The sequence below is a fragment of the Schistocerca serialis genome, chromosome 3 (assembly GCF_023864345.2).
Source record: "Schistocerca serialis cubense isolate TAMUIC-IGC-003099 chromosome 3, iqSchSeri2.2, whole genome shotgun sequence".
Lineage (NCBI taxonomy): Eukaryota > Metazoa > Arthropoda > Insecta > Orthoptera > Acrididae > Schistocerca > Schistocerca serialis.
Window position 1 is genome coordinate 608,735,785 of NC_064640.1, and position 72,089 is coordinate 608,807,873.

The following is a 72,089-nucleotide window of genomic DNA, read 5'->3' on the forward strand; positions in this document are numbered from 1 at the left end:
TTTAATAATGTACGAGGTGAACGAATCTGATATCCAGCTGGAAATACTAGCGATACACTGAAATCATGTTAATATGCAAGAATAAATGGCGACATGGACGTTGTTGTAAAAACAGTTAATAAACTGAGATCTCACGCTGTGGGACATCGGTAGTTTAAATCCGTAGCTGGAGTGTGATTATGGCGACGCGCCGTGTTTTTGTGAAGGAAGTTGGTTTAGACAAGGTGCTGACTTATAACGTTCTTTCAACTTGCATAAATACATGGCTTTGTGTAATGGACAAAGGAGGAATACCAGTAAATGAGTTTGATGACTACCGGTGGATATTAGATTTTGCACTTCTAACTGACCTTACAAGCATCAGAATGTCTTGAGTACAGCTTTGCAGGTCAGACATAAACTAATTATCTATGTTTGTGATACTCGCTTTGGATTTTAAAAGAAAATTGCTGTTGTCAATAAAGAAACTTACAGAACGATCATTTGCGCACTTTTGGAATGTTGCACTAGTTATAAATGAAATAAATCTTGAAAAGAAGACACTGACAGAACATCTTGATGGATTTGTTATGGTGCTATCCCGTTAGACTCTCAGTGAGAGAGGACCTCGATTCGTTCGTTTGTTATATATTTTTAGGAGCTTCAAACAGGAGCGACCTCAGTAATGAATAGGAATAGTGGCTGCTGTATACAGATGCAAGCTGAGTTGATCACCCACAGCTCCAGGTGGTGTTGGCTTCTGTCACACAGCTTGACGCTACTGCCAAGGGGCATCACTGTGGAGGGTCGGGCGCAGGGATACAAGGGACGTCGAGCACGTCCCACGTGTCCCCTGATCGGTCCACTGCTGTGACCGCCCTGGGTACTGCCTACACTGAGATTGAATCATCACCCGTGGTCATGTGGGAAATCATTCCAGAGTCTGGCAGGCAGCCAAAGACTTTCCGAGGGGCCGATTGTAGGGCCTCTCCAGTTAGTTTGGCGAACAGGTTTCGTTCGTTATCTGTGGCTGACGATGCAGCAGTCCACCCCATTCCAGAGGAAGCTTCTCGGCCCACAAGGTCTGGGCATTCACAGAGGTTTGTTGGGTTTGCTGGTAGTTGGGAGCTCCAGCGTTAGGCACATAATGGGGCCGCTTAGGAACATGGCTGCCAAGCAGGGGAAGGAAGCCAGTGTGCGTTCCGTGTGCATTCCGGGAGAAGTCATTCCGGATGTGGAAAGGGTGCTCCCGGATGCCATAAAGAGTACAGGGTGCAGCCAACTGCAGGTGGTTGCTCATGTCGGTGCCAATGACGTGTGTCGCTTTGGATCGGAGGAGAGTCTCTCTGGTTTCGGGCGGCTAGCGGAAACGGAAAAGACTGCCAGTCTTGCTTGCGAGAGTAAGGCGGAGTTCACCATCTGCAGCATCGTCGATAGAACCGACTGAAGGGTCTGAATCAGAGGCTCGAGCAGTTCTCTGACCGTGTAGGCTACAGAATCCTTGACTTGCGCCGTCGGGTGGTTTCTGGGTTCCGCTTAATAGGTCTGGCGTTCACTACACACAGGAGCAGCGCGGGCTGTGTGGAAGGGACTGGGCGGTTTCTTAGGTCAGACGGTCTCAGGAAACCACAGAAAGGGAACCCGTGTAAAAGGGGCAGGCAAAACATACTAAGGTAGTTGTAGCAACAGTCGGTATTAGTTGTAAATTGTCGTAGCTGCAGGAGAGCTTCTGTAAATTTTGGAAGGTAGGAGTCGAGATACTGGCAGAAGTAAAGCTGTGAGTACCGGGCGTGAGTCGTGTTTCGGTAGCTCAGATGGTAGAGCACTTGCCCGCGAAAGGCAAAGATCCCGACTTCGAGTCCCGGTCGGGCACACAGTTTTAATCTGCCCGGAAGTTTCAGAAAGAGCACTGTTGCCGCAAGAAACGTCACACCAGGACTTCTCCGTTTTCTGATTGGATTGTCGTTCGTTCACAGTGACAGCCATAATGTCGCTGAATTTTACTTGATGCACGTTTGCTGGCAAACTGGTGCATGCAGTGTTTACAGGTGTTACGTAATCTGTCAGAATTGACATAATAACTGGAAATACCACATGAAATTTCGAACATAACATGGTAATCTTCACCCATGAGATACTGTTTGATTACTGCTAGATGTCTTCTACTGTTTTTCGGAGCCCTCTGGCACTTTTGCAGTGGTGCTTTACCATCGTAAAATAGAGCTCTAGTTGCTGTCAGTTCCCACAAATGACCTTTTACTGATATTAATGTGACATACAATTACAATGGACATTACTGAAACGTCTCTGAGGACATACACTCCTGGAAATTGAAATAAGAACACCGTGAATTCATTGTCCCAGGAAGGGGAAACTTTATTGACACATTCCTGGGGTCAGATACATCACATGATCACACTGAAAAATCACAGGCACATAGACACAGGCAACAGAGCGTGCACAATGTCGGCACTAGTACAGTGTATATCCACCTTTCGCAGCAATGCAGGCTGCTATTCTCCCATGGAGACGATCGTAGAGATGCTGGATGTAGTCCTGTGGAACGGCTTGCCATGCCATTTCCACCTGGCCCCTCAGTTGGACCAGCGTTCGTGCTGGACGAGCAGACCGCGTGAGACGACGCTTCATCCAGTCCCAAACATACTCAATGGGGGACAGATCCGGAGATCTTGATGGCCAGGGTAGTTGACTTACACCTTCTAGAGCACGTTGGGTGGCACGGGATACATGCGGACGTGCATTGTCCTGTTGGAACAGCAAGTTCCCTTGCCGGTCTAGGAATGGTAGAACGATGGGTTCGATGACGGTTTGGATGTACCGTGCACTATTCAGTGTCCCCTCGACGATCATCAGTGGTGTACGGCCAGTGTAGGAGATCGCTCCCCACACCATGATGCCGGGTGTTGGCCCTGTGTGCCCCGGTCGTATGCAGTCCTGATTGTGGCGCTCACCTGCACGGCGCCAAACACGCATACGACCATCATTGGCACCAAGGCAGAAGCGACTCTCATCGCTGAAGACATCACGTCTCCATTCGTCCCTCCATTCACGCCTGTCGCGACACCACTGGAGGCGGGCTGCACGATGTTGGGGCGTGAGCGGAAGACGGCCTAACGGTGTGCGGGGCCGTAGCCCAGCTTCATGGAGACGGTTGCGAATGGTCCTCGCCGATACCCCAGGAGCAACAGTGTCCCTAATTTGCTGGAAAGTGGCGGTGCGGTCCCCTACGGCACTGCGTAGGATCCTACGGTCTTGGCGTGCATCCGTGCGTCGCTGCGGTCCGGTCCCAGGTCGACGGGCACGTGCAGCTTCCGCCGACCACTGGCGACAACATCGATGTACTGTGGAGACCTCACGCCCCACGTGTTGAGCAATTCGGCGGTACGTCCACCCGGCCTCCCGCATGCCCACTATACGCCCTCGCTCAAAGTCCGTCAACTGCACATACGGTTCACGTCCACGCTGTCGCGGCATGCTACCAGTGTTAAAGACTGCGATGGAGCTCCGTATGCCACGGCAAACTGGCTGACACTGACGGCGGCGGTGCACAAATGCTGCGCAGCTAGCGCCATTCGACGGCCAACACCGCGGTTCCTGGTGTGTCCGCTGTGCCGTGCGTGTGATCATTGCTTGTACAGCCCTCTCGCAGTGTCCGGAGCAAGTATGGTGGGTCTGACACACCGGTGTCAATGTGTTCTTTTTTCCATTTCCAGGAGTGTACATTGCTTTCCTGTTATGAAACATTTAATACCCCGCGATAATTATCCCGTGCTCTATTTTGTGGACAGACTCTTTTAGTTTCCATCGTTTAACGAGGATCATAGGGGACCTACATAGCTGTATTGTTACCGTACATCATGTATTAGAACGGAGCTGTACTGAAACATCTAAATTTTGTGAAATATGTTACTTTCCCCTATTTAGTCCATAAATTAGAGATATATTTGTCAGTCTGCTTACGTGTGCACTTACTATTCATCAGCACACTGTCTGTTAGCCCTAGCTGAATGATTCTCGACAAATGACCACGTGTACTATGTGATTCCGAACTCACAAAACTTCAGTTGGTGTTAGGGGGTATTTTCACTGTATTTTATAAAGATCGATCAAAAAGTGTCCGTTCTAAGGCCGTACAGTCCAAAATCGGTATACCAATCAGATAAAAGCTCCGTGAACATTGAAGCAATCGTCCCAGAGACCCACCACGATGAAGTTACCAGTTTGGTAAAATAAGGTGATGTGCTGCGTGAAGAAGCTAGAATCGGTCTGCTGCGCTTTCTCATACGACAGGAATCGTGGAGCCTTCAGGTTTTATTTCAAGAGACCGAAGGCGTGATAATGGGATGGGGAACGATCAAGACTATAGAACAGGTGCTCGAGTGTCTCCCACTTGATGTGGCTAGCCTCCGAAATCGTCCGGCGTCCTGTGTCAAATCGTGACCACCACGAAACCTGGCCCACCATTTCACAATGGTGGTTTTCGACAGACATGTTTTTCCATACACTTTGCTCATTCTCCGATGGATGGCTAATGTTGTTTGGCCTTCGGCAGCCAAGAAAAGAATAACAGGACGCTGGTCCTGTTAGGACGCATTTGCCGGCCGCGGTGGTCCAGCGGTTCTAGGCGCTCAGTCCGGAACCGCGCAACTGCTACGGTCGCAGGTTCGAATCCTGCCTCGGGCATGGATGTGTGTGATGTCCTTAGGTTACTTAGGTTTAAGTAGTTCTAAGTTCTAGGGGACTGATGACCACAGATGTTAAGTCCCATAGTGCTCAGAGCCATTTGAACCATTTTAGGACGCATTTGGTAATAATGTCGTCATAGTTCACGAGTCCGCATTTACCGCACGCACGTCGGAAAGACACTGACGCCCCCTAATCCCTTTCCTACATGACGGTGCTTATGCACCACCATCGGAGTCGTGCAACGTTGCTTATATACGCTGCAGCAACGCCCTCAAACGGAAACCCTTCGATCGCCCATTATAGTATAAGGCACCTGCGGTCACTGGTAGCCTGTTACAGAGTAATACGTAATTATGTTTTATTCGATTCTCGAGTTTCTCCCGGAGTATTTGTTTATCGTACAGTCCACGGGTGTAATGCCGATTTATAGTGTCCAACGGGCATAATATATCGGAGAACTGACATGTCGCCATCGTCAGGTGAACGTTTGATTTCTGAAATACTGCGCCCTTTGGGCACGGTGAACCAGCAGTACTGATGTGGTCTGTGCGATGATTTATTCGGTTTGTTACCCAAATTACCTTTGTTTTTGCGAAAACTCCTTTCCAACAGCGATAAACCCGGCAATATGCAATCATTCAGACACGGAACGATCCGGTTTATCGTAGGCGCCAGTTTAAAGATGCAAAAAGAACTCTGATGTCATCGCTGCGGGAAGAGCTCAGCATAGCCTCACTGTGCCGCTCTTCCATTACATTCAGTGAACGCATGAACGAGACGAGTATCTGCCTACACTGATCAGTTAACTTATCCGTACTGCTGTGTACTACTGTTAAATTATAACTAACATTTCCAAAACGAGGGAACCGAGCAGTACTGAACGTAAGCGAATAGTTAAGTGAGAAATACTGTTGTCAATATGATGTTCCGCGAGTGTTTAGAACAATTTTCTTGCTAAACCAGACACGTAGTGGACACCGTCTATATTTGCACTTCTGTGAAGAAATTTTGAGTACAGTATACATAAAAAAAGAAATACAGTAAGAAACTAAATGAAAATTAGTTACTCTGTAATGAGTCACCTGACACCACAGGTCTCTTGTACGGCAATACACATAAAAAGTCCTTGAACAACTTCCGAAATTTTGTCGGATGATTACTATATTGAAACTTCCTGGCAGATTAAAACTGTGTGCCGGACCGAGACTCGAACTAGGGATCTTCGCCTTTCGCGGGCAAGTGCTCTACCTTGGTAAGGCAAAGATCCCGAGTTCGAGTCTCGGTCCGGCACACAGTTTTAATCTGCCAGGAAGTTTCATATCAGCGCACACTCCGCTGCAGAGTGAAAATCTCACTCTGGATTACTATATTGCCGTGAACCGTGTTTCATACAATATGGAGTAAAAACAGAGCGGTTATAATGTTCATCCCACAAAAATAATGTTCACTCACCTTGTGATTTTCTCGTCTTCCGCAGCTCCAACACACACCTTCCCTGTCAGAAAAATGTGTAGTATTCTTCGGCTACAAGAACCTGTACTGGAAACTATCACTACTATACATTTCTACAGGTTGCATCAAATGTTTTCTGGTATCGGGTTAAGTGAGCTGTTAACACGAATAGAGATCTTAAAAGAAAAATGAAAAGAAAAAACTGTAGTGGTCAGCGGCACAGGCTGGCAACGTGCTACGGGTCGCCACTTCCAATCTGATCAGAAACAAATATTTGTTATCTGCTATTCATCATTTCTAAGAGGTTCTCGAAATTCCTTGTGTTTGTAATGTCTGAATCTTTTGCAATATTCGATGTTTGCGTAAATAGCAGCACTTGCCCTCCTGGGGATAGTTATGTTCGTTTTGTACGCTAGTTAGTATCGATAATAAACAACTTTCATTGCTAAGTTTTGTACTTCGACGACTCTGGTTTCGGATTTGGACTTGATTGTGGTTACAACTTGACAATACGTCTGATTACTGTGTTTCAGACTTGTTCCGTGTTATTCTCTGCATTTGACATAAAAAGCCAACTTTGGTGAAGAACAACGCCACCTATCCGGAGACTAATAGACACACAAGTTGAGTCTCAGAAAGGGTGGGAGATGCGAGGGCGCAAATGAAAACATGGAAGCGATGAGATGGGTCGGGGATGCTGGCCGGATATCGAGCAGTGCACCTTCCGGCCCGCGCTCTCCCCTCACGCAGCTGTTCTTCCTCGTCCCGTTTAGCTTCCAATATTCTCTTCAGTGGAGGATAAAAAGTCGCACAAGAGCTTCGAGTGTCTTTGGACGCACGACGTCAGCATCTGGTTGAGCAGCATATCTTTCGCTGGACCGTCTCTCTTTCATTCTTGAATTTCGTTGGGTTTATAAAACTGTTTGGCTCGTACGGCAGGCTGTGGCAGTACAGTGTCGTCGGAAGTGTCATCGAAATTCAGCCTATTTAGAAAAGATATTTAAAAATAGTAAGCTCATTACCCAGACAATTGACCCACCAATCGCCTGATTTCTCCTAAGGCTACATTAAACCTATGAATACAGAATAAGTACCCATCCGAGAACTTTCACATGATAATTAGAGACATTTTTCTCGAAATTTAATACGACAGAATGTGAGTTACGGTGTTTTCAGATATTATACCAAATTATATTTATAGCCTATATGTAAACCTGTAGATCTTCTTTAAGATTGCGTTTGAACAGCTCAGCCATTCAATACAATTTTCAACTTGAAAAACGTGAAGAATCGATTTAATGCTCTGTCTAGGTAGGGACTGCTCACAGCTTCCTGTCTTCATCAGGGTGAAATTCAAATAGAGGGTATTTGATTTTGTATTATTCCTACTTGTTAAAATTTCGAGTAATGGAATTCGATTTTCGAGAAAGGCTCTCTGCTGGGAATGTTTAATGAATTCCAAGGTTTACATGTGGAATAATCGGATCTACTGCCGGATGTTTGTGTCGCTCTGGCACCCAGAGCCCTCTGGGCATAAATACTGGACAAGATCCTCCAATACGGCAGTCTCAGGTAGCACCTGAAGAAGGCAACGAGTTACGTGGCCGAAATATTGTGCCAGAGCGACACAAACATCCGGCAGTAGACCCGATTGTTCCACATGTCAAGATCTCGCCGGGAAAGCCTGAAGAGTTACAATGTCAAGGTTTTTTCGACTAAACTGCAGAAGCTTCCCTGGGAAGCCCTTACACATCTTCCACATTGCGCCCATCTCTCCCCACGTGGTTTCCATGTTGTTACAACCCTGAAGAAAGAGATTTTTGGCCGTAGATTTGTTTCGGAAGAAGTAGAGCATGCCTGGCAACAATCGTTTCCTTACACACATGAATGTCTTTACAGATAGTGTTAATCATGAGGAAAAATTCTCTTTGCTCACGACACAAGTCACTGAGAAAACAAGAGAGTTACTTGCAACGGAATCAAATTAAACCCTCCAGGAGATTTATAATTTGTCAATATGCAGGAAAGTGACACTGCACATAAAGAAACCAAATGCTATAATTTTCAGTTTGAAGAGTAAATATAACTCTGTCATATTAAATGTGGATAGCACCTCTGCAGACCGCGTAACAAATACCAATTTTGTGAGAATGAATATCGATTCTCAGTTGAAGTGGTATGAACACACGAAGATACTTGTAAACAGAATGTCATCTGCATGTTATTCTGTTAGAGACCTTTCATCTACGTGTAAAAGTCAGTGTCTTTTACTTACATACTATTCATACATACACTCAATTATTAGATCTGGAATTCTTTTCTGGGGAAAAAGTGCACAAAATATGAACAGTTTTCAAACTACAAAAAATAGCCATAAGAGTAATAACAAAAATAACAGTCGAACTCAGATAAAGATTTGTTCAAAACATAAACACTGCGGATTTTAACTAAGCCATTTAAGGGTACCATACGTCAGAAATAACATTGATAACTACTGTACAGATATCTCTGTCCATCACCGTGGAACAAGAGCTAGACTGAACTTACATTTACCAAGAAAGAATAAACACAAAACGAAAAAAAAATATTTTCTGCAAAGGAAGGTTCTCCACAAAATCAGGGAAGAAAGGAACGCTTGGAAAAGACTGACAAGAAGAACGAACAGGAAGGTGGTACATGTGTTAAAACACCAGGAAATTATTTCCATGCTACTATAGGCAGCTGTACAGGGTAATAACTGAAGAAGCAGATAGAGATTGGAATTAATTCAACAAGCAACAGAGAACGTACTGTTCAAGTGCTACTCTGAGATGAAAAACTTTTCACAGGGGACAGAATTTGTGGTGGGCTGCATCAAACAAATCACAAGGAAATATCAACAACTTGACTTCATAGTTTAAGGTGAGATAAGTACAATTGCAGGATATCAGCCACGGAAATAGAACCCGCGCGAAAATTTGGGCGCCGCGCTGGGTAGCCGAGCGGTCTAAGACGCCTTGCACGGTCCGCGCGGCTCCTCCCGTCGGAGGTTCGAATCCTCCCTAGGGCTTGGGCGTGTGTGTTGTCCTTAGCGTAAGTTAGATTAAGTAGTGTGTAAGCTTAGGGACTGATGACCTTAACAGTTTAGTCCCATAAGACCTTAACACAAATCCCCCCCCCCCCCCCAGAGAAAGAATTGGGCGATAATTTTGACAGTATTCAATTAAGAAGTTCTGTAAGATACGCTCGTGCTTGTTTGTTACTCACTCCGCCTCACTGAAGCCGCCTGTAGTCTGAAAGCGAAGTCTGTGCAGCGGAGTGACAACCAGTGGCCTCCTGATCTTGGGATTTTGAAGGCGAAGGAAGAGCAGGAGGAGATCGCCACATCTGCCCGACGTTTTGAAATCTTTTTGGAGAATTCATGTTCTACGCGGAAAACAAGTAATATGTATAAGAAACATCTCAAACTCATGTACATACTCGTATAACTAGGGTCAAGACTATTTTAAAAATATTCTTGAACTGATGCTCTGCAGCTGTATATAGGCCTCAAAATCAAAATTAATAAACCTAAGCAAATGAAGAATCATTGTCAGATTGAGGTAAAGCTTTTAGATTTACAATTCAATTACGCCAATAAGTCTGAAGAATAGAGCACCTCCTGCAAATGTACTTCATTTTAAAAGTGTCATTAAAATGGATTAAAAAGAGTCTAATCCACAATAAAATATTTATTTGTAAGGGCAACCAGTTTCGGACAGAATGTGGCCAACGTCAGACTATTTACATGACTACCTTGATGTGTCCATGATGTTTTGTGTCGTAGTATCCTATATTTTCGTACATGTGGTATTACGTACTCCTATTTTACTTGTTATCTGGTTGATCACTTGGCCACATTCATCTAGGGGATCTGACATGCTTCGCCTCAGTTGTCTTACTTGCAAACGAGTATTTGGTAACAGCTAGTCGCTGTCGTAGCTTTGAATCGTCTTCCGTTGAAACATGGATAGCAGTTCCACGACGTCTCCATGGTAAACAACGGCATCTTTCAAGCAATATTTTGACTGGCTCTACGGACTAGGAGCAGTCTACAATAACTGGTATGCGTTTTTGCATGCTTGTCTGCGTGCAAGTACGTTTTTAACATTCATTCGCTGTGGCAGCTCTGAAATTGACTTCCGCTTAATGGCGCATATTGACACGTCCACGCCGTGTCCATGGGAACCATTGGCGTCACTTAAGCTCTCTCTTTGCTGGCATACGATCTACGAGTTTTCAGCAAATCCCCACAGATGGTTACCGATGTTCGCACAGCCCTTTATTATTTGTTATCACTTCTGTATGTGTTTTTATCACATATTGACGTTAGCAGTTGTTTTATAAACTGTAATGTACCTATTTCTTCATTTGTTATTAACTTTTGGGAAATTATTCGGTATATAACTCATGTAATACCAGTTTTAATTCCTGACTGGTTACTACTGACATAATGTGGTATGCACTGGGTGGAGCACAGTGTATTTAAGCAACAACTCCAGTACTCTCCTAAGCCGTTGACGTTAGTTGAGCCACGACACCTGCTCCGTTCACCACCACAGCCTAACATCATGAGCGTAATTATTCTTTTAATTTTGGTTATGTATCATGTATTTTATATGTTACTACTATAATCAGACTTCCCTCTAAATGTATTTTGTATTTATGCAGGGTATATGGCACAAACTGCAGGACACATTCCTCTCATGTAGAGGAGGAAATTGGGTTATATGAACATGTGTTTGGAAGCTCTTTGATTTCATGTTACAACTCATTTCTCTTCCTGATTAATCATCGAAAACACACAAGAACAAAACATTAGAATCTTGGGAACATGCACTCTAGTAAGACCGTTGTTAACACACTGGTTATATAATGTACGAAAAATACCATGGCCGCTAGATGCGCAGTTGGCTAGGGAAGCGTAGGGAGTGTGGCAGTGGTGGGGATGTCGCTCAGAGCGCAGTAGGGGCAAATCCAAGCTCTGGAGGGGAAATACCGCTCTAAACTGAAGCCTACACTCACATTTTTTAAAATATTAAGTGGGACCCCTCCACACCCACGCTTGCATGGTGACAATTCTAAAAGATCTACTGTCAGCTCTGCTTTAGTTAGTATCTAAAAGAAATTCTTCCGAAAATGAACGATTTATTTTCGTCTGGCTTGTAAACCATTTTCAACTTTCAGAGAAGCGTTATGAGTAGCAAATTTTGAGTAAAACCTAAAAGTTTCTCTGGTTGCCATGTCAAAATTTGCTGCTTCTGCCAAAACACAGTGGAATTTACACTGTCTCACCTCACTAATATGTTGTGCAGACACCATTGCTAGACAATTCTGAAACGGTGGCCGGCCAGTGTGGCCGCGTGGTTCTAGGCGCTTCAATCTGGAACCGCACGACCGCTGCGGTCGCAGATTCGAATCGTGCCTCGGGCATGGGTGTGTGTTATGTCCTTAGGTTAGTTAGGTTTAAGTAGTTCTAAGTTGTAGGGGACTGGTGGCCACAGCTCCTAAGGCCCACAGTGCTCAGAGCCATTTGAACCATTTTCTGTAACGGTGGTATATTAAGTGAGAATCTGAGGAAAAATATAGTCAGTAGCTTATCAAAAAGCACATCCTCGGTACGAAAAACGTATAATGTCTTCACATATGTTGCTCCAAAACCCAAAGCATTTCTCGTTTCACCAGCTATCGATGGACCTTAAAATTACATTCTTTCACCGAAAAAGTCTTTAGTTATTGGAATAACGAAGTTTTACTTAATAACGACATGGTAAAATACTCTCCTCTTTGCGTGCTACCATTTGCCAAAATCGAACTTCGATATTTGAAACTGTTTACGAAATATGAGGAATGTTGTGTATATTTCACTCTGGCTTTATCGCTGGCGCGACACGCTCAATTTTCTTGATATTGGTGACAGATAGATACATCTACCCACCTCTAAAGGAAAAATTCAATATGTTAGCTAAATCTTATATGCAACAACATATTATGTAATAAACACCAATTGCAAAATCCTAGCGACCTCTATTTTTCATTGCACACTTTTCCGAATTTCACGAAGCGTCTTACACGTAAATATCGCAATAACTGTGACCATTAACGAAATGATGGGCACATCATAATGAACCTGATACATAAAGCTATAAGAAAAGCAAAAATTAAGTTCCTTTACCCAATAGTTTATGTAAAATCGTTTGAGAAAGACTGCAGGGTGCGCGCCTCGATTCTGTCATCACTGACCGGCCGACAGGTGGAAACAATTGTCGGCCTCCCCTTCTGAACAGACGAATGAACTCACCCAGCGCTTTGGACGAAAACTGGTCACTGTGCATCGGCCACTTCATCCTGCGTAGAGTTAATTAGACTTGGCTCGTCCAATGGCAGTGTACACAAATGCAGAGATGACAGCTGCTCATTTGATGTATAGATTAGCGGACGACAGTGGTGCTCGCACTCAGCGTTTGTACTGGGAGAGATTTCCAGGACGCAAGTGCCCTGACAGGATAACGTTTGAAGCCACTGATATTCATCTTAGGCAACATGGGGTATTTACGCCTAATACTCGCGACCGGGGAAGGTCTAGAACGACGGCGCGCCGCAACAGGAGACGGCAATTCTTCTTACCGTTGACGACAACCCTCGTGTCAGTACATGTAGTTGTAACATTGAATGCTGACCCCGTAACTGTCTGGCAAGTGTTACAGCAGTATCCGAATCACTTACAGCGTGTGCACGCACTATCAACAGCTGATTTTCCTGCATTGGTATTCTTCTGCGAATGGTTTACTCAACAAAGTGTCAATCCTAATTTTAGTGCAAGGGTGCTGTTCACAGATGAGGCGTCGTTTCAACGAGATCAGATTGCAAATTTTCACAGTTGGCATATATGCCAAGACGTAAATCCTCATGCAACTCTTAAAGGAAGTCATCAACAAAGATTTTCTGTAAATGTTTGGGCCATCATTGTTGATGACTGATATGGCCTCACTTTCTTACACCCTGGCGCAGCGGACAAAGTTATCATAATTTCGTAGAGAGTATTCTGCCTGGCCTGTTAATTTCAGATTTGCCCTTATCTGTGCGACAGAACATGTACTCCATGCTCAATGGAGAAAATCTTCATTTTAGTTTAACGTCCGTCCACGCATAAATAACACATTCGGTGATAGATGGATAGATATATATGGACCAATTGCCTGGCCTCCACGCTCTCCGGACCTAAATACACCGGACTTTTATTTATGGGAGCATTTGGGAGCTCTTGTGTATGGAACCCACTGTAAGAGGTTCAGGTTTTCCGTGCCTGTATTATGGAAGGCTGAGAAACCATCTGCAATAGACCAGGGATACATCAGAGCATCCGAGACTCCCAACGATGGTAGGGTATCTCACACGTTTCAGTTTCCACGGGGGGCATATTGAACATCTCCTGTGAGGAGGAGTTTCATGTGGTAAGCTGGTGCATTCTGTTTGTGTGTGTTTCCCATGATTAATGAATTGGAGAAAATGAGTTGTAACATGGGTCCATGTTCATATAATATGATTTCCTCGTCTACGTGTGAGAAATGGATCCTGCAATTTGTGCCATACCTTTCTGGTACACCCCGTATTTCAGTATAAATTTTCCGAACATGTTCACGATTTGACTAAAACAGTTTACCATAGCAAATAAATATTTTATTGCGGCCAAGACAAGTTTTAATCCATTTTTTATTTTAGCTAGAACGCTGATTTTCTCCGGGAGAAATATTCTCCGAAATTATTAACTGTGTCAGCTTTAAAATCCAAAGCAAATAAAGCACAAAAGCGATGTTTATAATTAAACAACGCTACGATATTTCTTCAATGGCACACTCATTTGTTTGCTTCATTTTCACTGCATCTGTGAAACGCAACATAAAAATGTTCGATACAAAGACATATCAGGCACCAGCTACTGGTTAGAAACGGCGCAGTTTCACACAGCGAAAAAAGCATGTTTCCAGTGTCAGAACAGTATCTCACAAATTTGTTCTAGGCGCTTCAGACCGGAACCGCATGACTGCTACTGTCGCAGGTTCGAATCCTGCCTCGGGCATGGATGTGTGTGATGTCCTTAGGTTAGTTAGGTTTAAGTAGTTCTAAGTTCTATGGGACTGATGACCTCAGATGTTAAGTCCCATGGTGCTCAGAGCCATTTGAACCAACAAATTTGTTATTCGCTCCACTGTACATTAGTTCGCGCTCCAGTTTTAAGTGGCTACAGTTGGATGGAGAGAGTGACAAACAACCGGTGCGAGCGCATGTTTAAAATCTATACATTCAGGAGGTCATAACTGCAAAGTGTCATAATTATGAGCTAAATTTTCACGCTTTATCGATTGCTAGAGCTGATAACTTACGGGTGTGCTTTCTTCTCCTTAAAATATGAGGTCAATTTGGTGTTTCTTTGTCAGACGACTGATGACTAACCAAATTATGAGTTCGATAATTCATACAGACCTATAACTATGCACTTGCATCCGATGACCTTTCATGAAAAACGGAATGACTTCCACCCTTTTCTCCAATCGTTCGAACCCCTTCGTTGCTCCAGTGATTAACGGTAAACTGTTACCAGAAGGGGAGCAAATTCTTTAGCAAAACTGTTTAAGCTGATGGAGGCTCTGCAATGGTCTGGGCCGTGTGCAGTTGGAGTGATATGGACCCCTGATACGTCTAGATACGACTCTGACAGGTGACAAGTACGTAAGAATCCTATCTGATCTGCTGCATCCATTTATGTTCAATGTCCATTCCGACGGACTTGGGCAATTGAAGCGGGACAATGCGACAACCCACACGTCGAGAATTGCTAAAGAGTGGCTCCAGGAACACCATTCTGAGTTTAAACACTTCCGCTGGCCACCAAGCTGCCCATACATAGCATCGTTGAGCATATTTGGGATGCCTTACAACGTGCTGTTCAGAAGAGATCTCCACCGCCTTGTACTTTTACGGATTTATGGACAGCGTTGCAGGATACATGGTGTCAGTTCCCTCCAGCACTACTTCAGACATTAGTCGAGTCCACGCCACGTCGTGTAGCGGCACTTCTGCGTACTCGCGGGGCTCTAGACGATATTAGGCAGGTGTACCAGTTTCTCTGGCTGTTCAGTGTACTATGGTAAGACTGAGATTTTGGAACCAAATTTTTAATTGTAAGACACCTTCAGGGACAGATGTGGACTCTAACCATAATTTATTGGTTATGAACAGTGGATTAAAACTAAAGAAATTACAAAAAGGTGGGAAATTAAGGAGATGGGCTCTGGATAAGTGGAACACAGCAGAGGTTGTCGAGTGTTTCAGAGGAAGTATTGGGCAAGGATTGACCAGAAAAGACAAAGGTTTACAGTAGAATGTGAATGAGTAGCTTTGAGAGATAAAATGGTGAAGGCAGCTGAGAATCAAATAGCTAAAAAGACAAGATGTATGGAAATCCTTGGAAAACACAGGAGATATTGAATTTAGTAGATGAATGAAGAAAATTAAAAAACGCAGCAAGTGAAGCACGTGAAAAGGAAGAACAAACTTCTAAAGAATGAGACTGACAGGAAGTACAAAATGGCTAAACAGGAATTACTAGACGACAAATTTGAGGATTTACAAGCATGTATCACTAGGTAGAAAATATACTGCCAACAGGAAAATTAAAGAGGCCTTTGGAGAAAAGAGAAGCAGTGTATGGATATAAAGAGCTCAGATGGAAAATCAGTTCTAAGCAAAGAAGGGAAAGCTGAAAGGTGGAAGGCGTGTATGGAGGGTATACAGGGTTTGTGCAAAGGAGGTAAACTTGCAGGCAATATTATAGAAATAGAAGAGGACGTAGATGAAGATGACATGGCAGACATGATACTTCGAGAAGAATTTGATGGGGCGCTGAAAGACCTGATTCAGAACGAGGCCCCGGGAGAAGGTGATATTCCGTCAGACTTACTGATAGCCTTGGGAGAGCCAGCCACGACAAAACTCTTCCATCTGGTATGAAAGATATATTAGACAGGCGAAATACCCTCAGACTTCAAGAAGATTTTTTACAGAAGAATGGAAAAACTGGTAGGAGCCTATCTCGGGGAAGATCGGTTTAGATTTTGGAGAAATTTGCGCACACTTTAGGCAATACTGGTCTACGACTTATCTTAGGAGGCAAGTTAAGGAAAGGCAAACCTATTTTTATAGCATTTGTAGACTTTCAGAAAGCTTTCGTCAATGTTGTCTGGAATACTCATTCTGAATACGAAAGATGGCAATCTTAAAATACAGGAAGCGAAAGGTTGTTTACAACTTATAAAGAAACCAGACGGAGGTTACGAGAGAGTCGAGGGGCATGAAAGGGAAGCAGTGGTTGGGAAGAGTAGGACAGGGTTGTAAATTATCCTCGATGTTATCCAGTCTGTAGGCTGAGCAAACAGTAAAGCAAACAAAGAAAAGTTTGGAAAATAATTACAGCCCAGGGAGAAGAAATGAAAGCTTTGAGGTTCGCCGATGATACCGTAATTCTGTCAGAGAAGGGAAAGGACTTGTTCGAAGAGTAGACGAACGGAATGGACAGAGCCTTGAAATACGATATTGCAGTGCCTGCGTTATTCTGAAATTGATGCACAGCTCCTGTGGATGTGCGTGTATGTCCAAGGGTACAGGCACCGCGGGCCATTCCATTCTACAGTTAATGGTTGTTCATATTCGCAGTTGCGAATACATTTAATGTATTATATAACGACTGTAGCCGTCGCAGTGCCGCAGTGCATGCATGTCCAAAGGAGCTTTGCATCGTAGTTCAGAATAACATAGTACAATACCGTATTTACCCGCCGACACTTGGCAAGCGACTTTCAAGTGAAAAGTCTCGCCTGTACGGGAATATACGTAATGGATGCGTGAGCACAGGTCGCAGACGCATGGTTGACGACATATGCAAGTTTGGGTCTGACCATGAGTCGTGCATTGGTAGCCTAATGCTAAGCCAACGGATCGCAATAAGCGGGAATCCGGGCTCGAATCCCAGTCCGGCATAAATTTTCATTCTCTTCGTTCCATTCTACAGTTAATGATTTTCCATATTCGCAATTGCGAATGTATTTAATGTATGTGTGTCTTCAAAAGTGGATATAAGATAAACATCAACAAAAGCAAAACAAGGATATGGAATGTCGTCGAATTAAATCAGGTGATGCTGAGAGAATTAGATTTGGAAACGAGACACTGAAAACAGTAGATGAGTTTTGTTACTTGGGCAGTAAAATAATTGACAGTGGCCGAAATGGAGAGGATATAAAATGTAGACTCGCAATGGAAAATAAAAGGTTTATGAAGAAGATAAATTTGTTGACATCAAATACAGATTTAAGTGTTAGGTATTATTTCCTTAAATTATTTGTTTGGTGTGTGGCCATGTGTGGAAGTGAAACGTGGACGACAAACAGTTGAGAAAAGAAGCTTTTGTAATGTGGTGCTACAGAAGAATGCTGAAAATTTTTTGGGTAGATCATGTAAGAAATGAGGAGGTCCTGAATAGAATCAGGGAGAGAAGACATTTTTGGAATAGCCTGACTAGAAGAGGGGACCGGTAGATAGGACACATTCTGAGACATCAAAGGATACCCAATTTAGTACTGAAGCTAAATGTGGGGGGTTAAAATCGCTGAGGGAGACCAAGAGATGAATACAGTAAGCAGATTCAGAAGTTGCAGTAGCTAATCGAAGATGAAGAGGTTTGCACAGGATAGAATACCACGAAGAGCTGCATCAGACCAGTCTTCGGACTGAAGACCACAAAAACAACAATCCTTACTCACCAACTTTTGTCACGTGACGTAGGCATTCGAGTAGAATTTACTCTTACGTTCCCTGCAAGGGTTCAACAGGATGGTATGTGGCCTTGAAACATTTTGTCAAGTGAGACCACTTTACGCTCCCTGAGGCAGTGAACAATCATAGTTATCGCATTTGAGGATCGTCCCCGCCAACGAACGTTCATGAAATGAAGTTCCCCTTCACAGTGAACGCCTCCCTGTGTTGTGTCGCTTCACGGCACAGTTCATGAATGGTCCATTTTTCTTTGAGGAACTCACACCCCAAAGACCAAGGACGTGCAACATGAGCGGCACTCGTTACTGTGATCTGCTTCTCTAACATATGATTCCTGAGCTGCAGGATTCAACTATTTTGATGCACGACCTATTTCTATCTCACATTGCCCGTGAGGTCACTTGGTTACTCCATAACGTATTTGGGGATCACCGCATCGTTGGCTGATCATTCGAAACTGCATGGCCACAAAGATCACCAAATTTAAACCCGTGTGATTTCTGGCGGCGGGGTTTATCTACGAGACACTAACACCTTGGAGTTTGGGGGTGAACACAGCGAGGAAAGTACCAAACATCCTACATGAGATCTTTTGGGCAGCAGTAGAGTAATTTTTATTGCGGTTCCCGGTTGTCATGGATGACGATGGTCGTCACATTGAGCAACTTTTGTAACCTCGACGTACTATCTATCCGTGCGACCTGCACGGTTATTTAAATGTCTCAAATGGTTCAAATGGCACTGAGCACTATGCGACTTAACTTCTGAGGTCATCAGTCGCCTAGAACTTAGAACTAATTAAACCTAACTAACCTAAGGACATCACACACATCCATGCCCGAGGAAGGATTCGAACCTGCGACCGTAGCAGTCACGCATTTCCAGACTGAAGCGCCTAGTACCGCAAGGCCACACCAGCCGGCTGAAATGTCTTAGGTAGGCTTCGCGGGGAGTTTTAGTGGATACCGTTTACCTGTTCTCTTGAAGGACGTCGAACTGTACCGTAACTTTTAGTGTGTTCCCATTGCGATAAACGCGGTGAATCACTCACACTGCTGCATACCTCAACAGTACTAGAGCTTTTTCCTTTATTAATTTAAACGTACATTTTTACTTAACTCAGTACTCTTGAAGCAAACATAGTGGTAAACCAACTTCAAATACTTGTCAGCCCTGTGTGTGAATTAGAAGTCCGTATCCTTAACAGTTTTGCATCTATAACACAATAATATTACGACATTACGAGATGCCCACTGAATAATGTATTAGCAGCGCATGTTCCGTAGGAATCTATTTCAGACTGCGACCACTCATTAATACTGCTGTCTTTGTTAGTTCTGGGAGCATTTAAAAAGGCATTCTCCCTGTTTCTGACCCTTTTTGTATGCGTGTGTGTGTGTGTGTGTGTGTGTGTGTGTGTGTGTGTGCGCGTGTGCGCGTGTGCAAGTGCCAGCGTTCCCCGTATTCTACAAGACTCCGCTGTATTATTTCGAGCAGGTATATAACAGCTCGGAGCGCAGCTATTTTGCGGTACAGGGCACGCACATGAATGGGTAGCAGCCGAGGAGCTGCCAGCAAGAGGCGTGTAGCACAAAGCGGCCATCAGAGGGGACTTGTTGCGCACGCTGACGAGAAGCTCTAATTACATACACAACTGTTTCCCAGACTGCCGCCAAAACAATACGTGTCGAATGATTTTAGTAAAACCGCACATACCGGGTGGGTATAATAAACACACTGCGGACTGGTTCCCAGAAGAGGGCCGCTGAAAACGTGGCCGAAACGTTGGATTTTCTCCAGCTCTAGTTTTATACAGTTTGACGCGGTACCACACCCAGAAAACTTTTATGTTAACTATTTAAAATGTTTGATCTTCTTCTGGTGCAACAAATATATATTTACGATCTCTTTCGTCTGTATTATCCTCCCAGTATCTTTGAGCTGAAGGTATAAAAGCCGAATCTCTGAGGAAACTCTTGCTACGTTCCAGTCGCTCATTATTTGCAATGTGGACAACAAGGAATGGTGTTGATATTTCTGGTTTAAATTCAACTGCAGCTGGCTGGCATTCCACAGTTAATTTCATGACACGCTATCAGGTACCACGGTAAATTGTTACTTTAGGTTATTTGTCTTAGACAAATTGTCTACAAGTGTCACATGTGTATTCTGAGCATGGGAAGAAAGACGACTCACTGTAATGCATATTCTCCAATGAAACAGCACACTACGGGAGAATATGGAAGCAGGATGTTTCTGTGTTACAACACTCGGCTCACCGCATTAACAAAAATGGTTCAAATGGCTCTGAGCACTATGGGACTTAACACCTGAGGCCATCAGTCCCCTAGAACTTAGAACTACTTAAATCTAACTAACCTAAGGACAGCACACACATCCATGCCCGAGGCATCATTCGAACCTGCGGCCGTAGCGGTCGCGCGGTTCCAGACTGAAGCGCCTAGAACCGCGCGGCTACAACGGCCGGTTCCGCATTAACACACTCACATTCACATGTTAGCATATCTTCGACATGTGCAAAACAACATCGACACCGCTATAATGTGTGCCATACCAGGTGTTCTGGCAGTATTATGAAACGTGACACAGTGCGGCGGACGCAAGGTACACAGGAAATCAACCATGGGCCTTGCTACTAGTTTAGTACTCGCTTTGAAGTGTCCAACACCACCGGTGACATACAAAATGGTAATACGAGCTGTGATGCATATTCAGCCAGAATGAAGTCCAGGGACCGATTTGGTCACAAATAGATGCAAACCAAATCCACATTAGCTAGGAAAAAAAGCTCATACCATTTCAGGATAAACCTTCAGGACGTGTAACAAACCAGGGTGACCTCACAATGATAAGCTTATATTTTCATGTAATTGGCTAGGTCACATCATTTTGTTATGAATCCTACTTACGTCACTGGTTCTGTTACATTGCTACTCCGCTGATATGTGGGTACGCTGATGAAATACATTTACACCTGTAAGACAACAGCCAAGTCAATTTTTGTTAATAATACCAAACAACTTCAATGACTTAAGTATAGTAACATGTTTTTTTTCTCTCTTCAATGACAAAAGACGTGCCTGCACGTCGAGAAAAGAGCTATCTGCTATCACGAAATGGAAGTGCGATACAACTGGCAGCCGCTGGGTTACATAGTCAGCAATACAGAAGGTGCCTCTAGATGAGTTTGCCATTGCCATGAAGAGAATAAATCAAGGCACAGAATGAACAGAATATCAGTTTTGTATGAACTGAAATGAACACACGTCGCAGCCTGCGACTTTGTCTTTGTCATTGTAATTGTAAAGCCCCATGTTACTTCATAAGAATGGACTACCGATATGGTCTTCGTAGATATATTTTGTATTCAGACTGATTAACATTGCTACCTGCCAGAGTTTGTTGTAAAAAAGTAATATTTACTTGACTTTTGTCCAGATCTGATGATTAGTTACTTAAAGTGTACTGCTTTTGGAGTTTTCTGCCGTATTGATTTCCACTACCCAGATGAAAATGCTGTATTTGCTACCAAGTGTTGCATTAATAATGCACGGACGCAAAAATTTAAAGCTTTCTTTTTCTTGTTTGAGAAGAACATACAGATATTAACGGTATTAAAATTCTTCTCACTGAAAATAATTGGGGGATTAGTTGTAATCATTACCTTACTGTCGTAGTGCGTAAACAGTAATCAGAACCTATGTACCACGAGAACATTGTTTACTAGTGGAATATTTCATTAAAAGTTCTGTGGGCATCCTGAGTGTTCAGACACACTAATAAAACTGAATTAGGATATACGGTAAGATCCTACCTCAGAGATAGGATCGAATAAAGAATTTTGCCAATAAGTGTCTTTAGGTCAAGACATTTCTAAGAATGCTACTTACAACATCTAGATTTGCCAACCAAAATACATTGGTTAGGAATAACTATTCGCAAAATGCCTTAGAACATATTATTACAAAATTTACATTATTCGTACTTCAACTTCATTGTAAGATCAAAGTTGATGAGCTGAATTTCCAATAATAAGGTTACTACTTTAATGCTAACCTGAAACAGCATATTAGGATTAATATCATCAATGCTATGTCCAGCATGGGTTATGGAATACTCATTGCACACGAGTTTCCTCGTTATCATTTACTTTCAGTATTGATGCAACAGTGTAGTACTGGCGCAGTACTTCGAGTCGGGGTACATTTCTGTAAGACGAACTGTAATCTTGACAATAAGCCGGTGAGTTACGCTGTTTCGTACTTAGCAGAACCACCACATCTTTGTCAAAAGAGTAGCCAATTTACATTTCACATATCATACACCGTTTGATTAGAAGACGGTACTGGTAGCGAGTCGTGTTTAGCAGCTTTGAAAGTATTAGGCACATTGCATCCTAGGGGAACTTTATAGTACTGATCGACTTTAGTGTCGTTAACAGGAAAACTAACATTCTTTAAATTTCTTTAATGTGATGCTAAAGTCGACACTGGAACAAAGCAACCTGCATACGTTTCTTTTCTGTTTCCCATTAATGCAGAATTCACATAATCAGAGCGGGAGAGGTCGTGTGCGTATGAGGCTCATTCCTACATACGAGGACTGTTCGGAAAGTAAGGTCCGATCGCACACGAAATAGAAATAGAACTGAAAATCCAATGAAGCTTTCCATAGGTGTGTTGTACAGAGTCTCTAGTATGCCCGTAGATCACAACACGTCGGTCTTTTCAATTCTGAACGCAAAGAGAGCACGTAATATTGCCTAGAAAATAGCGTCTCTCGCCAAGTATGAGTGGCTGCTGAAAGAATTCGCCACATTTTATGCAACCCACATAACGTAACTGTCATGCATTTCCTTCTTCGTGACGATTCTGGACTGCAGACTGCACTAGCAATGAAACCCCCCCCCCACCCCCCCGCTGCTATTGCCATGGGAAGTGTTTGATCATCCACCATATAGCCCTGACTTGGCTCCCTCTGAGTATCATCTCTCCTCACTTGAATCGCTGGCTATGAAGACAAAACTTTGCCACAGACAACAAGCTGCAGGTAAGCATAGAGATTTTGCAGAAAACGCAGGCAGCTGCCTTCTATGATGAGGGTACTGACAGTTAGTACAATGCTACGACAGATGTCTGAGTCGGAGTGGCGACTGTGTAGAGTAGTAGCTGGAAGGTGTACTAACAGTTTAGAGTAAAATATTTTTGATTTTCTCTATGGTTTCCATTTCGCGACCAACTGGACCTGACTTTCCGAATAGCCCTCGTATTTAGGCACACAGTACGAGACGGATTATAGTGAAACCTCATAGACGTCTAATGTGTGGTTAGAAAATGTCCCCACGGTTCACGAGCAAAAGAATGACCTGCCACATATGCCTTCATTTCGCCTCGATTCTAATTTGTCACCGGACAGCATTCTGACTTAACTGACGCAAATGGATCTAACTGATTAACGCAGCTTCCCAGCGTACCTATTCTCCTAATATCTTCTAAGTTGATTACAGCAGAATGGTTTGCCTCAGTAGTATATTACAGAACTTTAATAATAAGTAGATACTCAACTTCCAACACTACATTTACTACCGTTACGTTTTCGGTTTTTGAGGCTTTCACCCTATTCAGTGAAACCATGTAAAATGTAGATCTGGATGGTCAGACGGGGATATAAACCGTCGTTCTCCTGAATGCATAATGACATAGCTATTCTATCACTTCGCTCAGCAAATAAAATACTGTAACCAGCATGTAGCAGACCATGCTACAATGCCTGTTGATTTATTCTTCCACGTGTGGCACTGTTGACTTAGAGATCCGAGAGGTAGATCAGCTGCCCAATTGGAAAGATTTCGCATTCATTTGTACACAATGGCACTTTTGTTTTGCATTGTATGAGAGCTGTTTACTAAGAGTGTCTTTCGAGTGTAAGTGACTGTAATAAGTGTGCATAGTGATGTGTCATGTTTCTGTTGAACAATGACAACTGAAGGAAAATGGGAAAACTGTGTGCCGGTACGTAGGCTGCTCCTCTCGAAAACATCAAGGAGACCGCCAGAGGTAACGTCCCCATCCGACGGACGCATCACCACCAACAGCGTCATATGCCTTCATTTCGCATGACATTCTGTAGAGGTTTACAATTTAATCTAGGCTATTGGTTCAAAGACTGGTGATCATGAACTTTAAACCACCTCCTGTCATATCTTAGCTGGCCAAATAATGGCAGTGAAAAATTTTACCATTACGAGCCAGATTACCTCCAAATCGAGCGCACTTCATAGGCGTGCATTAGCGTTCTCAGCTACTTGTTTTTATTTACTAAAATTTGTTCTTGTATCGAATATCATCTTCGTTCTTACATCAAACAAACGTAATAAACCGCTCTCGACTATTCCGAATTAAAAATAAATGAAGTAACATAAACTAATTCCTCCTTTCTTTTTGAGTCATCAGTCTTCAGACTGGCCTGATGTGGTCCGCCACGAATTCCTCTCCTATGCCAACCTCTTTATTTCACAGTAGCACTTGCAACCTATATCCTCAATTATTTGCTGCATGCGTTCAAATTTCTCTCTTCCTCTACAGTTTTTACTCTCTGTAGGTCCCTCTAGTCTACCTAATTTTCAGCACTCTTCTGTACCATCAAATCTCCATTAATTGGATTCTCCTCTCTTCCAGTTTTTCCACAGTCGATGTTTCACTAAAGGGTGACACATATTGAACTATATGAAATAAAATCGTCATAACTTCTGAACAGTAAGCGCTAGGACGTTCAAACTGCACGGTTGGACGTAAGGCATGATGAGAATTAGTACGCACATGCGCATTTGGTTTAGCGACGAAGCCCACTTTCATTTGGATGGGTTCGTAATTATTCAAAACTGGTGAATCTGGGGGTCTGAGAATCCGCATTCGGCATCGAGAAGTCTCTTCACTCTCAACGGATGACTGTGGTGTGCAATTTACAGTCACTGAATAATCGGTGCGATATTACTTGATGGCACGGTGGTTATCGATCGGTATGTCAAGGTTTTGGAAGATGATTTCATCCCCATTATCCAAAGTGATCCTGATTTCGACAAGATGTGCTTCATGCAAGACCGAGCACATTGGGGACCGCACTCTGGCTCTGGGGTACCCAGAGGCCACGGGAACTGGCATCGTTTGGCCGCCATATTCTCCGGATCTGAACATATGCGACTCCCTTTTGTGGGGCCATATTAAAGATAAGGTGTACAGCAGTAAGCCCACTGAGCTGAAAACAGCCAATCAGGTCATCGACAGCATCGATGTTCCGACACCTCAGCGGGTCATGCAGAATTCCGCTATTCGTCTGCGCCACATTATCGCCAATGATGGCAGACATATCGAAACTGTAACCAAAATCCGAATATCTGTAGTGACGTTTACATGTTGAATAAAGTGTGTGCACGCCGTAGTTTTAACGAATTTACGTTCCTTTTTCATATGGTTCAATAATTGTCGCCCTGTGTCATACACTCCTGAGGTCCAAACGTACATATTCAGAAATTTCTTCCTCACATTAAGGTATTTATTTGATGCTAGTAGGCTTCTCTTGGCCAGGGAGACAATTTTGCCCGTGGTAGTATGCTTTGTATGTTCTCCTTGCTGCGTCCGTCACACGTTAGTTTGCTGCCTAGGTAGCAGAATACCTTAACTTCATTTATTTCGTGATTACTAATCCAGATGTTAAGTTTCCCGCTGTTCTCATTCCTGCTTATTCTCGTTACTTTCGTCTTTCTTCGATTCACTCTCGATCAAAATTCTGTACTCATTAGACTGTTCATTGCATTCAGCAGCTCCTGTAATTCTTCTTCGCGTTCACTGAGGACAGCAATGTCATCAGCGAATCTTATCACTGATACACTTTCACCTTGAGTTCCTCCTGGACAGATGTAGAATGCAGCTAGAAGTTATTTTTTACTTATTGTTTTCTATTTTCTTCCGGGGATTAAAAGTGTCGAATCGATATTTCTCACCCTATCAGAATTGTGCGAATGGTTTCCTTCCCTCACTTAATGAAAAACCAACAACTCGTATTCATACAAATATGCTAGTTTGTAAAGTTTAAAACAAACCTTTGCTGTAATTGGTTCTTGCTTAATCTTCAGACGGATTTTTTTTCTAACAAAGTCCTATATCTGAAACTGTGTTCGCATTATTATACTTAGCTTTCCTCGTCAGCATTTCCAGATCATGGTGATTCAGTTACATAAATAGATGTGGATTGCACTTCCTACTATGTTGCAGATGGGGGTTGGAGTTAGTTTCTCTCACATGTTTTTTCCGCGGTTGGGCAGTTCTCCGTCATTATATAAAACAAAACAGCTTTGATAAATGTGGACAGTAATTTTATGTGGGTATTTTTCCTTCTTCTGTCGTTGGGGGCTTCTGTACAACAGTGAAATATACACTCCTGGAAATGGAAAAAAGAACACATTGACACCGGTGTGTCAGACCCACCATACTTGCTCCGGACACTGCGAGAGGGCTGTACAAGCAATGATCACACGCACGGCACAGCGGACACACCAGGAACCGCGGTGTTGGCCGTCGAATGGCGCTAGCTGCGCAGCATTTGTGCACCGCCGCCGTCAGTGTCAGCCAGTTTGCCGTGGCATACGGAGCTCCATCGCAGTCTTTAACACTGGTAGCATGCCGCGACAGCGTGGACGTGAACCGTATGTGCAGTTGACGGACTTTGAGCGAGGGCGTATAGTGGGCATGCGGGAGGCCGGGTGGACGTACCGCCGAATTGCTCAACACGTGGGGCGTGAGGTCTCCACAGTACATCGATGTTGTCGCCAGTGGTCGGCGGAAGGTGCACGTGCCCGTCGACCTGGGACCGGACCGCAGCGACGCACGGAGCACGCCAAGACCGTAGGATCCTACGCACCGCCACTTCCCAGCAAATTAGGGACACTGTTGCTCCTGGGGTATCGGCGAGGACCATTCGCAATCGTCTCCATGAAGCTGGGCTACGGTCCCGCACACCGTTAGGCCGTCTTCCGCTCACGCCCCAACATCGTGCAGCCCGCCTCCAGTGGTGTCGCGACAGGCGTGAATGGAGGGACGAATGGAGACGTGTCGTCTTCAGCGATGAGAGTCGCTTCTGCCTTGGTGCCAATGATGGTCGTATGCGTGTTTGGCGCCGTGCAGGTGAGCGCCACAATCAGGACTGCATACGACCGAGGCACACAGGGCCAACACCCGGCATCATGGTGTGGGGAGCGATCTCCTACACTGGCCGTACACCACTGGTGATCGTCGAGGGGACACTGAATAGTGCAAGGTACATCCAAACCGTCATCGAACCCATCGTTCTACCATTCCTAGACCGGCAAGGGAACTTGCTGTTCCAACAGGACAATGCACGTCCGCATGTATCCCGTGCCACCCAACGTGCTCTAGAAGGTGTAAGTCAACTACCCTGGCCAGCAAGATCTCCGGATCTGTCCCCCATTGAGCATGTTTGGGACTGGATGAAGCGTCGTCTCACGCGGTCTGCACGTCCAGCACGAACGCTGGTCCAACTGAGGCGCCAGGTGGAAATGGCTTGGCAAGCCGTTCCACAGGACTACATCCAGCATCTCTACGATCGTCTCCATGGGAGAATAGCAGCCTGCATTGCTGCGAAAGGTGGATATACACTGTACTAGTGCCGACATTGTGCATGCTCTGTTGCCTGTGTCTATGTGCCTGTGGTTCTGTCAGTGTGATCATGTGATGTATCTGACCCCAGGAATGTGTCAATAAAGTTTCCCCTTCCTGGGACAATGAATTCACGGTGTTCTTATTTCAATTTCCAGGAGTGTATATATCGGCGGTTACCTGTTTTACGATTTTTATTCAATTTACTAGTGAATATTCCATTCCGACATGTTGAAATCTGCTCTAAAATTTGGTATACAGGAAGAATACACCGAAAGAAAACAGTATCAAGATTTTAGCTGTTAAGACGCACTGTTAAAAAATGATGGAAACCGTGAAATTAATAAACCGCCAGGCGGCAAGAGAAATGTACAGCCTTATCGTAGCTGTGGCAGTCTGCGCAGGAGCAACAGGGCAGACCCATAGCCATGATTGACAGCGCATCACTAAACAGATAACATGACACAACTCTACCGTAATTTGTAAATCGAATTTAGTTTCTCTTGATAGTTTTTATGATACATATGTTCGGTCATTATTCCCTAGAATCTGCAACTCATTTTACATTCAAAATAATTATCCGTTCCTTTTGTGGAATCAGTTTAACAAAGCTGAATTACATTCACTGTACTTTCTTCATATATGTCTGCTAATAGTATGTGTCAGTGTGCAAGTTCCAGTGTTTCACAGCAATGAGGAACCTAATTTACCTTCTCAAAGCTGCAAAGGTAAAATGTGAAGAACGTGGTATACAATCGAAATCATCTACATCACCTGAAGACCTACGTATGTGTAATTTGTTAGTTAATTTCCAGGCCATTAATTTTAATGATGTGTATATTTCGGTAGAAATTGTGGAAACGTTGGAATACATAGGAAATTAGTCTGACGATTCATTCAATTGCGGTACGAACAATTATTGTTGTTCCAATAAAAGTCTGGAACAAGTATGCCTTCCTAGCCCAAAGAAAATATGTACAGTAATAGCTTCCAGTGGCAAAGAAAAGGCTGTGTACTTTAGATTAAACGAAAAGGAGAGAAAACGCTTAAAGCTAACGAGTGTGCAAAAAGTCAGTTTCGTTTTGTTCCAATGGTTCAAATGGCTCTGAGCACTATGGGACTTAACACCTGAGGTCATATGTCCCCTAGAACTTAGAACTACTTAAACCTAATTAATCTAAGGACAGCACACACATCCATACCCGAGGCAGGATTCGAACCTGCGACCGTAGCGGTCGCGCGGTTCCAGACTGAAGCGCCTAGAACCGCTCGACCACTCCGGCCGGCTTCGTTTTGTAAACTCTGATCGCGAATTGTACAATGGGAGACAACGAATCTCGTAAAAGTGCGAAAGAAAAACTATTCGAAAGATATAGAACTGCTCGTGAGAGAAAATGCACAGTTATCACTGGACATCTGCATGACTGGGCGCTCCAGATCGCAAGTTAGATTATCATTCATGGTTTCCATGCTTATCTACCAGGGCGAAGCAGGTTGAAGAAATCATACAGAACAGGAACTAGCAAAATTATGAAGTTTACTTCAAGTAAGTTTGTAGCGGAGATGCAGTTAATAGGCAACACCGCAGAAGATTAGTAGCGGACATGAAGACGAAGCTTGCTGTTATCCCCACATCTGCTGTGTATAATGATGATCAGTCAGGTTTTGTGAAAGAACTGCGTGCAAACAGCACTTTATCATTTCGGGGCGAGAAAAGATCACAGTCGGCTGCGCAATCGATGAATGCTATGACACATTCGTACACAATAAAGCCAATAACAAGTATGAGGGATTAGTGTTTCCGCAGCCTTATATCTTTCAGGAACCTCAAGGCAAATTAGGGCAAAAAAGAGAGTGTGTTCCGTTGCAAAAATCTTGTAATCGATTCATCAAAATCTGGCAAAATGGTAAAGAATAACTTTCACTATTTCATAGCTAATTGCTTTTGTTGGACTTTCGACCTGGACATAACAACACCCATGTCTCTGAGGACGACGAAGATGCATTTGATATAATTCGGATTCTAAACAAAACTACTAATGTGATTCAACCACGTGATAAAAAAATTTTCCACAGTGAAAAGCATTTTTCCGGAAACCACCTGACAATATAATTTTTGATATGTCTTTGCCGTTTCAAGTTTGTGAACAGAACAGTATTCCTAAACTTCGGTCATTTATACATTATCCGTTTTCGTTGTATCCGCCCCCGGTTGCTGAGTGGTCAGCACGACAGAATGTCAATTTCAGCGCCCGGGTTCGATTCCCGGGTAGGTCGGAGATTTTCTCCGCTCAGGGACAGGGCTTTGTGTTGTCCTAATCATTATCATTTCATTCCCATCGATGCGCAAGCCGCCGAAGTGGCGTCAAATCGAAAGTCTTGCACCCGGCGAATCCTCTACCCGACGGGAGGCCCAAGTCACACGACATACTTTTTAGTTTGCATTGTCACGTATTATGAATTGGGTGAAGTATACCTTGTACTCAGCACAGTATGCAGAACGACTGGAACCGTTCTTACCCCATCTCAATTCCTTGTAAATAAAATTAGTAATTACTGCACAATGTGCTTGAATGCAGTTATTTCGCTTTTATCAGGTATTCCTGGTGCAAGGAAAATGTATGTTTTCGTCATTCAACAAATACTGCGCATTTTTGTGACAACTATAGGGAACAAACAAGGAACAGTTACATTGTTGGTAAAATATACATTATTAAGAAAATATCGTCATGACTCTGCTAACTGGAGTGTAACGAATGATTTATGTATAAATAACATTTCATTTCAACAAATTAAAGTCCCAACTTATAGAATTCGTTTCTAATGCAACATCAAACACTGCCTTGATTTTCTTTCCTCTGCTAGTCACGTTTGTAAGAATGTGTAGCAGTTTTGCTGTCGATGTGAATTGCACGTTATTCACAAAATTAATGATAAATGCCATTTTCGGTACGATTTAGCAGGTTGAACTTGGATTATGTGTTCCCTAGATTTTTGTGCTCCGGGCCGTAACGTTCTCTTGCCTTGGCTGTGCCAGCTCATTCACCGATCCGCATTTGGGCAGGAAGGGCTGTACAGACCGCTGTTATAAGCGATTCTTCTAGCAGCAAAAACGAGCAACTTCAACAGTTGTTTATATACTTTCAGTGTGCCTTAGCAACTAAAATTTTGAGAATGTATTCATCCTGGGAAAAAATGTCATGGAAGGTTTCGACATGTCGAACTGAGCTGCTCCCTTGTTAGTTGGATTCCAAATAGTGCAAGTTGACATAATATGGTCTGAAATTGTCCATATTTAAATGTATGATGGTATTTGTGTTTACAGGACGATAGCTTTGCGCTTATCCTAGCCTTGATGATGTCGAGCGTTTCGGCAGTTTGTTTCAAGAATGCAGGTTGTGCAGTTACAAAGAAAATGGCCATTTTGCAGAGTGGTAGTTTGATCACACTGAGGTTCCAGACCTACAAGTTCATTGGGCCAGTAGCTGTCTAACGTAATTTTTGTCAGAGGCAGCACCGCCACGATGTAATTGAGCTTCGCCAAAATGGGAGTATTTATGTAATGTGCTCTTTGCAATCTGTCTAGATTCTGAAGTGTTTGCTTCTTTTGGCGTTGGACTTTTATTTCCAACTTTAGTCCATCATTTCCTGTGGTTTCGTCATGACGATCACGCCTAACTGACGCCAGATATTCGCCGGTATTAGCCAGTTACGGCATAGTCAGGCTTCTTTGACCTAAGTTGAGAATGCGGATTATTTCTTGTTAATTAGAGCCGCACTGATCTTCTGATATTCTGCCGTAAGACTTTTGGCAGTGCATTCGTCTTTACACCGATTTAAAACGAAACTAAGGTCGTCTGCGTACGCATATGCGACCATTTTATGTTGAAATATGAGGCTACCGTCTAGCTAGCTTTTCAGTCTTTTCAGAGAGAGTTCTATGTTAATGGCATACAAAGAGGACACCTGCAAACATCACTGTCTCAACGCTCGTTGCATTTGGATGTAACCCTTACATGTGACATTAACTTGAATTATTCTGCGTGCAATTTACAAACAATTTTTGATGACAATTACAAATTTTGTATCGGAAACCATTTCTTGGAGTACTTGAAAGTGGTAAGCATGCTCGAGACTAACATACAATTTTTGAAATTGCACAGATGCGATGGCCAGGTGGTACCTTAGCTGTCAAATTTGTATATACAGTATCACGATATTCCACGGAGGCATCCACCATCCTAAGGACCTGGATAACCGACTTTGGTAAGGCCCAGGTTTTCTGTTATTACTTTTCTTAATTTGGCATTTACCACCCTTGTGACCCTTTTGAAGTCGGCGTTGTATGAAGCAATCGGTCTCATATTTACCGGATGGGTAATTTTGCTTTTTATAGGTATTGAGAAAGTTGTGGATACTGAGAAGTTCGCTGCAAGGGATACACCTTGCAAAATGTCCCTGCAAGTGGTAACTAATATTTCATCCATTATGTCCCAAAAATGGTTATTAAACACCACCGGTAAATCATCAGCACTTCCACCTTGGGCTGATGCGTTCATCAAGCTCGTCCTTAAATCGTCGACTGTAGAAGGATTAAGTAAAACCCAATTCATATGTTCCGTGACGGTTTCCAAGTTATCTACGTTCGGAAACCATTGCTTCATTTTGTTCAGGTCTCTCCTATAGGTGACATTAAGTTTGGAGAAATAGGTATGTATAGCCTGCTTTATATCTTCGTGTGTAATTTATTGAGCGCCCTGCTCTATTTGAAACTTTTTTTAATGTCTCCGGACGACCCGTAACTCCTGTATGTAATGAATCGATGTGGACTGATTCTGTTATTCTGAAACCTTTAATATGTTTTCTGGATATTTCAACGATTTTTACTTTAACATATTTTATTGTGACTATACAATCGTGTAGAGGTGAATGATCTTCACATGACTGGTGCACGGCCAAAAAGTAAAATTCCTTTGTGCCCTATAGTAAAATTGCATTATCTCTGGCCACTGGATCTACAGAGGGTTACTAGTGTCCACGGATACTAGCATACACTGTAGCGATCACGAGGTGTGTGCGCAGTAGCATGCCGCGCCGCTGACGTCAACTTGGACGAATGTTGCTCTGTTGGCAGTTTACACTTTAATAGTGGGAGTGGACGGAAAATACTGCAGCTTATGCACTTCTTGCTCCTGAGCGGTGCTTCCTTTTAATGTAATTTCACCTTCTTTCCGTAAAGTTTAATTTGCGCTGTTCACATCGCTTGACAGGATTTCTTCATTTTTATCTACTCTTCCGTTGACGGCAAAACAGTTATTTCCCCGCTCTTGCTTCTGGTTTACGTTTACGTGACTGTGTTTTCTTTTGCGTCTCGTGTGCTTCCGGATCTCCCCTCTTTACAATTTCCTTTTCTCTATCCGAAACCGCACCAGTTGGGGTAAAAGGGGGGCAGGGAGGTTGTGTCTCTACTCGGCACAGGTTGACATTCGTTCGCCTGACGTGAGGTAATTCCTATTGGGATGGCTTGACCTGCCACAGTGTGTTCATATATCAGCACGTCTGATGTGTTTCGCAGTCGATTTCGAGGCAAACTGACGTGTTCGCGACTCGCTTATCGGGTGTGCGTGCAGTGCGCACGCAGATGTCGCATTAATCTACACTTGGCGCCCTGCGTGAATGTACTTCAAAGATCATCAAAGCATTGTTCCCTTGTACATTTATAAATGAAGGGCTATTGTCTTAGTTCCATTGGCACTACTCGATTCCCAATATACTCGATGAAATATTTAGTTTGTTACTTATCATTGCTAGTCTGGTACACTACTCCGTAAGCAGTTCAACTAAAACGGTGGCAAGGTGACTAACGTCGCGGCTTGACGCTTTGCACCCCGCGCTCTAAACCCGATTATTATTTTTATTTTTGTATTACATTGAGCTACCCATGTCCGTAGAAGATTACTACACGAATATTTTCCAATGTAAAATGAAACAACGTTGCCCGTATTCGACTTCTCATTCTATGTCTATTGAATGAATTTTAAAGCAAGAGAAAAGGATCGCCGCGCGGGATTAGCCGAGCGGTCTTAGGCGCTGCAGTCATGGACTGTGCGGCTGGTCCCTGCGGAGGTTCGAGTCCTCCCTCGGGCATGGGTGTGTGTGTTTGTCCTTAGGATAATTTAGGTTAAGTAGTGTGTAAGCTTAGAGACTGATCACCTTAGCAGTTAAGTCCCATAAGATTACACACATTTGAACATTTTTGAAGAAAAGGATCAGTAACTGAAAAAATTATTCAAAATTGTTATCTGTGAAATTCGTGTAGTGTCAACTGCAGGCGCCGCATATCGGTTAAGTGATTCGGTATGTGTGGTTCGCTGAGAAATATTTGCCAACGCATGAATTCTTCGGGAATATTAATGACGTTTCTTTTCCGAGAGAAATTTATGCAAAGAAATGTCACTGTGGCAAGCATGCATTCGCGAAATGCTTGTGGTGTTCGGAAATTTTGTGTTTCGAATGTTCCTGCGATGTGTACCATTCAAAAGAATGCACCAAAGTTTCCTACAGAATAAACATAAGAATAAAATTTACGAATTAATATAAAAATTGATATAAATTGAAATATAAGAATATGATAGTTTAAAAATAATCCCTGAAAATACCATACACACACATGTATGACACTTATCGCGAAATTAGGACACTGGACTCGCATTCGGGAGGACGACGGTTCAATCCCGTCTCCGGCCATCCTGATTTAGGTTTTCCGTGATTTCCCTAAATCGTTTCAGGCAAATGCCGGGATGGTTCCTTTGAAAGGGCACGGTCGATTTCCTTCCCAATCCTTCCCTAACCCGAGCTTGCGCTCCGTCTCTAATGACCTCGTTGTCGACGGGACGTTAAACACTAACCACCACCACTTATCGCGAAACACAATTGTAATTTTGCAATTAATATAACGCCCTTGTATTTTCTAACTCGATAACAAACACTCGAGGAGTAACCTTCTACGGACATGGATAGATAAATGAAAAAGATAAATAAGATAAAATAATAATCGGGTTTCAAACACAGGGCGCAGAAGTGAGAGGTCCCGACGCTAATCACTGTGCCACAGTTTCCGCTAGGATTATCGCGCTCTATAGAAAGGCATCTAAGGTACGTCGAAAACTTTGCCCGTCGCTTTCTTAGATCGGTCGAGTGTTTACGGATAATCCGAGACACGTGTTCGCTTGTTTTAGCTCCTCTGTCGCTGAGTCAAGTTTCTGGGAAGTCTTTTTATGTCCTCCAAGTCAGTGAAGCCCATTTGTATGCATTTTTGGATTAGTAAACTTTGTTATCGCGTCTCAATAATTCAAATATTTGCCTTGGAAATTTGACATGTTCTTATTGACATGCTTTGCTCTTAAACTTGTTTCGTGACTTCAGTATTCTACGTCAAAGACGTGTGCTATTTTTCTGTAGATTGGCAGATTCACTGCTTCTGTTTTTCTGGTCAGAGTTACGTATGAGAATGTCATTAATCACTCAGCTTTAAAATATGTTCTATATATATTTACGCATCTGCTGCCGTTATATAAGGAAAAGCCAATATGTCACATCTGCAGAATGTTTGTCGTATATAGAGAAAGAAGTATTACTGATACATCAGGTACCTTTGAATTAGGGACGAGACCTGTCCAACTTCGCATTCACTCATTCTCTTGTACAAGGGTGTCCTTGGCTTGATACATTCCTTTTTTGCCTTCTCACTTTCATATAATCGTTTACTTTGCGTTTGGTTTCTGAATCTGCCACTCTCCACGTCATACTCGCAGTAATGTTAGTGGATGCCCTTTTATGATACCACTGTTAGCTCGTATTATAGGGGCTCTGTAGCTGAGGAGCAGTTAAATAAGTCTCGAGCAGATGAGGTTGCATTAAGTTGCCCAAAATGCACTGATCAGCAAGAACATTATGACCACCTACCTAAATGCCGGTATGTCCACTTTTGGCATGGATAATAGCGGCGACACATTTTGACATGTACGCTACTCCTTCGCCATTATGGTGCCTTCCACGAGCTCCACTGGACCAATGGATGCCCACGTGAATGTTTCCCAGAGCATAACAGAGCTGCCACCATATTACCTCGGTCCCGCAGTACAGGTGTCAAGGAGCTGTTCCCCTGGAAGAGGACGAATTCGCGCCCTCCAGTCGGCGCGACGAAGAAGGTATAGGTATTCATCAGACCATGGAGCGCTGCCTCTCCGACAAGTTACCCATTTCAGTCGTAGTTGGCGATGTCGTGGTGTTAGCATTGGTACGTGCGTGCGTGCGTCCTCGGCTGCAGAGCCCGATCGTCAGGACAGTTTGGTGCTCTCTGCATTCAGACGTTGCCCAGAATTCAAGTCTGATGCCAATCCCGCCACAGTTCGCCATCTTTCCTGTTTTACCAGCCTACCCAGCGTACGACGTCCGACATCTGTTATGGCGGGTGGCCGCCCAACCCCACGACATCTGGACGTGGTTTCACCTTGGTTTCTCCACATTTTGACGACACTCACCACAGCACTCCTCGAACACCCGACAAGTCGTGTAGTGTCCGAAATGCTCGTGCCGACCCTCCGGGTCATCACAATCTGCCCTCGGTCAAACTCAGACAGGTCGCGCACCTTCCCATTCTACACACGGACAGCACTCTCACTGAAACTACATGCACCGTGCGTGTGATTGACTAGCAGTCCTTCCTCGCCAGGTGACGGTGCTATCACCAGGTCGGTTTTAGATCGATAGTAGGTCAGTGGTCACAATTTTCTGGCTAATCAGTTAATACACACAGAGGTGACAGGTATGCACATATACACGAGGTATAAAAGGAAGTGCATTGGCGGAGCCGTCATTTGTAGACAGGTGATTCGTGGCAAAAGATCTGACGCGTGATTACGGCCGCACGACGGGAATTAACAAACTTTGCACGCGGAGTGGTGGTTGGAGTTAGACGCAAGGGAACTCCATTTCGGAAACCGGTGAGGAATTCAATACTCCGAGATCCACAGTACCAAGCGTGTGCATTTGCTAACAGCTCGACATCTCCTGCAGCGCTTCTCCTGGGCTCGTGACCATATGGGTTGGACCCTAGACGACTGGAAAACCGTGTCCTGGTCACATGAGTTCCCATCTCAGTTTCTAAGAGCCGATGGTAGGGTTCGAGTATGGTGCAGATCCTTCGAACCCTCGGACCCATTATGTCAACAAGGTACTGTGCAAGCTGCTGGTGGTTCCATAATGGTGTGGGCTGTGGTTACATGGAATAGACTGGATTCTCTGGTCAAACTGTGCCGATCGTTAACTGGAAATGGTTATTTGCAGCCATTCGTGGACGTCACCTCCCCAAACAATGCTGGAATTTTTATGGATGACTATACACTCTGTCACCGGACCACAATTTTTCACTATTGGTTTGGAGGACGTTCTGGACAGGACAGTTCGAGCGAATGAATTGGACATCCTGATCACCCGACATGAATCCCATCGAACATTTATGAGCCTTAATCCTCAAGTCAGTTGTTGCACAAACTCCTGCACCGGCAACACTTTCGCAATTACGGGCGGCTATATAGGAAGCATGGCTGATCATTTATGCGGGGAATTTTCAACGACTTTTCGAGGCCATGTGAAGTCGAGTTGATGCACTACGTCGGACGAAAGGAGATCCGACACGATATCACGAAGTAGTCCATGACTTTCTCAGCCCGTCAAATTACCTGTGACTCTCTTTTAGCTTCTCTGTTGTTTTATTCCTGTCTTAATCTCAGGTATGGCAACTTTCACCTTTTCTCCGTTGTCTTAAGGCGTGTGAGATAGAGTGATTGCTCGATCAACACAAGTGAAGTGGGAGTGAGTGCATGAGTGTTATTTTATAGGTGTCCTACTCATTGTGTGATAACATTTTCGTAATTTTATCCGTATATGATTCTTTTAATGTGCGTATGGGCTCTGATAACCTTGCCGTTGAGCACCCATAACTTCCAAACACACACACACACACACACACACACACACACACACACACACACACGCACACACACGTCTTTTCTAACCTCAGTGTATTTCGACTGTTTAGTCTGTTGGGCCATCTCTGATCAACAGATTGTGACCGATGCAAATTCATCTTGTTGATCAATAATTGAAATGCTCTTTCTATTAAAACAGTCTTATTGGTTGCAGTACCTGTTCATGATGCTTACTTGCTGTATAACAGCCACTGATGATAATAATACTAATATGAAAAACAAAGATTGTCAATATCTCTTCCTCGCGTCTTTTCCCTCTTCCTTGCCACAGAGTCCTTCATTGAGAGCGTGTTCATCCTCAACAACTATCGTCACTGTCATTTCAGTTTTCTCCTCTTTCATTATCCCTTCTGTTTCTAATTAAACACGGCTTCAAATGTGCTAAAATTATCAATATTGCTGTTTTTCGTAATGTCCTTATTACTACTGTTCTTGTTACTATTATTGTTGTTATTATTATCGATGCCAATTATTATTACTATTATTATTCACTGTTATCATTTGTGTTGGCAATCATAATTGCTTATGAAATAATTTCTCAGATGTACTTAACTGACCTAAATATTTGCACACAAACTGAGAATATTTTCGTAATATTTTTTGGTATGCGTTGTTCCTGGTACGATGTAAGTGATGGCCTTAAGAATCCAATCTTGTCGGGCTAAATAAACAATAAATAAATGATAATAGTAGTAAAAAACAAGATTCTCTATTCGAAACAGTCAAACACACCTCTCGAGGAGCGAAATCTGTCTTTGGTGCTGTAAACGATAATAAGAGATATTGAGATTAGTAGTTGTGTAGTTTATAAAACAATTTAAAAAGAAGAAAATTACCGTGTAATACCTTAAAAACATGTAAATTCATCTAGTTGACTGATGCAGATCCAAGAGAAAGACAGCAGAATCGCAGCGAAAGGAGTTATTCAACTTTACCGCTTCGCAAGCTGTTTGGAAGCCACCGTGTTGTAAACATGTTTCGTGTAATGCGAGAGAATAATGTTTTCTCAGATTATCCTCTGACTTGGTGGGAGCTCGTTACATAATACCGTGTTTCTGTACCTGGAGTCCGCGAGCCGAATATTCTGACGTGTTAAAGAGGAAGATCCGTTAGTGCTGCGTGTTAAAAAGACAGTGGCACTCCGCTATATTAACGTACCTATTTTTGGCCAGTGAGGAAGTATTTTAGCCATTTTCAAAAAATTACTGTTTAGTTAACGTAGGTTTTAAAACTGTCTGTCTTGTATTGTAAGAGATATACAGTGTTTGTTTTAACTTGAGACAACTAAATATCTCGAAAACGACATACAAAAAAAAAAGTTGTCTGTTAAAAGTTAATTTCAGTAAAGGAGTCATCTGTCTGTGCTGCAGCTGGCCACATCCTAACCATTCCTCCTGCTTGGGAGGCGTCAGCTTTGAATTTTCAGACGGGAACTCCAAATTTTTATTGCATATTCGGATTCTACACCAAAAATACGTACCGTTTACTCAAACCATTCGTGGTAGATAGAGCTGCAATCGACAGATATCAAATGTGTGTGATTTTGCATTTAAGAACCGACACATTTGATTCTACGTTTTGTCTAGCATATAAATACAAACCTTGTGTTTTAGCTGTTACTACTGATGTTCAAACGTTACTTGTGATGCAAATGTGATTCTACAGTACAAATAATATGGCTAGACATTCAAATTTCTGGCAGATGGGCTACTTGTATCGTAGCGCAGTTTTCTGTTCCCTATCGGACTGATGGTGCTGATCCCCAGTCCATCGGAATGCTTGATTTCGGTGGCCGTCCTCTAACCCTGCCATTAGGGTGACTCATTTAGGTGTGTGTAGCTCGCACTCTGGCCTCTGCGTAGTTACCGATGGGATGAAAATCACAATCATTATAATAAGACAAAGTGAGCATGAAATTATAGTGAGAGGTGCACCTGCTGTAGTGACGTAACAAGACAGTTACGCCATACGGTAGTAGCCGAAAGAAAGGCACGCGTACACACACGCCGACTGGCGTCAATTCTGGAACAGGATAACTATTGAATGGTAGCAAGAAAAGTACGTAGCTGCTTTATACTTAACTTTTATTATGTGATGAATACAGCGTTCTTCTTGAGACATTTATACTATAACTCTCAAAGTAGGTAAGGCTAATGGCGCCTTGCTAGGTCGTAGCCATGGACTTAGCAGAAGGCTATTCTAACTGTCTCTCGGCAAATGAGAGGAAGGCTTCGTCCGTATGGTCGCTAGCAATGTCGTCCGTACAACTGGGACGAGTGCTTGTTCGTATCACGAGACCTGCCTTGTGGTGGCGCTAGGTCTGCGATCACACAGTGGCGACACGTGGGTCCGACATGTACTAAATGGACCGCGGCCGATTTAAGCTACCACCTAGCAAGTGTGGTGTCTGGCGGTGACACCACACCTGCCATGGATACACACACACACACACACACACACACACACACACATACACACCGTGTAAATACTCACACGCTCGCCCCACCACGTGACACGTCCCACTGCAGCTCCGGAGCTTGTATAAGCACCGACACCCAACTATCGGCACCACTCCTCCCTGTTCTGGCACGGCTCATGGAATGGATGTTTTATCCGTTGCAGAGAAGATCGTAACTCGTAATTTTAACTTATGGCGATGCTGCAAGAAGCACCCCAATAGTGATAGGCAAGTGGACTCGCAAAAATCACTCTTTAAACGTTTGAACCCCAATATCAACCGCCAGAACACAAAAGTCTTCGTACACACCGTAGATGAAATGTGGAATCAAATTTGTCGGTTCTTAATTGCAAAAACCAGGCACTTTTTATATTTGTGGATATCAGTGCCATCTGCCACGAATGGAATACAATGGTTTGAGTAAATGGTACGTCCTTTTTTGGCTTAGAACCCGAATAAAGAATAAAAATTGGTGATCCCAATTTGAAAATTCGAAATTTTTTGGAAATTTGTGTTAAGGACTATGGGACCAAACGGCTGAGGTCATCGGTCCCTAGGCTTACCCACTACTTAATCCAATCTAAACTAACTTACGCTATGGACAACACGCACACCCATGCCTGAGGGAGGACTGGAACCTCCGACGGGGACAACAGCGCGGACCGTGACAAGACGCCTGAGACCAAGCGGCTACCCGGCGCGGTACACGACAAGTCTCTTTGGCAGTGCGCAACTTCAGTCAGTTTCAAGTTTTGGTAATGATAATGTCTATCCAATGGCATACTCAAACTATGAGTCCTGTGATCCTTAACAGCTTTGTTGATAGTATATTACAATATTTTAAAGTATAGAGGGCGCTCGGGTTAAACATATAACATAAAACATATGCCATAAAATGTAATAACTTGGGAAGTAATTGAGATATTTATTGACGGTATGTTTTTACAATATTGGTAACTCAATGTTTTTTACACTCCTAATACATATCGATATGCGCACCATTAATGGCGCGACGGACATCTAATCTGTATTCCACTTCTCTCTAAGTGTTTTGCAGCACTGTAGGCGTAAAATTTGCGATAACTGCACGAATGCGATGGCACAGATCCGGTAGATCACGAACTGATGTACACTTGATTCTTGATAAACCCTCAAAGAAAAAAAATCAACTGGCATAATGTCTGTGCTCCTGGACGGCCAAGCATTCGACGGACTGTCTCCCAATACAGCGATTTGGGAACTCATGAACCAAGAAATCCCTCACAATGTTCGTAAAATGGCATGGTATGTCATCTTGTTGAAATATCACGTCACGAGGAAGTTCCTGCAGCGCATACAGCTCCAAGACGTCTACGTACGTTGTTGCATTAACTGTTGGCTCTGACAAGAAGAATGAGCCTACAACCCTGTTCTTCAACAATCCACACTAAACGTTCACTTTCGGAGAGTCACGTTCGTACTCTGTCACTACGTGGAGCGGTTCAGTTCCCCATTAGCGACGACTGTGCTTGTTTATCATGCCAGAAGTGCGGAAGCCTCCTCCGAGAAACAGACTAAACCGAGGAATGCCTTGTTTTCATCCATTATTTCCAGAATTGTCTCCGCGAATGACTTACGTCGCGTCTTGTCCTAATGCTTCATTTTCTAATCAAGCTGCAGGCTGTATGCCCTTAGGAGCAAACTCTTATGGATGACCCTTTGTTCTGTCAAAAAAGGTAACTGTAACTGCCTATTTGCTTGTCAGATTGACTTTCGAGGGCTCCGCTGGAAGCACGTACGGTTCAATTCAACAGCAGCATCTCTTACTGCGTGCATGGCTTGGTGAGCCGGCAGTGAAGCAAACTCCCACTTTCCCGAAGCTGCTTGCCACTTTCTTGGTTGTTACGTAAGTGGGAACATCATCAGTTGGTCGCAGTCCATAGTCGCGAAGAAAACGACGTTTTACCGGTGTAACAAGCCTTAGATGCGCGAGAGAAGGCACACGCAGCACCTCCTGTTGTCTACATCTACATCTACATACATACTCCGCAATCCACCATACGGTGCGTGGCGGAGGGTACCTCGTACCACAACTAGCATCTTCTCTCCCGGTTCCACTCCCAAACAGAACGAGGGAAAAATGACTGCTTATGCCTCTGTACGAACCCTAATTTCCCTTATCTTATCTTTGTAGTCTTTCCGCGAAATATAAGTTGGCGGCAGTAAAATTGTACTGCAGTCAGCCTCAAATGATGGTTCTCTAAATTTCCTCAGTAGCGATTCACGAAAAGAACGCCTCCTTTCCTCCAGAGACTCTCACCCAAGTTCCTGAAGCATTTCCGTAACACTCGCGTGATGATCAAACCTATCAGTAACAAATCTAGCAGCCCGCCTCTGAATTGCTTCTACGTCCTCCCTCAATCCGACCTGATACGGATCCCAAACGCTCGAGCAGTACTCAAGAATAGGTCGTATTAGTGTTTTATAAGCGGTCTCCTTTACAGATGAACCACATCTTCCCAAAATTCTGCCAATGAACCGAAGACGACTATCCGCCTTCCCCACAACTGCCATTACATGCTTGTCCCACTTCATATCGCTCTCCAATGTTACGCCCAAATACTTAAACGACGTGACTGTGTCAAGCGCTACACTGCTAACGGAGTATTCAAACATTACGGGAGTCTTTTTCCTATTCATCTGCATTCATTTACATTTATCTATATTTAGAGTTAGCTGCCATTCTTTACACCAATCACAAATCCTGTCCAAGTCATCTTGTATCCTCCTACAGTCACTCAACGACGACACCTACCCGTACACCACAGCATCATCAGCAAACAGCCGCACATTGCTATCCACCATATCCAAAAAATCATTTATGTAGACAGAAAACAACAACGGACCTACCACACTTCCCTGGGGCACTCCAGATGATACCCTCACCCCCGATGAACACTCACCATAGAGGACAGCGTACTGGGTTGTGGAGTCGACATGGGCTGGTGACGCGCGTTTACATAAACAAAGCAGTTACGCACATGTGCAAGTGATACCAAGTGCCTCAAGCAAACACGAAAAACATTTTGAGTTACCATACTTGTAGAAGCAAAACCATAATAAATAACCCGATTACGTCCCAAGTTATTAGATTTTACACTATTGAGTGTTCAACCAGAACACCCTGTATTAAAATTCAATCTATATATTTCTGGTGTCTGTTCTTTTGGACATGAACAGACACCATTTGGATTCTGCAGCTAATGTATTTAATTAGCTTGTGTCTTGATTCATAGTGGCTGCAGGATCAAAATGGTATGATGACTGTCAATGATCCCTTCTGTGCAGCTGTACACCAAGCTCGAACTCTTACAGGGATCGTCGAGATGCCGCAAACAGTGGGGTCAATGAGCAGGGGCAGTACATCAGTAGTGTGCGCTATAAATTGAGAACTTGAGTGTGCTGGGAGGCGTGCTAGCGCAGTGCGAGCGGTCGTACTGACCACTGTGTCCGGGTGGCGTACTAGTCAGCGCCACCGCCTAGTAAGCAGGAGACTCGTGTTCCAATCCCAGTCCTGCGCAAATTTACAACTTACCCTACTGATGTAAATCAATATCCACTAGCAGGTAATGTCTAAAACATTAGTGTATTTGCTTATATGACGGCCTTTTATAAAATGTCAGGAAGAGTAGTTTGAAATGTCTCGTCGAAAACAAGGCCCCTAGAACGGAGAACAAGCTCGGAATTGGGCAGGACGGGGGAGGAAATCGGACGTGTCCTTTCGGTGACTTAAGTGATTTAGGGAAATCAAGGAAAACCTAAACATCGATGGTCGGACGAGTATTTGAACCCTTGTCCTCCCGAATTCCAGTCCAGTATTTAACAACTGCGCCACATCTCACAGTGCCTTCTGTAGCTATACTTAACAGCAGATTTATAATAAGCACATCAGAATTAAAATTAATCATCCCCAGAGACATCTCCCTAATACCGCGTAACACCGCCTCTTCCCCAAATAATGGCAAAGAAGAGAGTCAATCAATTTCTGCATGAATGCCATATCCAGCTGAAGATGCTCATTGATGATTAGATCCTATGGATCTACCAGACTACGGCTGTACTGATGACTACATTTCACACACTGTTCCAAATAGTTCCAAATATTTACTGTTGGATTAATATACTCCTATTTAGCGGCACAGTTGGTTAAAATGACTCTGAGTACTATGGGACTTAACATCTGTGGTCATCAGCCCCTAGAACTTAGAACTACTTAAACCTTACTAACCTAACGACATCACACACATCCATGCCCGAGGCAGGATTCGAACCTGCGACCGTAGCGGTCGCGTGGTTCCAGACTGACGCGCCTAGAACCGCTCGGCCACATAGGCCGGCGAAACCGTATAACATCACAGAACCACCTCCGGCCTGAATTAAGCCCTTCACACATGGCGGGTTAAGCGCCTCATTGAGAAGCAGAAAATGGGAAACGACAGTCGAGGTTTTAAATTTGGCATTTAAGAAATCGTTAACTTTGGAGAATCGTACTAAAATACCGTCGTTTGATTATCGCACAGACTGCCGTATGATGGACAATAGTAATAAGGATCCCTGTCGTAGAAAAACTGAAAAAATTGAAAGTAAGTAAGTAGCCAGGTCCGGATGGAATCCCAAGTCGGTTTTGCAAAGAGTACTCCACAGCAAAAACCCCTTTCTTGGCTTACATTTAGCGCGAATCTCTCACCCTGTGCAGACTACCAAGCGACTGAAAAAAAGTACAGGTGACTCCTGCTTAGAAGAAAGATAAAAGCACGAACGACACAATTACGGACAAATAGCATTAACGTCGCTTTGCTGCAGAATTCTTGAACATATTCTCAGTTCGAATATACACTCCTGGAAATGGAAAAAAGAACACATTGACACCGGTGTGTCAGACCCACCATACTTGCTCCGGACACTGCGAGAGGGCTGTACAAGCAATGATCACACGCACGGCACAGCGGACACACCAGGAACCGCGGTGTTGGCCGTCGAACGGCGCTAGCTGCGCAGCATTTGTGCACCGCCGCCGTCAGTGTCAGCCAGTTTGCCGTGGCATACGGAGCTCCATCGCAGTCTTTAACACTGGTAGCATGCCGCGACAGCGTGGACGTGAACAGTATGTGCAGTTGACGGACTTTGAGCGAGGGCGTATAGTGGGCATGCGGGAGGCCGGGTGGACGTACCGCCGAATTGCTCAACACGTGGGGCGTGAGGTCTCCACAGTACATCGATGTTGTCGCCAGTGGTCGGCGGAAGGTGCACGTGCCCGTCGACCTGGGACCGGACCGCAGCGACGCACGGATGCACGCCAAGACCGTAGGATCCTACGCAGTGCCGTAGGGGACCGCACCGCCACTTCCCAGCAAATTAGGGACACTGTTGCTCCTGGGGTATCGGCGAGGACCATTCGCAACCGTCTCCATGAAGCTGGGCTACGGTCCCGCACACCGTTAGGCCGTCTTCCGCTCACGCCCCAACATCGTGCAGCCCGCCTCCAGTGGTGTCGCGACAGGCGTGAATGGAGGGACGAATGGAGACGTGTCGTCTTCAGCGATGAGAGTCGCTTCTGCCTTGGTGCCAATGATGGTCGTATGCGTGTTTGGCGCCGTGCAGGTGAGCGCCACAATCAGGACTGCATACGACCGAGGCACACAGGGCCAACACCCGGCATCATGGTGTGGGGAGCGATCTCCTACACTGGCCGTACACCACTGGTGATCGTCGAGGGGACACTGAATAGTGCACGGTACATCCAAACCGTCATCGAACCCATCGTTCTACCATTCCTAGACCGGCAAGGGAACTTGCTGTTCCAACAGGACAATGCACGTCCGCATGTATCCCGTGCCACCCAACGTGCTCTAGAAGGTGTAAGTCAACTACCCTGGCCAGCAAGATCTCCGGATCTGTCCCCCCTTGAGCATGTTTGGGACTGGATGAAGCGTCGTCTCACGCGGTCTGCACGTCCAGCACGAACGCTGGTCCAACTGAGGCGCCAGGTGGAAATGGCATGGCAAGCCGTTCCACAGGACTACATCCAGCATCTCTACGATCGTCTCCATGGGAGAATAGCAGCCTGCATTGCTGCGAAAGGTGGATACACACTGTACTAGTGCCGACATTGTGCATGCTCTGTTGCCTGTGTCTATGTGCCTGTGGTTCTGTCAGTGTGATCATGTGATGTATCTGACCCCAGGAATGTGTCAATAAAGTTTCCCCTTCCTGGGACAATGAATTCACGGTGTTCTTATTTCAATTTCCAGGAGTGTACACTCCTGGAAATTGAAATAAGAACACCGTGAATTCATTGTCCTAGGAAGGGGAAACTTTATTGACACATTCCTGGAGTCAGATACATCACATGATCACACTGACAGAACCACAGGCACATAGACACAGGCAACAGAGCATGCACAATGTCGGCACTAGTACAGTGTATATCCACCTTTCGCAGCAATGCAGGCTGCTATTCTCCCATGGAGACGATCGTAGAGATGCTGGATGTAGTCCTGTGGAACGGCTTGCCATGCCATTTCCACCTGGCGCCTCAGTTGGACCAGCGTTCGTGCTGGACGTGCAGACCGCGTGAGACGACGCTTCATCCAGTCCCAAACATACTCAATGGGGGACAGATCCGGAGATCTTGCTGGCCAGGGTAGTTGACTTACACCTTCTAGAGCACGTTGGGTGGCACGGGATACATGCGGACGTGCATTGTCCTGTTGGAACAGCAAGTTCCCTTGCCGGTCTAGGAATGGTAGAACGATGGGTTCGATGACGGTTTGGATGTACCGTGCACTATTCAGTGTCCCCTCGACGATCACCAGTGGTGTACGGCCAGTGTAGGAGATCGCTCCCCACACCATGATGCCGGGTGTTGGCCCTGTGTGCCTCGGTCGTATGCAGTCCTGATTGTGGCGCTCACCTGCACGGCGCCAAACACGCATACGACCATCATTGGCACCAAGGCAGAAGCGACTCTCATCGCTGAAGACGACACGTCTCCATTCGTCCCTCCATTCACGCCTGTCGCGACACCACTGGAGGCGGGCTGCACGATGTTGGGGCGTGAGCGGAAGACGGCCTAACGGTGTGCGGGACCGTAGCCCAGCTTCATGGAGACGGTTGCGAATGGTCCTCGCCGATACCCCAGGAGCAACAGTGTCCCTAATTTGCTGGGAAGTGGCGGTGCGGTCCCCTACGGCACTGCGTAGGATCCTACGGTCTTGGCGTGCATCCGTGCGTCGCTGCGGTCCGGTCCCAGGTCGACGGGCACGTGCACCTTCCGCCGACCACTGGCGACAACATCGATGTACTGTGGAGACCTCACGCCCCACGTGTTGAGCAATTCGGCGGTACGTCCACCCGGCCTCCCGCATGCCCACTATACGCCCTCGCTCAAAGTCCGTCAACTGCACATACGGTTCACGTCCACGCTGTCGCGGCATGCTACCAGTGTTAAAGACTGCGATGGAGCTCCGTATGCCACGGCAAACTGGCTGACACTGACGGCGGCGGTGCACAAATGCTGCGCAGCTAGCGCCATTCGACGGCCAACACCGCGGTTCCTGGTGTGTCCGCTGTGCCGTGCGTGTGATCATTGCTTGTACAGCCCTCTCGCAGTGTCCGGAGCAAGTATGATGGGTCTGACTCACCGGTGTCAATGTGTTCTTTTTTCCATTTCCAGGAGTGTATTAATATTTACATGAGACGGAAAAATTTCTGTTCCCGAATCAGGATGGTTTTAGAAAGCGTCGCTCGTGCGAAGCTCTGCTTTCCATCTTCTGACATATAACCTGCAAACTATGGATGAAGGGCAACAAGAAGATTCCGCATTCCTAGATTTCCGAAATCCATTTGACACGTGGTCCCACTGCCCATAAGGAAAGTACGACCATACGTAATAGATTTAAAGATATGTGAGTGCCTCGAAGACTTCTTAAGTAACAGAACTCAGTACGTTGTACTCCACGGCGAGTGTTCATCAAAGACAAGGTTATCGTCAGGAGAGCCCCAGGGAAGTGAGATAAGATCGCTGTAATTTTCTATGTGCTGTACGTAAATGTTCTGAGGCGACAGCAATCTGCGACTGTTTGCCTATGATGCTGAGGTGTACGGAAAGGTATCGTTGTTGAGTGACTGTAGGAGGATACAAGATGACACAGACAAAATTTCTAGTTGGTGAGATGAATAGCAACTAGGTATAACGGTAGAAAAATGTAAGTTTATGAAGATGGGTACGAAAATCGAATATAGCATTAGTAATGTGCTGCTTGACATATTCATGCCGATCAAATATCTAAGCGTAACGTTGCAAAGCGATACGAAATGGAACGAGCATGTAAGGATTCTACACTGAAGCGCCAAAGAAACTGGTATAGGCATGCGTATTCAAATACAGAGACATGTAAACAGGCAGAACACGGCTCTGCGGTCAGCAACACCTGTAAAGACAGCAAGTGTCTGGTGCAATTGTTAGATCGGCTACAGCTGCTACAGTGGCAGTTTATCAAGGTTAAAGTGAGTTTGAACGTGATGTTATAGTCTGCGCACCAGTGATGAGACACAGCATCTCCAAGATAGCGATGAAGTGGGGTTTTCCCATAGGACTACTTCACGAATGTAGCGTGAATATCAAGAACCCGGTAGAACATCAGATCTCCGACATCGCTGCAGCCAGAAAAAGATCCTGCAAGAACGGGACCAACGACGACTGAAGAGAATCGTTCAACGTCACAGAAGTGCAAACCTTCCGCAAATTACTGCAGATTTCAACGATGGGCCATCAACAAACGTCAGCGTGCGAACCTTTCAACGAAACATCATCGACATGGGCTTTCGGTGCCGAAGGTCCCTCGTGTGCGACACAATGTTTGAGGCCTCATCTGGGCCCGTCAACACCGGCATTGGACTGTTAATGACCAGAAACATGTTGCCTGGTCGGACGAGTCTCGTTTCAAATTATATCTAGCTGATGGACGTGTACGGGTTTGGAGACAACCTCATGAATCCATGGATCCCGCATGTCAACAGGGAACTGTTCAAGCTGGGGAAAGCTCTGTAATGACGTGTGGAGTGTGCAGTTGGAGTGATATGGCCATCCCTGTTTCGTCTGGACACGACACTGACAGGTAACACGTATGTAATCATCCTGTCTGATCACCTGCATCTATTCATGTACGTTGTGCATCCAACAGACGTGGGCAATTTCAGCACGACAATGCGACATCCCACACGTCCAGAATTGCTACAGAGTGGCTCCAGGAACAGTATACTGAGTTTAAACACTTCCGCTGGCCACCAAACTGTCCATACATGAATATTATTGAGCATATCTGGGATGCCTTGCAACGTGCTGTTCAGAAGAGATGTCCACCCCCTCGTACTCTTACGGATTTATTAGCCTTGCACGATTCATGGTGTCAATTCCTTCCAGCACTATTTCAGACATTATTCGAGTCCATGCCATGTCGTGTTGCGGCACTTCTGCATGCTCTCGGGGACCGTACACGATATTAGGCAGGTGTACCAGTTTTTTTTTTTTTTTTTTTTGGCTCTTCTGTGTAGTAGGTAAAGTGAATGGTCGATTTCAGTATATTGGGAATATTTTAGGAAAGAGTGGCTGATCTGTACGGGAGGCTAGTGCTACCCATTCTCGAGTCCTAGACGGGCTGCTATGTTTGTTACCGATAGGTTCGAACAACACGTAGTTATTACGGAGATGATTCGGGAACTCTAATGGTAATCTCTGGTGAGAAGGCAACGGTCTGTTCTAGGAAAAATATGGAGAAAAGTTAGGGAAACGGCAACTGACGCTGGCTGCAAGACGATTCTACGGCCGCCAACGTATATTTTGCGTAAGTACAACGAAGATAAGAGAAATTAATGTTCGTAAGGAGGCATATAGACAGTCGTTTTCCCTCGTTCTGTTTGCGAATGGAACAAGAAAGGAGACTAGTAGTCTAGTACCGTCCGCCACTCACCGTAGCGTAGCTTGTGAGTTATATATGTACATATAGATGTAGAAGTACGAGCACTAGGTATCTTGCACCGTTAGAAATGAGGCAAAATCGCGACTCGTTGGACAACATAACACTGCTGAAGTCATCTACTGGGCTGTTCCTGATTTTTGACGTATTGAAATGTGCAGTTTTATATGCCACTGTGAGGAATGTCCCTGCATTCACTGACAGCAGCCGTTCTATCAGGTGTTTAACTGATGGTGGTTGTCAGCGCGTGACACACGTCTCCGGTTGCTCTCGGTTAAGATCTTTATAGGACCAGTGTTCTTTCAGTGTAGTACGTGACTGCGAGTCGTACACCATTCCTTGTAGACAAGATTGACAGCCCGCATTGACACAAAAACAAATTGGGCAACTTCATTCATGATATCTCCTTTCTGCCGTTGTGTTACGTCTCCGTGCCCCTCTACACCCCCCCCCCCCGCCCCCCCCCCCCCCCAGAGGTTCGAGTCCTCCCTCGGGCATGGGTATGTGTGTTGTTCTTATCATAAGTTAGTTTAAATTAGTTTAACTAGTGTGGAAGTCTAGGGACCGATGACCGCAGCAGGTTGGCCCCTTAGGAATTCACACGCATTTCAACATTTTTTACGTCTCCGTATCTATCCATCTTACTTTGCTGAATCCATACAATAGAGTGGTACTTGCACACCACTTCATTACCATGAGTTATGACTGACGAAGGGTCACATGGCTACATGGTGACCGTTCATCGTTTATAGCGCTCCAAACTGACTGATGCGATCTTTTGAACGGGTGACTAATCACTTGTCTGATAATTTTACTTTAACTACAGAAAGCATCTTTCATGGTTTTCGTTATTTTCCTAAAATTTTATAGCTCTTGAAATCAAACGATTTACAGGAAATAAGACAACCAACGGCTAGTAGCTGTAGGGTGTTTCACGTACGATGCAGTTGCATTGCGGTCTTTGCGCTGGAAGCGATATTGGGAGTCCGATTCCGATCGCTGCATTTGCAGAGACCTCTTGCTTGGAATTTGGCAAGTGATGTATCTCTTTAGCGATCTTCAGGAGTTCGGATCTGTTTGGGTAGAAGTCCGAGCAAATCGTTGAGCCATTCAACACTTCAGACTTGTGATTCATACGCTTCTGATCACAAAAGAAGCTGTTGTTGCATTGTCAGCTAAAACAAAACCAGGCATACCTCCTGTACTGACGGACAGGGCCGTCGAACATTGTGAAGCGTGGTTGTCAAACATCGCATGAAATCAGCAGAAGAAATCACTCGTGAGTTACAAAATACTACCAACAGTCCTGCTAGCTCACGAACTTAAAAAAAAAGAGAATTAAATATAATGGGGTACTCTGCTCGAAAGCCCGTTGTTAGCCACACGTATTTCTGTAGTCTTTACAAAGCAACGGTTAAGGTGGCGTAGAGAGAGACGTCACTAGACAGTGGATGACTGGAACCAAGTGATTTGGCGTGATTAATCACGCTATAACCTGTGGCAATTCGATGGAAAATGCCTGGAGAATGTTACCAGCCATCAAGTATCGAGCCAGCAGTAAAGTACGGAGGAGATATTGTTGGTGTTAAGATACGCGAGTGTTTTGCGTGGTTATGGTATGGTACCATTATTAAACTTTATGAAACACTAAATGCTGAAAGATACAATGTGTACAATGTGTACTGCCTACAGTAGAGGAACCATGTGGGGCAATGACTCTTTGTATCGACATGACAATGGACCATGTCGTGAAGCAGTTTCTGTAAGGCAAGGGTTTGTGGAGAATAATTTTTTTAAAATGGACTGGACTCCCCTGAGTCCCCATGTTATCCCAATAGAATAGCTCTGGTATGACTCAAAACGTCGGCGTCGCTCCAGATTCCGGTGTCCAGCATCAGCCACTTAAGCTGTTGAGGAAGAATGAGTAGCCATTCCTCCCCAGACATTGACACCTCACTAAATGTGTCCCCAGCACGGTTCAAGCTCTCATAAAGGCAAAGGGTGAATACACTCGCTTTTAATGTCCGCCATCGAATGTCCAGATACTCTCGAACAGCTGGTGCAACATTAAAAGTGATAGTTGTGAGACAGTAACAGAGAATCTGTCTATCAGTCATCTCCAACACATGACGTGAATTTGTAACTTGGGGGTAGAAGAATGGTGCGTGGAGTAATCTGAAGATGGAACAGTGTTCCATGTGATCAACTATTGTTTATTAAAGAGTAACTGTACAGACCGATATGAACAAATTGGACTCGAAATCTCATAATTGCGTGTCGTATCAAATGTCGCGCTAAACGATCATACTTGTCTCTGTTACTCCACACAGCAACACAGGCTGCCATATTTTCATTGCCACGGTTACATCTAACACGTAAGAAGGCATCACTATAGGGGAGATTGAAAAATTTTCCAGGAAATAGGGGTGTCTATATTGGCGGCGTAGCAGGGGCAGCAATAATCATAGCCAAGTTTTTTATTACGCTGCAAGACAGACGTGAACTTGATAAATTGCCATTTCCCTTCGTTCAAACCCACCGATGTGCAATGCACTATTGGTTCAATAGCTGTCTTAATACAGTATTCCGCCGTTGCCGAGGCATAAACTTACAGATAGTGCATCATACAAAGCACCTCAAGAATCGCCATTTGGAATTTGTTTCTACTCCACACTTTTAGTCATGTGTACGAAGTAGCTACATCATCGATTTTGTCTCACCGTTAACAATGCTTCTTTCTCGGCGTTTTTTATTTCATTTTTCGAAAATTCTATTGTTATCGAAATTAATTTTATGGCCTGTACAACTGGTGAGACAACGTACCGTTCCACATTTAGATCGAAATACAGCCTAGATTCTTCATGAGTTGATTTCGACAAGTCGTTGGCAGGTTTTCGGGGATGTGTATTTCCAGATGTCTACACACAGGCCACGTAATCCTCTTAAAATAGGGGCTGGTGACACGTGGATGTGGAGATGGCGGTAGACTGCACTCCACTGTGTTCCGTCGAGTTAAGATCAAGCGCACTTGATGGCCGAGACAGCAGTGTGAGTTGACTATCATGTTCCACAAAGCACGGTAGAACTATTCTGCTCTTGTGACACGAACTATTAAACTTCTGGAAGATGCCATCGTCATCGGGGATGACACCAAGCTTGAAAGGATTCAGGTAGTTAGGAATAACGTCCACTTCGTCCGCGGCTTTCATGGTGCCTTTGACTACTATCACAGGGCTCATGTCCCCCACATCTCCCCCCCCCCGCCCCTGTAGCTGAGTGGTCAGCGCGACAGACTGTCAATCCTAAGGGCCCGGGTTCGATTCCCGGCTGGGTCGGAGATTTTCTCCTCTCAGGGACTGGGTGTTCTGTTGTCCTAATCATCATCATTTCATCCCCATCGACACGCCAGTCGCCGAAGTGGCGTCAGATCGAAAGACTTGCACCCGGCGAAAGGTCTACCCGACGGGAGGCCCTAGTCACACGACATTTACATTTACAGGGCTCATGAAAGTTAGTTAAATTACCGCATAGCGTAATACTGCCTCCACCGGCCTGGGTCCAACCCATCGTCCAAACTCGCTTATTCCGAGCCGTCTGTAATCGTATTTGTCCATTTCGTTCGGTCAATATGGGAACTTGTGTAGGTCGTCTGCTACAGATCCATATGTTCAACAATGTGCAACGGACTACGTGCTCCGAAAGACAATCTCCTTCTCTAGTACTGCACTCCGTCTTCAGATGTAACACAGACTGCCGCCAGTTCTAGCGCACACACCGAGCAAATGTGATGAGGCGTGGACTTCCGCCTACTCGTCCTTCAAGCACTCTCCGTAGGCTCACGACTGTAGTATGCGAACAGAAAAGGGGTTCGCCGTTTCTAACATCCTCGTTCCCAGCCATAGAATCATAGCAATCGGCCTGTTTTGCCGAAGTCCCTTACGTGAATGGATTTCCCCATTTGGAGCCTATAACGTTACTAGAATGAGACCCCATTCGCCTTTGCTCCACTTACATACTTTCCTTAACTACGTCACAAGCCCATAACGCCATCAGCTGACATTCAGTTTGTGCTCATTTATATGCTGATTTTAAGCCTTTTCTCGCCGATGACTGATGTCAATTACTTTCATGTTTACGTTTTACGGCTCTATAGGTTTCAATTTGGCACAACGCTGAATACTCTTTTCATACAAGATGAGGTGCTGAGAGATAAACATGTCTGATTCTTTCTGAAAATATTAATATTGTATCCCTAATGTAGCCTTATTCACTTCGTATACCGAGACATCATTACTGGCACATCAGTTTTCTAAAAGGTTACATATTTTAATGGATTTGAAAATTCACATATAAGAATTAAAGCGCTGCCTTCAGAGCTACACTTTCAAAGCAGAATGTAAAACAAGGTTCTACATGAACAATTCTGATACCAATTCTAGAAATTCGTATATGCTGCTCATTAATTGACGATGTTCTGCGAAACAACGTGTATTGAGGATATATAGAAAACTACGAGGCTAGGTTACAACTGTTGAGTTATACACTCCTGGAAATTGAAATAAGAACACCGTGAATTCATTGTCCCAGGAAGGGGAAACTTTATTGACACATTCCTGGGGTCCGATACATCACATGATCACACTGACAGAACCACAGGCACATAGACACAGGCAACAGAGCATGCACAATGTCGGCACTAGTACAGTGTATATCCACCTTTCGCAGCAATGTAGGCTGCTATTCTCCCATGGAGACGATCGTAGAGATGCTGGATGTAGTCCTGTGGAACGGCTTGCCATGCCATTTCCACCTGGCGCCTCAGTTGGACCAGCGTTCGTGCTGGACGTGCAGACCGCGTGAGACGACGCTTCATCCAGTCCCAAACATGCTCAATGGGGTACAGATCCGGAGATCTTGCTGGCCAGGGTAGTTGACTTACACCTTCTAGAGCACGTTGGGTGGCACGGGATACATGCGGACGTGCATTGTCCTGTTGGAACAGCAAGTTCCCTTGCCGGTCTAGGAATGGTAGAACGATGGGTTCGATGACGGTTTGCATGTACCGTGCACTATTCAGTGTCCCCTCGACGATCACCAGTGGTGTACGGCCAGTGTAGGAGATCGCTCCTGGCCCTGTGTGCCTCGGTCGTATGCAGTCCTGATTGTGGCGCTCACCTGCACGGCGCCAAACACGCATACGACCATCATTGGCACCAAGGCAGAAGCGACTCTCATCGCTGAAGACGACACGTCTCCATTCGTCCCTCCATTCACGCCTGTCGCGACACCACTGGAGGCGGGCTGCACGATGTTGGGGCGTGAGCGGAAGACGGCCTAACGGTGTGCGGGACCGTAGCCCAGCTTCATGGAGACGGTTGCGAATGGTCCTCGCCGATACCCCAGGAGCAACAGTGTCCCTAATTTGCTGGGAAGTGGCGGTGCGGTCCCCTACGGCACTGCGTAGGATCCTACGGTCTTGGCGTGCATCCGTGCGTCGCTGCGGTCCGGTCCCAGGTCGACGGGCACGTGCACCTTCCGCCGACCACTGGCGACAACATCGATGTACTGTGGAGACCTCACGCCCAACGTGTTGAGCAATTCGGCGGTACGTCCACCCGGCCTCCCGCATGCCCACTATACGCCCTCGCTCAAAGTCCGTCAACTGCACATACGGTTCACGTCCACGCTGTCGCGGCATGCTACCAGTGTTAAAGACTGCGATGGAGCTCCGTATGCCACGGCAAACTGGCTGACACTGACGGCGGCGGTGCACAAATGCTGCGCAGCTAGCGCCATTCGACGGCCAACACCGCGGTTCCTGGTGTGTCCGCTGTGCCGTGCGTGTGATCATTGCTTGTACAGCCCTCTCGCAGTGTCCGGAGCAAGTATGGTGGGTCTGACACACCGGTGTCAATGTGTTCTTTTTTCCATTTCCAGGAGTGTATTATTCACAGTTAAACGAATGAAATCTTTGCTCCACATAATTTCGTATACTACAACGTTAGGATTTCTCGCACGTACTATGTACGAAGCGAAATTTGACATTTAATTGTTTGCCACTTATCAAACGTATTATATATTTTTAAATATGTCATTCTGTTTTATTGACTCTGTAGAAAAGGGCGCTATCGTCCGATTCTTATTTTGACGTTGGCTTAGGAATGATTTGAAGCCATTTCTCTTGTAAAGATGACAGTTTTAACTGTTGAAACCGGTAAAGTGAACCAAGTGCAGCTGACGACTGACGTTTTATCTTTGTTGAGAAGAATAACTGCATCAGTTTCGCACGAGGTTGCTAAATTTTTTAAACATATTATATTCGCACAAGTCGCCATAGGTGATCTAAGCCTGAAGAGCTGAAGAAATCTGAAGAATGAATGCAATTCTCCTTAAATTCCAAGGGAGTGCAGGACACACAGATCACGAATAATTCTAAAAATCCCCCGTAAGTCTTTTAGTTGTGAAGGTAGAGCATACTTTCCACAGTATATATTAATCAGATGCTGGAAGACCCCAACAGCGGGTGATGATTTCAGTACCATTTTTCGGCGATAAGTTCTTTGCTGAATCAACTCATGCCTTTTCGAATATGAAATCTTGGCATCAAATCAAAGACCTTCATGGATAATTAAACGTTTGCTTTTATAAAAAAAAAAAACAACGAAAATACATTTCCATTCCACTAGATGTCTAGAAGGATGTGGCCATCACATTCGCTGAATACATCACACGTCTTCGCAAATTCAGGTAGTTGGTAATCGGCTTATATTTCTGAATCATCTCGTTTCGTTTCACAACCTATCTCTCTCTCTCTCTCTCTCTCTCTCTATCTCTCTCTCTCTCTCTCTCTCTCTCTGTCTGTCTCGTTCTCTCTCTTGTTTCGATATAACGCATCTAGTCACAGTAGCGTGTCTTCGGAAACTCAGGGAGAAGCGAAGTATGTGATTCACTGTAATAGTGCAATCAAAGTAAACACAAAGTAATTCGTCTCTACTTATCTGGTTTCCGGGCTGTTAAGTTAGCACTGTGTGGTTAATAAGCGTTTCTTTGCACTTATTAAGGGACTGTATCCATATACTCGAAGATACTTCTGACGTTCTCAGTTCACCGCTGTAATCGATACATCTATACACCAACAGACACAATTTTAAATTTATACACCACGTACTGCTCTTCTTGTTTGCAAGTAGCTACCTAGTTAACGATGGGACTCCAGTTTGAAGAGTATAACTAAACAGGGCCAGAGTGTAGCTCATTACCTGTAAATACGTGCCTAGTAAACCTATATTTTTCATTTAACGTTTCTGTCTCACAAATAATTTCACATAAATTCACGAAAGACTCCCAGAATACATTCTGACGAAGTTTTACAGCAGATATGTACATCAGAAATTACTAAATACTTTCGGACTGCATTATTTTCCACTAGACCATTTCACCATTGTGATCCATACTGCATCCAATATACTTATCATATAGTAGCAACTTGCACTCCATCTGCGCAATATAGTGATCTGTATGATGTAGACTTAGAGAAAGCTTTTGACAATGTTGGCTGGAATACTCTCTTTCAAATTCTGAAGGTGGCAGGGGTAAAATACAGGGAGCGAACGGTTATTTACAATTTGTACAGAAACCAGATGGCAGTTATAAGAGTCGAGGGACATGAAAGGGAAGCAGTGGTTGGGAAGGGAATGAGACAGGGTTGTAGCCTCTCCCCGATGTTATTCAATCTGTATATTGAGCAAGCAGTAAAGGAAACAAAAGAAAAATTTGGAGTAGGTATTAAAATCCAGGGAGAAGAAATAAAAACTTTGAGGTTCGCCGATGACATTGTAATTCTGTCAGAGACAGCAAAGGACTTGGAAGAGCAGTTGAACGGAATGGACAGTGTCTTGAAAGGAGGGTATAAGACGAACATCAACAAAAGCAAAACGAGGATAATGGAATGTAGTCGAATTAAGTCGGGTGATGCTGAGGGAATTAGATTAGGAAATGAGACACTTAAAGTAGTAAAGGAGTTTTGCTATTTGGGGAGCAAAATAACTGATGATGGTCGAAGTAGAGAGGATATAAAATGTAGACTGGCAATGGCAAGGAAAGCGTTTCTGAAGAAGAGAAATTTGTTAACATCGAGTATAGATTTAAGTGTCAGGAAGTCGTTTCAGAAAGTATTTGTGTGGAGTGTGGCCATGTATGGAAGTGAAACATGGACAATAAATAGTTTGGACAAGAAGAGAATAGAAGCTTTCGAAATGTGGTGCTACAGAAGACTTTGAAGATTAGGTGGGTAGATCTCGTAACTAATGAGGAGGTATTGAATAGAATTGGGGAGAAGAGAAGTTTGTGGCACAACTTGACTAGAAGAAGGGATCGGTTGGTAGGACATGTCCTGAGGCATCAAGGGATCACAAATTTAGCATTGGAGGGCAGCGTGGAGGGTAAAAATCGTGGAGGGAGACCAAGAGATGAATACACTAAGCAGATTCAGAAGGATTTAGGTTGCAGTAGGTACTGGGAGATGAAGGAGCTTGCACAGGATAGATTTGCATGGAGAGCTGCATCAAACCAGTCTCAGGACTGAAGACCACAAGAACAACAACATGATCTAGTGACGCGATTTATCATATAAGGAATCGAGAGATATAGTTGTAAGTTTGTATGTCGTATAACTATAAAAACGCTTGAGAAAAGGTCTTGGTACTTGAAACTGCCACTAGCATTTAGTAATTTCAATTCAAAAGAAACTAAGCACCCTCACCTCGACAGTTTTGCATGAGATTATTCTAGTAACTCCCCTTCATGCGTTTCATTCTGTATGTTTCATCCCATAGTCTGTATGAACTGTGCAGAAGCTGCTCAAGACAGTTATATTAAAGGAAATACTTGCTCTTGTACACACACAACGTTTCTGTTGTAATACTACATATTACCCTACACTCCTCCACTGATCTTAGACAGTGAACACAAAAAGCGGAACATCGTTCTTCCTAACAAGGTGAGACATCACATCCACATTGTTTTCTTCTCAGTTCTGGACTAACCCTAATAGATCACACACAAACGTCAGTTGTACGTATCAATTTGTCTTGTAAGCAAATTTAAAGAAGGAAAAACAAAGAAGAGGAAAAGTGAAGAAAACAGAGCTGCATTTGCTAGTCAGAACTGAAAAGGTAAACGCCTCTATTTTTTCGTACTCTAGTGATAAAGCTTCTGTAGAGGCAGTATCCGGACATCCGTTGTGATGTGGAAATCACAACGAGAACGAATCTGCGAAGGCGAGGAGTGTTGTGTCGTCAGGTACAGCGGTAAGGAGAGCTCAGGGACTTCGAACGTCGACCAGTCACTGAATGTCACCTGAGTAGCAGATCCATCAGGGACATTACAATCCCTCTAAAGGTGTCCAGGTCGACTGTTGGCCAAACGGGGGTGGTTATGAAAAATCTCATGAAATCCGCGGAAGGATTACTCGTGAACTACAGTGTGCAACCAACAGCCCAACTGGTTCGATGACTATGCGTAGGGAGTTAGTAAGAATGGGGTTCAATGGTCGAATAGCTCCTCATTAGCCACACGCCGGCCGAAGTGGCCGTGCGGTTAAAGGCGCTGCAGTCTGGAACCGCAAGACCACTACGGTCGCAGGTTCGAATCCTGCCTCGGGCATGGATGTTTGTGATGTCCTTAGATTAGTTAGGTTTAACTAGTTCTAAGTTCTAGGGGACTAATGACCTCAGCAGTTGAGTCCCATAGTGCTCAGAGCCATTTGAACTCCATTAGCCACACAGCTACGCTGAGCCTGAAGTGATATGCAGAGAGACGCCACTGAAAGTGAATAACAAGGAATGAGTGATTTGGAGTCGTGACTCACGCTATGCCATCTCCCAATCCGATGGAAGGGTTTGGGTTTGGCGAATTCCTGGAGAACCTTATGTGCCAAATTTTGTAGTGCCTATACTGAAGTCTGTGACTGTATTTTTGTGGTTAGGGGGGTGGCTCTGTTATTGTACATAAGGAAATGCTAAATGTGGAAAGATATGAATACATTTAACAGCACTATATACTGCGTACAGTAGAGGAGAGTTCAGAGATGTTAATTGTTTGTATCAGCATGACAAAGCAAGCTGTCATAAAGTAGTATCTGTGAAGTAATAATTTATGCACAATAACATTCTAGAAATTGACTAGCCTGCCCAGAGTACCGCCCTGAACGCAATGGAACACCGCTGAGATGAGTTAGAATGTCGACTTCACTGCATACTCCAGCGTACAACAACACTGCCTTCTCTGCTTCTAGCTCTTGATGGAGAATTGCCGCCGGCCGGTGTGGCCAAGCGGTTAAAGGCGTTACAGTCTGGAACCGCGTGGCCGCTACGGTCGCAGGTTCGAATCCTGCCTCGGGCATGGATGTGTGTGATGTCCTTAGGTTAGTTAGGTTTAAGTAGTTCTAAGTTCTAGGGGACTGATGACCTTAGAAGTTAAGTCCCATAGTGCTCAGAGCCATTTGAACCATTTTTTGGAGAATTGCCTGCCATTTCTTTACAGACGTTCAGCTACCTCACTGAAAGTGCCCCAGCGGAGTCAAGTCGTCATTAGGGCGAAGTGTGGACGCACTCCATATTAACGATCAGTAACAGGCGTCCGGATACTACTGATCAGACAGAATATACGAGATATTCATAAACAAGGTTCGTTTAGCGTCCTAGATGACTGATATCATAAAATTGAGAGAATATATCACTGAAAGTAATATTTCTATTCGCCTTTAATGTAACCTTCAGTCTGGGAACGTCTATTAAACTGCGGGAAACAATCCACGAAAACGTCGTATGACATCAGTGAAGGCTTTCATGTCACATCCTTACATGTCTGTCGAAAACCAATGCAAAAAGATGTCCGTAGTGAGTGAGAAAGTTGGCTACTCTACTTCTGATAAAGATAGTGGGAGTAAGTCTCATCCACTGTAATCGTGGATCTGCCACACGTGTCGATGAAATCTCCAGCGGCTGTCATCCACGTTGCCCTCTGTTAAAAATGGCTCTGAGCACTACGGTACTTAACGTCTGAGGTCTACACTTAACCTAACCTAAGGACATGACACACCTCCACGCCCGAGGCAGGACCATAGTGGTCGCGAGGATCCACACTGAAGCGCCTAGAACCCCTCGGCCACAGCGGCAGTTCGTGCATCACATACCTGGAGCGGATCTTCTGCTTTCGCACATAAATGTCAATAATGGCGTGACACTGTTACTGGCCTTTTTTTTGTTGAAATTATCGGGTATCACTGTAAAAGCGCTGTCAATTTCGTACCGGGCCCTTTCACAGCTGGTTGACGTGTCTCATGCCTATGGTTTTTAACACTAGAGCTAAATGTCGTAAGCACATTTTGTGTTCATGGGTTTGACTCCGTACTGTTGCACCAACTTCAGATGCATAGTCCTTCTATGATATAATGTGACATTTAAGCGTTGCTCAAGTTCAAATGGTTCAAATGGCTCTGAGCACTATGGGACTGAACATCTGAGGTCATCAGTCACCGTAGCGGTAGTGCGGTTCCAGACTGAAGCGCGTAGAACCGCTCGGCCACATCGGCCGGCTGTTGCTCAAGTGATCTGCGGCATAATTCTGTACACGTACTACATTCCACTTGATACAACAGAACAATCTACTTCAGATTGGTGCTTTCGACGCTATGTGGCATTATTTACATGTCTTCCTAAACCCGTCCCAATAAATTTGAATACATCGAGGTGACAGAAGGCACGAGATACCTCCTAATGTCGTGTCTGAGCTCCTTTTACCCGGTGGTGTGTAGCAGTTAGATGTGGCATGGACTCAACAAGCCGTTGCAAGTCCGTGCCAGAAATATTGAACTATGATGCCTCTATAGCCGTCCATAATTGCGCAAGTTTTGCCGGTGCAGGAGTGCTTGCAAGAAGTGACCTCTCGAGTATGTCCCATAAATGTTCTATGGGAGTCATATCGGGCTACCTGGGTGGCAAACAATTCGGTAGAATTGTCCAGGAGGTTTTTCAAACCAGTTGGAAACAACTGTAGCCCAGTGACATGGCACATTATCGTACATAAAAATCACATTGTTTTTTGGGAATATGACGCCCATGAATGGCTGCAAATGGTCTCCAAGCCGTTAAACATCCAGAGGATCCAGTCCATTTCATATAAACATATCCCTCAACATTATGGAGCCATCATCAGTTTGTACAGTGCCTTATTGACAACTTTGGTCCATGGATTTGTGAAATCTGAGCTACACTTGAACCGTGCCATTAGCTCTTACCAAATGAAACAGCGACTCATCTGATCAGGCCACGGTTTTCCAGTCGTCTACGGTCCAACCCATATCGTCATGCGCCCAGGAGAAGAGCTGCAGCCGATGTCGCGCTTTTAGCAAAGGCACTCGCGTCGGCCGTCTACTGCCATTGATTCCTGGTGTAATGCCTCGCAGTGCTGCTTGTCTGTTAGTACTGACAACTCTACGCGAACGCCGCTGCTCTCAGTCGTTAAGTGAAGGCCGTCGGCCACTGTGTTGTCCGTAGTGAGAGGAAATTCCTGGAATGTGTTATAATGGAATGTCCCATGCGCCTACCATTCTTCGTTCAGAGTCTGTTAAATCCCGTCGTGCGGCCACAATCACGCCGGAAATTTTTTCATATGAATCATTTGAGTACAAGTGACAGTTACTCCGATGTACTGCCCTTTTATCCCCTGTGTACGCGATACTGCCGCCACGTGTACGTGTGCATATCGCTATCCCATGGCTTCTGTCCCCTCGGCACACTGTTGCCATTTAGTTACGTCATTTACAGAACTGTTTAAATATGTTATTTCAGAATGATTACTTTAAATAACCTTCGCGGCGCAACGTAAGTGTTCCTCTCAAAGATCTGTTTTCATTGTAAAAACACGCAACGTTACTTGCTCGTTACGAGCAAGAGCGATTTACCAATGACGCATATCCTGGCCGGACATATTCCGATATCTAATAAACACGTAGATAGAATTTTGTATTACGAACTTATATCGGATATCGAAAGCATTCGAGCATCGGTATGTTTCCGTAAAAAATGCCAGTGGAATTTAAAGGGACTAGCTGCATTTTGTAGACGCATATTCGGTCGAATTTCGGTGAAATGAATGTTGACACGCAGTGGAGTTGCGTCAGAGGGACGTGTGGTGGATAGCGGCTGGCTGCTAATGAAGGTGTCTCGGCACGTCCGCTTTAAAGGCAGCTCGAGCGCAGAGCGCGCCCGCAGCCCGCAGCCAGCACCTGCCAATTGTGGCGGCGTCGGCACGCCGCTGCCGCAATAATGTTATGCGACGCTCTCAATCTGGATCCTCGCTCACCGCCTCACGCTCGTCCCAACCGTTCCAGCGTTCCTCATGCGTGCGCATTGCTTTGTTTATTGGACTTCTAGGTGTCCAAGTACGCTGGTATTTTACACGTTTAGAAATTATACTTTCATCTTATTTGTTTACAGTGGTTTCCACGCATGTTAGTCTCTTTCTTAGTTACATACTGTCGCCAAATATAGCACAAAAATCGGACAATTATTTGTTTTGTGATAACAATTAACAATCGACAATCGTGTTGGACACTGGATATGTAGCTTGTTCCCCCTCGTTTTCGAAATTTATTAAAAGGATTCTACTTTAGGCTATCAAACAGGATAACTTTTTATTCGTCGTGAGTCGCTGCGTCGACAGAGTTGTCGTCCAGCGCATGTGTAAGAGTAGTGCTGAATCATTATTTGATAAAGTGCATTTAAGCTATGACATCTATAATCTACACTGAAGCGCCAAAGAAAATGGTATAGGCATGCATGTTCAAATACTGAAATATATAAACAGGCAGACTACGGCGCTGCTGTCCGCAGCTCGTGGTCGTGCGGTAGCGTTCTCGCTTCCCACTCTCGGGTTCCCGGGTTCGATTCCCGGCGGGGTCAGGGATTTTTCTCTGCCTCGTGGTGACTGGGTGTTGTGTGTTGTCCTTAGGTTAGTTAGGTTTAAGTAGTTCTAAGTTCTAGGGGACTGATGACCATAGATGTTAAGTCCCATAGTCCTCAGAGCCATTTGAACCATTTTTTTATGGCGCTGCTGTCGGCAACGCCTATATAAGACAAGCGCCTCGCGCAGTTGTTCGATCGCTTACTGCAGCTGCAATGGCTGCTTATCAAGATTTAAGTGACTTTTTACGTGGTATTATAGTCGGCCTACAAGCGATGGGACACAGCATCTCCGAGATACCGATGAAGTGGGATATTCCCATAGGACTACTTCACGAATGTACCGTGAATATCAAGAATCCGGTAAAACATCAGATCTCCGACATCGCTGCTGCCGGAAAAAGATCCTGCAAGAACAGGACCAACGAAGACTAAAGAGAATCGTTCAACGTCACAGAAGTGCAACCCTTCCGCAAATTACTGCAGATTTCAGTGATAGGCCATCAACAACTGACAGCGTGCAAATCATTCAACGAAACATCATCGACATTGGCTTTCGGAGCCGAAGGTCCGCTCTTGTACCCTTGATGGCTGTACGACAAAAAGCTTTACGCCTCGCCTGTGCCCGTCAGCACCGACATTGGACTATTCATGACTGGAAACACGTTCCCTAGTCGGACGAGTGTCGTTTCAAATTGTATCGAGCGGATGGACGTGTACGGGTATGGAGACAACCTCATGAATTCATGAACCCTGCATCTCATCAGGAGACCGTTCAAGCTGGTGTAGGCTCTGTTATTGTGTGGGGCGTGTGCAGTTGAAGTGATATAGGACCCGTGATAAATCTAGATACGACTCTGACATGTATAACAAGTACGTAAGCATCCTGTCTGATTACCTGCATCCATTAATGTCCATTGTGCATTCTGACGGACTTGGGCAATTCCAGCAGGACAATGCGACATCCCCCACGTCCAGAATTGCTACAGAGTGGCTCCAGGAACCTTCATCGATTTCGCCTAGATTTATGTTACATCCAGGACTTGGCCAGAATGAAAGTTATAGAAGTGCGAGCTCCAGATGGCCAAGCGTTTAGAAAAAGAAATGGAGCTAGTTGGGTAAGGCATGAGCCACCTATGTTAGTTTTCCGGTAGCATCTGGCGCCTCTCGGTTCATGTGCAGTGCAAGAACCTAAAAACTGAAAAAAAAAGGAAACGTTTCCGTACAGGGCCTCGAACCCACGACCTTTGGATTACCATTCTGCACCCTTTTCGCTGTGCCAAACGCTGCCTGGACATTAATATAACGTAAGCAGCTCATGCCTCACCCGATCCGCACAAAAATGCTGTTTTTTTTCTAAGCGTTAGACCATCTGGAGCTGTCACCTGTTGTCAGTTTCATTTGCGGCCAAGGCGAGGATGTTCCATAAAATTGGACGAAATCTGTGATGACTGTAGGCGCGGTCCACTTGTCAGTGCCCATTCCTAAGGTCTTTGAGATAACATGTGTGTTTTACAGGAGAGGGGAAAGATCTTCACTGCCATACTCATTCACATTACAAGTTGGTTGTTCATTACAAAACTGATATCCAGTTGAAAAGGAAGGAAGGGAGATCATGGATTAACATCCAAGTCCTTAGAGGTAGAACACAATCTCGACTCGTTACAAAGATAGGGAAGGAAATCGTTCGGTCCCTTTCAAAGTAACCATCCCGGAATCTGTCTGGAGTGATTTAGGTAAGTCACGAAGAATCTAAATCTGGATGGCCACAAGCGTATTTAAACCGTCGACCTACCGAATGCGAGTCCAGTGTGATAACCACTGCGTCGCTTCACTCAGTTTTCAGTTGAACGCAAGAGAAATATCTTCACATATAATATGAAACTTCTGTGGTTCTTTACACAAGCTCCAGAAAGGATGGAGGGTTGAATTATGAATGAGTATCAGGGCAAGGGATCTTCATACACATAAGGGTGTTGATCTACTTTAGGACGAATTACTGTAATGCATGTAGGCTAGAAACCATGTGAGATGTAATAAGAGCAAGGGGCAGTCAGTGATAGCAAACTATGATAAATTTAATGAGAATCAGCTTATGCATTTGATATGAAGAGTATAGGTATTCGTTATGTTCGTGGGCTTCAGTTCTCGCTAGTAAACGAGGTTACTGACCATAAAGCATTGATCTATTGCCACACGGTGTCTCACACCACATAAAGAATGCTCTGGACTCTGCTGAACGCTTCTTCATAGAGAAAGGAAGAAAACACTCCGTTCGTCTAACCACATTTGTTTGGATGGTTGGGGGAGGAGACCAAAGAGCAAGGTCATCGGTCCTATCGCATTACTTTCCCTTCAAAGGAACCATCCCGGTATTTTCTGAAGCGATTTAGGGAAATCAGTGAAAACCTAAATCAGGATGGCCGGATGTGAGTTTGAACCGTATTCTTCCCAATGCGAGTCCAGTGTGTTAACCACTGCACCACTTCGCTCGGTCCACATTTGGTACAGCTAATCATATATGTGAAGCGACTGCGTGACTAGTTACAAGATAAAAGCAGTATCTTAACAGGAACTAATCAATATTCACACGCAAACGATAATAGAAGCGGAGCTAATCACCACCTAATACTGAAGGAGGTGATACCTTCACGTTTAACAACATCCTAACTTCTTAAACCTCAACCGCACTTATTCTAATCCGTGTTCCAGAGAAACGATCATATTCACCGTAGCCTCGTCCCAGTCTAACGCTGTGGCGCTTCTTAAAAATGCTCTGCGGACGCTGTGTCCTGAGACACTCCGTTAGACAATGGTGGCTGACGGCCTATCCCCTGGAGTTACCGGAATACTTGACGCTCAGGGCCAAACAGAGGCATGAGAAAAGCCGGCCGGTAATGGTCATTGCCCTGGCCTCACACGAAGGCGGGAAAACTTGTCTCTACCGTCTAATTCGAGCACGCCAGCCACGTTTGGAAGAAAATCTAACGCACCTTCCCAAACCATCCCACAGAGAATTAAGGAAAGAAAGCTGCTCTAACTTACAACTATGAAGCCATGTTGCTACCTCATGTAGGCAAACAAACCAGGACTTGGTATTGGAAAGAACGAGGCAGCTGATCTCAATAAATGACTAAAAATAAAATAGAAATATCCCACAGAATTCCTCTCCCCCCCCCCCCCCAAGGCATTGGCGTGTAACAAAAAAAAAGTGTTTAAATGAAAAGATATGAAACGTCGTAACAACCAAACGGCTTGAAATTTGCATATACAGTTTTGGGATAACTTCTCCCTAAAACATCGAAAGCATTTTCGGCGTCCGAGGTCCGACACTCGAGCACAGAAAAACCATTAACAGTGACGCTCGTATAACGTGAGACACCCCGTAGCCTACGTAATTCCATCAACAGCAAACGGCCTGGCGTGCTCTCGTAGGGAGTGATTCTGCTCCACGATAATGAACGTCCACACAGCTCCACGTCTCCTAGGTCACACAGAGTGGAAGGCCAAGTTCAAAAGCGAGCAGCTTGAGCATCCGCCCTACAGCCCGAACATGTCGCCTTGTGATTTCCTAATACAACGTCTCAGCTCGGACGACGAATTGAAGGGCAGAGTGGAGTACAGGCTCCTGGCATAGGCACAGCATTTCTGAGGGAAGGGAATCCTTCGGCTCCTGAAACAGTTGCATAGCCGTGACCCAGACTGTGGTGATTACTTTTGAATAAAGACTTCAATTATACCCACAGTACTGTTGCATACCTTTTTGTTTGAACACCCCTCGTATGATACTGATAGAAGCAGCACTATATCAAACGCAAATCATGGAATAACAATATTATGAAAGTTTAGGAAAACAACGTACTTATTTCAGTACTTGACTCGTCATATATTTTATGAAGTTCATCATAAATATGGTATGGTCGGGTAGTGTCGGACATGTATGATTTTCCGAAATTATATTTTCAGACCATAGTATTTGCAACGTTTTTTTTTTTTTTACTGTACTGTGCTATGATTCGTTACTTCATACAATTATAAAACTCTGTCACATAGGAACAGGCATCTGCGAGGATCGTTTTATGTTCCTATACATCTTGCATAATAGCCGTTTAAATGTTCTGATTGTATCGGACATTAAATTGTAATGTGCAAAAAAGTGATTCTTGTTGCAAAAAAATATTTTAATTAAATTGTAAATATTATAAACGTGAACTTGTCCACCAATTCACCTAGTTTCTCAAAAAAATTTTCTAACTTTTTCCGCGCTGCAAACTCGTGGCTTCAACTGTTTACAGCGGTAGTCTGCACCACTTTGATTTATGTCTTATTGAAGCGATACTTCATTTTCAGTTGCTCTGCACATTTGTACATTAACTCTAAGAACTCATAATTTATTTGCTCAAAAACACAAGCTAGCTGTCTAAATTTCCACATGATCGTAAAATACTGTGTTCTTTTCATCGCTGAATAGCCTCAGAAAACTTATTATTTCCTAAATCGGGTTTCGTGGCAACTTACCTGTATTCACGTAAAGCTTTAATTTTCTCGCCTAATGTACTTCTTGGAACTGAAAATTTCTCACTCACTTCCCTCTTTGTCAATTTAAGAATTCTAACTATTTGTGTGGTGTCCTTCGTGTTTTTTTCATCTCGTTTAAATCCTAACTCCTCCATCTTTAACTGTTAAGGAAATATACCTTCAAACTTTAAATTTATGTGGTATCTGTTTTGTCCGATTAAGCTCGAAAATGGTTTTTCCGATACAGTCCCAACGTGCTGCTGTAGTAGTTAATTGTCCCATTGTTACTGCTTGGGCTAGGAGTTGTCACAGCCTGCTATATATAGAACAATATCAGTTCTATCTACAGACGAAATAAAACGTAACACTACTTACTTTCAGACAAAACAGAACAAACCAAAGTTAATGTTAAAAAGTAAGCCAACCACCTTTCACTGTGAAAAAGCAATAAAACTGATGCATTTCGAAAGAGCAAGAGTTCATCACCAGGATTGTGATACACGAATCTAGAAAAACCATAAAGTTGTAAATAAAAATTATATATACATCGCTTTTATAGAATCTTGTATAATAGTGCTGACGATGAACGATTGCTGCTTCGAAAAGTGTCAGCTTCTGTGAAGTTTGGAAGTTAGGAGACGAGATACTGGCGGAATTAAAGCTGTGAGGACGGGGCGTGAGTCGTGCTTGGATAGCTCAGTTGGTAGAACACTTGCCAACGAAAGGCAAAGGTCCCGAGTTCGAGTCTCGGTCCGGCACACAGTTTTAATCTGCCAGAAAGTTTCATATCAGCGTACATTCCGCTGTAGAGCGAAAATCTCATTCTAGAAATGTTAGCATCTCCTTAAGGACAAGGAGAGATCTTTCTTACACCTTGTTCCAGGTAAATTTGTTGTCTCCCTGCAGTAGGACCTACAAGGTACATACTGTGGTGTCACCGCCAGACACCACACTTGCTAGGTAGTAGCCTTTAAATCGGCCGCTGTCCGTTAGTATACGTTGGACCCGCGTGTCGCCACTATCAGTGATTGCAGACCGAGCGCCGCCACACGGCAGGTCTAGTCTAGAGACACTCCATAACACTACTCGCCCCAGTTGTACAGCCGACTTTGCTAGCGATGGTTCACTGGATACATACGCTCTCATTTGCAGAGACGACAGTTTAGCATAGCCTTCAGCTACGTCATTTGCTACGACCTAGCAAGGCGCCATATTCTCCTACAATGTATTCTGAACAGATAATATTGTGAATCATATACCGTCAACAGCGACGTTCATCATTAATGGATTAAAGTTAAGTATCAAACTAATTACGTCCGCTTTCTGAATTCTAATTCCTTGTCATGTTCCAGACCTCACGTCAGTATAGTTCTTCCCTCCTCACGCCAGCCCGCGTGAGCTGAAACACGTGCATTTCGGCCCCCACTAGTAACACGGTGTTGGCTCTTCTGCCAACACAACACATACATGATAGAGAAATACTTTATGAATACTCAATCCTACGGCCACATTTCGAGAAATCTTCACATCACGAATTTGCCGCGGACTCAGAAAATCTGTGACGTCTTTTATTTTCTATGAATCGGAACTGAATCCATCGCCATTCACTAGGTGCCCCAAGATTTGGATTCTGGCGGAGAGATCTGCAATCTGCACACACTTCAACACGCTTTTTAGGTGGCTTAGATATTCTTCAAATATCTTCGGAAAAAACTACTATGTTATCCAGGTAGAAGAGACATGTCATCCATAGAAGGTGTCGAAGCAATTTGTCCATCATTCGTCAGAAGGTGGCTGGTGCGTTACATAGTCAAAAGGGCATAACTTTGAACTCGTAGAAGCTGTCAGGAGTTAGCAACATTTTCCTGGCGAGCCTTGTCAACCTCGATTTGCCAGTAGCGTCTATTCGTGTCCATGGCTGAGAAATAATTTGCTCCTTTCAAGCATTCCTAGCTCTCGTAAATGCGCCACAGTCGACAGACAGCTTCCTTTGTGATTTTGTTCAGTCACTGTTATTTCGAAGCAAACAAATTTGTGCCGTACGTCCTCATCTTGCAGCACCGTCTCCATTTTCTCCTGGATTACCCGTCTTTCAGCCGGCGACACTTTATGAGCGATGAGTGAATGGTGGATGATCTCCAGTGTTGATACGATGTTTTACCATGGCCTGCTGGGTCTGTCTTTTCTCCACTCTGGCCGTGCAAGCACCCGTAAATTGATGCAGATTGGCAATCACCCGTCGAGCCTGTTCCTCAGCCAGACACATCTCATCGGCAGGTCGATAGCAGTTTCCTCCCCTGCGTTGTCTGCCGTGATAACAGAGCATGATTCTTCGTCGATTACACTATTGTGCCCTTCGTAGGAGCTGTCCTTACACATATGCTTTTAGAAAGGAGTTGTAGTTGCTCATGACTATTAGACATCCGATGTTCTCCTTGGTCTCACACAGTGCTTATCGTCATCGGCTAGCAGATTTCTTTTCAGAGCCAGAATAGCAATTTGCAGTCGACAAAAACTTCACAATGTAACTGAGGGTCTCAACTGATGACTGGAACTAGTCTCGTTAGTGACATCACGATAACAATATCGTCAGCGGCAAACGATCTCATAGAACAATCTTCATTATGTGTATTTGTTGGAACAGCTCCATTAATCTGCAGCTCTCATCCTCCATAACCTGTGATTGTTTGTGATTTCCGAAAAAAGTTTCTTCCTAGAATAACATCAACAGTACATTCTAATCAAACGACAAATTCGGAGGGCTCCGTTTTGTTAGTGATAGTTATTCTTGCAATACATGCTCCTGTCGGCTGGACGTATTTCCCATTTGCGGCCTTCACCAAAAGCGCTTTTGTATCACAGAACGTAGTCTTCTTTAGCTGGCAACGATAGGCATTCCACCTTATATAAAAAGAAGCCCCTGAGTCGGTCAGCGTCCGGACTGAATGACTGTCAACGATAACGTCATTGCTGTCATCTTGGCAACTGTCATCCATGCAAGATTTTCATCTTTTGTGGCATTACCTCCACAGAAGGTCCCATGGCTTAGTTTTCTTGCAGTCGGTGGCTGGGCAAGCGTCTGGTACCTCTATAGGCCCACGGGGAATGCCTACTGCGTATTAGGCATAACCTCGTCCATGGTACGGCTATGACCTTCGGTCCACAGATCGACTATAATCATCTTCAGGTGACTAGCTTGAACAGGGCTGTTGTGATGGTTGACGTCTAGTTGCGCAATAGTCGTAAAATATTCTTCTTCTTTCGCTGCAGGAGTACACAACGTGTCCAGGGCGTCCATAATGACAACAAACTTGTGTGTCGTCCTCCGCCCTTCAAATGTCTGTTCCTCTCTGGGGTGTTTTGATTGATGGAGGAGTTGGTTGTACCTGTGTTAGTCGGAT